Below are 71,433 nucleotides of genomic sequence, written 5' to 3'. Positions count from 1 at the left end.
TTCATTGATCTTTTGGATTGTTTTTTTAGTTTCGATTTCATTTATTTCTGCTTTGATTTTTATTATTTCTTTTCTTCTACTGGTTTTGGGGGGCTTTTTTTGTTGTTCTTTTTCTAGTTCTTTGAGCTTTGAGATTAAGTGTTTCTTTGAGTTCTTTCTTGTTTCTTGATGTGAGACTCTATTGCTATTTATTTTCCTCTGATTTCTTTTGCTCCATCCCACATGTTTAGGAAATTGGTGTCCTCCTTGTCATTAAACTCAAAGTATTTTTTAATTTCTTCTTTGATCTCCTCAATAGTCCAATGGTCTTCCAGTAGTATGGGTTTCAATCTCCATGAGGTAGGTGAGTTCCTTGCCTTCTTTTTATGGTTTATTTCCAGAAAATAAACCATAATAAACCAGAAAAGATGGTTGGTATGATTTCAATCTTGGTGTATCTGCTGATGTTTGTCTTGTGTCCCAGTATGTGATCAATTCTGGAGAATGATCCGTGTGCACTTGAGAAAAATGTGTACTCAGATTTTTTTGGGTTTAGTGTTCTGTAGATGTGAGTTAAGCCCATGAGCTCTAGATCTTTATTTAGAGCTTTAGTGTCCTTACTTATTTTTTGTCTTGTTGATGTATACATTGTTGATAGTGGTGTGTTGAAGTCTCCTACTACATATGTGCTTTCTCTGATGTCTGTTTTCAGAGATGATAATAGTTGTCTGATGTGTTTTGGTGCCCCTTCGTTTGGTGAGTATATGTTAATGAGTGTTAATTCTTCTTGAAGTATTGTCCCCTTGATCATAATGTGGTGACCATTGGGGTCTCTTTTTACCTTTTTAAGTTTGAAATCTGTTTTATCTTATATAAGTATAGCTGTTCCTGCTTTTTTTTTTTTTTTTTTGGTCCATTTGCTTATAGGATTGTTTTCCATCCTTTTACTTTGAGTCCATTTTTATCTTTTGTAGTTAAATGTGTTTCCTGGAGACAGCAAAAGTTTGGGTTTTGTTTCTTAATCCAGCCTGCAACTTGGTGTCTTTTTATTGAAGAGTTTAGTCCATTTACATTTAGAGTTAATATTGATATGTTAGCATCTGTGTTTGCCATTGTGTTTGTCTTTCCTTTGATTTTATTTATTTATTCTTCTAATAACTTTTTTTGGCCTTGTTTCATTTGTATTCATCCCTCTGTTGTTATTCATCCCTCTGGCATTAGGACTTCTTGTAGTATTTTTTGGAGTGGAGGTTTAGTGGTAATGAAATTCCAGAGTTTCTGTTTGTCTGGAAAGGTCCTTATTCTTTCTTCAGAGATGAAGAAAAGCTTTGCAGGATAGAGTATTCTTGGTTGGCATTTGTTATCGTGGAGTCTGTTGACTATGTCCCTCCACTCTCTCCTTGTCCGTAGTGTTTCTTCGGAGAAGTCTGATGTCAGCCTGATTGGTTTTCCTTTGAATGTTATCTGTTTCTTCCCTCTTGTCAGCTTTATTATTTTTTCCTTGTCTTGGATTCTTGGGAGCTTTACTATTCTGTGTCTTGCTTTATTTTCCCTTTCATCATGGAAGTTTGGTGTTCTTCTTGCTTCTTGTATGTCTATTTTCAGCTCCTTCTTCACATTTGGGAAGTTTCTTCAATAATTTCCTTGAATATTTTCTCTGTTCCTCGGTCTCTCTCCTCTCCTTCTGGGATTCCTATAACTCTTGCATTTTCTTTCCTCATGGAGTCAGATAGTTCCCGAAGTCTTTCTTCAGTCTTTTTCATTCGTACTTCTCTTTCCTTTTCTGTTTTGGTTCTTTTTATTTCTGTGTCTTCGAGAGTCCTTATTCGTTCTTCCATTTCATCTATTCTGTTATCACTGCTTTTCCCAGCATTCTTTAGCTCTTCTATTAATCCTTGATCGCCTGCATTTCCTTCACTTCTCTCTTTAGGGACTCAATTTCATTCTTCTGAGAGTTGTTTTCCTTAATGACTTCTGTCAGTTTTTTCATCACGGCAATTTAAAATTCTCTTTCTGGAAGCCTCAGAAGTTCTTCCAAGTCACTGTCGTTGCAATCTGTTGGGTGGTTTTCTTTTTGTGGTGTGTCTTTTTCCTGAGAAGTTGCTAGGTTGCATGTAGTTTTTCTTCTCCCTGCTACCTGTTTTCTAATTTGCCCTATGCGTTGGGACACTGTGTCACTGATACTGGCCAGCATCTTTTTGATGTGCTCTTTCTGGGATTTTGGAAACTGGCAGTCCAATCGAGTCAAATACTGTTATGTTAGAAGTCCAGTGAGGCAGTTGTACTTTGAGTATGTTAATGGTCATTGTCACAGAATATCTCCTCCTTCTGTGTTTGTTTAATTCCAAAGGTGTGTCTTAAAGTCCCACAGACTTCTCTGGAGGTGGGGTGGCTGGACTCTGGGCTCCAAATCGCTGGATCTCCCTCTGGACTCCAACTCCCTGCCAGGGGGGACCAGGCTTGTGGGGGCCTTCAGCTCACCTCTGGCTGCACGGGGAGCCTTCTTCCAGTTTCAAGCACTCTTTAGTGAAGGAAGGTCCCTGTTCTAAAATGGCAAGTCAGAGACACACTTTCCTGCGCACACGGTCTGCCCTGGCTATGGATGCCTGATCCCCCTCTGGGCTGGGACTGCTAGCCAGACGGGGCCTGGCTTGGGGGTGCTTCCCAGCTGGCCTCTAGCTGCGCAGGGAGCCTTCTCCGGTTTCAAGTGGTCTTTATTGAAGGAAGGTCCCTGTTTAAAATGGCGAGTCAGAGACGCACTTTCCTGTGCACATGGTCTTGGAACTCTTTTTAACTTGATTTACCATTGGATTACAAACTATTTGTTTCAGTAGTTTAGATTCACACTGCAATACATGTATATGCCACAATGTACACATTAACAAAATTTCTAGTACTATTCACCACTATCAAATTGACCCTTCTAGCCATTCCTCTAGTCCTGCTTCCCATCTCTTCTAGTATAGAAAGCAACCTGGAGAGTCCCCCAAAAATAAAAAATAGAACTACCATATACCAGTATTTTGATCCAGCAATCCCATGCCTAGGTACTTGTCCAAAAATAGTCTTTCAAAAAGATACATACACCTATGTTCTTTGCAGCTCTATTCACAATAACCAAGACGTAGAAAGAAACTAAATGGCCATCATTTAGTGAATGACTAGATATAGATATACTCAATGGAATACTAGTCAGCTATTTAAAAAGATTAAATCCTTCCCTCTGGGACAGCACAGATGAAAATTGAAATGAGATTGCTATGCAAAATAAGTCAGAAAGATAAAGATAATTACCATATGGTCTTACTCACATGTGGACTATAAAGAAACAGCAGAAAAGTTAACAAGACTCATTTGGAGCTCTTAAGCTAAATTTTCACTAAAGCAGGGTCAAAGAAATAGGATAGAGAATGAAGTAGTTGAAGGAAAGAGACTAAAAGGATAAAAAAAGAGATTGGTACGAAGCAAAATTTGGTAATAGGGAGGAATACAATATTGTCATTAACATTTGTGCTTTCTAAACTGTAAAATAAGAAAGTGGCGTCATTTTTCAAAAAATTTTTAAAACAAAAAAAATAATAATTAATTCACCACAATATCTACATAATTAAAAGAGAGAAAATAAACATGAAAACAAATGGCTAGAAACAAGGCTAGATCTTCGGTAAGGAGAGCACAAAACATGGCACCATCCCACCCCCTTGCCTGGGGAGTGCTAATGACTTCCATGAAGCACACTGACAGCACAAAGACTGCAGTCTCAGTTTTGGAACTGCAGAGAAGAGGGATTATCAGTGGTGTCACAAACACCAGCCATTGGAATAGTAAGCGATCAAAAAAGATAAACTCATTCTATTGGCAGCAACATAGCATGGAGTTGGAAGCAGTTATGCTAAGCAAAATAAGTCAGAAGTAAAAAGAAATACAGTATCACTTATATGTGGAATATAGGGAAACCAAACAAAGGCTCAGAAAAAAGATAAAACTTGCAAGCTGACCATAGATCTGAGGCATTCAGCAGGCGAGTGAGAGGGGGTCAAAACACTGGTGGAAAAGCACAGGGGACTATGGAGATTGATCATGAGTGCTGTGGTGGTTGGAGAACTGTAGGGACTACACCTGAGGGGAGAAACCAAATACTGGACAAAAATAAACAATGATCAAGGAAATAAATAAATTTAATTTTTTTTTTTAAAAAGGAAAGAAAAACCCATCCATGCTGAAAAAAAAAAGCATACGACCCAGCCCTTTCACCCCCACCAGTATATTCACAACAATGGCTGGATCCCTTTATGCTCTGCCGCCCTGTGTTGACTCAGCAACTGCAAAAACAAGTCTCACTCTCTACAGCACGAACAAAGGCAAATAAAGTAAAATAAAACCAAAGAAGGGTGTCACCTATGGGAAAAGTAAATATAGTTCAATTTTCTAAGTCACTGCCACAGATATTTTTTCAAAATGCAAAAATTTTAAGCAGCAAAATGTGCGTGCTTGTAATTGTTCTGTTCAGGTTCTCTATTTCTTCCTGATTCAGTCTTGGAAGGTTATAGGAATCTAAATTTTTGTCCCATTTCTTCCAGATTTTCCAATTTGTGGATGCAAAGATGTACATAGTAGTCTCTTACAAGCCCCTGTATTTCTGAGATGTCTGTTATAATTTCTCTTTCATATAATTCTATTTATTCATTTCTCCCTTTTTTTCTTTTTTCTTTTTTTTTAAATTTAAATTTTATTTTTATATTCCCCATACAATTGCAACCCCTTTCCCCGCACCCCACCCCCCATAGAGTGTCTCTGGTTCATAGTTGTTTGTTGATTTGGATTTTTATTTTCTTATAGTTATTCTTTTTCCTGGTCCCTTATTTAAGTTTTCTAGATTCCTGCTATGAGTGAGACCATCCGGTATTTTCCTTTCTGTCTTATTTCGCTGAGAATGATCCCTTCCAGCGCCATCCATGTTGCTGCAAATTGCATGTGTTTATCTTTTTTGAATGCTGAGTAATATTCCATGGTGTATATGTACCACATCTTCTTGATCCAGTCATCTATTTTTGGGCATTTGGGTTGTTTCCAAAGCTTAGCTATTGTAAACAGTGCTGCTATAAACATAGGGGTGCAGGTGCTCTTTGGAATTGATGTTTCTGTGTCCTTTGGGTAAATACCTAGGGGTGGAATTGCTGGATCATATGGAAGCTCTATGTTTAGTAGGTCAAGATATCTGAGCTTTGTCTATTTTGTTCATTTTTTTCCCAAAGAACCAGCTTTTGGTTTCATTAATTTTTTCATCTGCCTTTTTTTAATGTCTATTTTCTTTATTTCCATTCTTATTTTTATTATTTTTTCATTTCTAATGGCTCTTGGTCTCATTTGTCCTTTTACTCAGGTCCTTAAGGTAAAAACTTCAGTCCTGTTGCTCAGGCCTGTGTTGCGGGCAGGGTGGGAAAGTGTCTTGCTCTTCCTATAGCCAGGCAGCTGCATAACCACTGACAAGATGAGAAGAGGTCTGATAAACAATGTTAAGAAAACCCATTTAGGGGCAGCTCTTTAGTCCAATCCTTTTGGAGATACTTGTAAAAATAGGGTTTGACACCAAGCAATCAAATTCTGCCATCATGAAGTGTGTGCTACTAATCAAGATGGTCAAAAATCACAGCCTTTATATCCAATGATGACTGTTTGAGTTTTATTAAGGTAAATGATGACATTCTGGTTGCTGGATTTAGTCACAAAGGTCATGCTGTTGGAGACACTCCTAGAGTCAGCTTTAAGGTTGTCAAAGTAGCTGACGTCTCTCTTTTGACCTTGTACAAAGGCATGAAGTAGATTGCACTCCTAAGTTTTTATGGTAAAAACAATGTACTAGTAAATTTTCATACTGAAGGAAAAAATCCAGGAGATAGTATCAGTGAACTTAATAAAATAGCAATGAAATTATCCAAGTGAAGCACAGAGGAAAAAAGAAATTGAAAAAAAAAAATTCAGTACATCAGACCTGTGAGCTTATGTCAAGGAACCTAACATACATGTAATCGGATGCCCAAAAGGAAAATAAGGGAAGGGGACAGAAAAAGTAATGGATGAAATTTTTCCAAATTGGATAGAAAATATAAATGGAACTAAAAACACTCTAGACTTAACAAGTTTAATTATGAGTGAAAAATACCAGACACAAAATACATGTTGTATAATTATCTTCACGTGCATTTCAAAAGCAGGTAGATTGGTGATATTAAAATGATAAAGCTTACTTTGGAGAGAGAAGTAGTCATAGGAAAGGTCACAAGGAGAATTCTGGGTGGGTAGATAGTATTATATTCCTTTTTTTAGGTATTGATTAAAAAAAGAATATCAACTTTTTTTTTTTTCCTTTAAATATCTATTTATTCATACAAGCACTGGGTACAGTCAGAAGTGCGGGGAGGGTGAGAGAACTCACCATAGCCAGAGCGGGGAACAGAAGAGGCAGACTGATGAAATACACTGCTGAGGGGAGCAGTGGGCACAACAGAAGAGGTCTACATGCCATGTGGGACCCTTGCCCAGTGGCCGGCGGGGGATCAAACCGGTGCCGCTCAACAGCTGCACCACCAGGGAGGCCCAGAATATCAACTTTTAATGTACCAGTAAACTATATCTATAAAATGCATACTTTTAGGTACAATGTCTTAAAAAAAAATCTTAAATACCTTAAGCCAGATCATTTTATTCCCTGCACAGATAGAGCCACTAACACCTTGTCTTACAGTAAAAGCTAAAATCTTTATAGTAGCTACGAAACCCTGAATGATCTACCCTCACCCTGTTACCTCTCTGCCATATGTCCTACAAATTTCTCCGCTGCTTACAAGGCTCTAACCCCACTGGCCTCGTTGTTGTTTCTCCAATATAGTATGCTTCTTCTGCCTCTGGTTCCTATGATTGACAATTTTTTTGCCTATAATGTAATTCCCCAGATATCCACGAAGTTTGTTGTCTTACTTCAAACATCGTCACCTTCTCTGTGAGGCTTTCCATACAACTTAAGACTCATAATCGTCCCCATTATTTAACATTCTTTCCCCACTCCCTGCTTTGTTTTTTCTCTATATTATTATCTAACATACCACATAATTATTTGTTATTTTCTTCTCCCTCCACTACAATAGATACTGAGAAGACAGGAGTTTGTTTAGTTGTTTCCTACAATATTCCTGAGAACTGAAATAGTGATTGGCATGTGGCAGGAATTCAGTAAATATTTGTGTGATAAGTGAATGCCATTAAAATTTTTTGAGCTTCCAATTCATTGCATGCATCCCAGTTCTGCATGGAGAGAGATAACTGACATATGGCACTGTGTAAATTTACAGTGTATAACATGACCTTTGTTACACATATGTAATGTGAAACGATTACATTAAGGTTAGTTAACTCCACCATGACTTTTTTTTTGGGGGGGGGGATTTGTGGGAACATTTAAGATCTACTTCCTTTTCAGCTTTCAAGCATATAATAAAGGATTGTTAATTTTGGTCACCATGCCATACATTACATCTACAGAATTTATTCTTTTTATAACTGGAAGTTTGTACCTTTTGACCAATGTCTCCCCATTTTCCTCATTTCCTAATCCTTGTCAATTACCATTCTACTCTGTTTCAGAGTTTGATCTGATAATTCATTTTGCTCTACATAAAATTAAACTCAAAAATCACTAACAACCACTATAACTGCAGATATTTGATTGTCAAAGAATAATTTCTTTTTCTTCAAAATAGATACAGGAGATCCAATGGTAGCGGCCTATTATCACTTAACTCTTCCTCTGCAACCTTCAACAATAAATGGATACTAGTGATGAAAGAAAACCTAAAAGTGATTTCTACATCTTCCCTATTCATTGGGGAATACTAGCACTTGGTGTCTGGTAATAAATAAGTACAAAGCCTCCTCTTTTGAATAAATATTATCAGATTATCAAGAGAGAAGTTCCTAAATCCCAAAAGGTTGTGATGCAAAGAAATAGACACATATAATACCTTTGATCTGGCATTCCTTCTGACCATAAACATGTGTTTTGAAGTTGGGGGGAAACTACCTTTCAGGGATTACTTCTTGCAATCCAAACTGGATTACAAATTGAATCATCCAATTTCTTGGAAGTCCTTGTATACCTTTTGCTGTATGGAGTAATAATTTATCTACTATCTCTGACCTTCTCAGCATTCACCCAAGGATTGAGTGGAAACTATATTGTATGTGTGCCTCACGTGTTCCAGTTTTTGTAAGAGTAATTTAATAGGAAGTATTTTCTTATTATCTTTCAGAATATTGGAAAGAATTGCTAGAATTTACAGTAGGCAAAAAATTCAACATAATAGGAATTTCTTTCTTGTTTCCCTGTTTCTTGGGAATATTTTTTTACTTAGTTTGTATATCCCTTTACAAAATGAGAAAGAGATATGTATAGAGAGGGTTAGGATTTTAAGAGAAATGTATATTAATTGATAAATTGTTGGAAAAGGATCTATGTTGATGAATTTTGTTGCTTTGTAAAGTAAAAGAAATAGGGCAAATTTCTCTTTCCAGAGATATCTTCTTTCCTAAGCTTGCATGTTGCTTTTCAGTTTCATTAGATTAATGATTTAAATGCTCTTTAGTAGCAAAAATTTTCAGCATGTATTTTTGTTGCTATTTTTGTTGTACATGCAGAATTAATTCTAAGTTCTGGCACTGGACAATTACTATTCCAGGAAATATTCCAAAAGAAGGGTAAATGTCAATAATGATGTGAAACAAATCCTTTGTAAATTATCTTTCTCTTAGTAAAATTAATGAACTGGGATTACTGACACTAAGTAAAATTAATGGGCTGAAAATGTGCTAAAATGTGCTAAAATTAATGTGCTATCAGATGACTGACACTAAAGTCCTTAGTAAATAGGATATATAGGGATACCTAAAGGACAAAAGACAATCCTTTGGAATATAAAAATATCTTTCCAACAAGATGTTAGGGGACATGATTTCTCAAAAGCCCTATGTGAATGATTCAGTTCTTTCTTTTAAAACATTTAATATGCTGTTTTAAACACTACAGAGTCAAGGGTTAGCAGCCTGATTTACTGCATCCATATTTAAGCACACAAGGTCGGTGAAAATCTATAGGAATCCTGCCTTGATCTCCTATACAGAAATATGCCTAGTAATTCCTTGACTCAGAGTAGTGGGTCCCCACTTGAAAATGCTTTCTTGATCTACTAAATAGTCTTTATAAAATGCAAAGATATTTCCAGGAATAGAAAACAAATCAAAACTTGGCAAAGCTATATTAAAAGTTAATATAATATATTTAAGTTCTCTAAATTAGAAAACTTAAATAAGAGACCAGGAAAAAGACTAATCAATACAAAGTAAAAATCAAAATCAACAAGCAACTATAAACCAGAGACACTCTATGGGGGGAAGGGGAAGGAGGGAGGGAGAGGAAGGACTAGAGTCAAAATAAGGGGGGGATACAATTGTATGGGGAATGTAACCGTAATGAAAATGCATACATTGTGCAAAGATGAAAAATGATGTAAGAATTATATAAAATAAAATATTTTTAAAAGTTAATATAATACATAATTTATAATCTCTTGATTATAAATTTCACAAGCACAAAATCTGTCATGTCCACAGTTATTTCCCCAGCACTTAAAATCCCACTCAACACAATGAAGTTTAATGACTTTTTTTTTATAGTGAATTACTTTGCCTAGAAGATTAGGTCACATTGAGAACCTGAGGAAACAGGGAAATTGAGTTTTGACTCAGTAACAACTACTTGGAACGGAAGTGGCCAGAGAGAAGTGAAAAGTTCAGATTTGTTTCAGATTTGCCAACATAGGAAAGACCTAGATGAGGCTTAGTGAGATGTAAAAAAGTACCAAGGTATGTCTAAATGAGAGAAACAGGAATATGTGGGAAAGAACTGTTAATAAAGAAATGTGGAAACCCTCACAAAAATATAAAACCTGTCTATCTTTCCATTTATCCTGCAGCTAATTTAATCATGGGTATCCAACTACAGGTACATTAAACTTGACTATGTCACTCTAACCAGCTTCTGTGTCTTAGGTCAGTTGTCATAATGGGTACATCTAATTCACATACACACCTGAACGTACATAAAAGTATTTAACCAGAGAAATTTAGAGGCAAAAGAGTAAGACTTTTTCACTATGTGGTGCATCCAGTTGCCCATGAAAGAAAGGAAGTATTTTTTATGTTAAACATTGACATGAATACATCGTGAAAGACCATATATCCTAGAAAAACAGAGTATTGCCCCCCCAAGACAGAGTATTTTTATTATCACTTTAAAACACCAAGAGTACACAAGAGGAATTGAAAGCAAAAACGAATATTAATTTATACCCTGTCTTGGGCAGTATATTGAGATTGTCACTTAAAGTGCCTTGATACAGTATTTTATTATTTCACTTGTGAATCATAATCAGCTACTCATTGTACTGTCAAAAGAACTTCACATGCACAGAAATGTATAAGTAGTGCAGGTCAAAGATAAAAAGAGTTTATCAGAATCACGGTAGTTTGAATGTCAAGCATCTAGTCTAGCATTCTTAGAAAAGTAAAAATCTGTCTGTCTCCATGTTTTCCCTCTCTCCTATTATTGTGACTTATTAAAATAATATGTGTTCAGGAATTAGTTACACAAGTCAGTTTTGTTGCTTAAGCAAGACTGTTTGCTACTTTATAAAATAAATAATAAATAAATCTGGTGTTTTCAGAAAGAGGCAGCATACCACGCTAAAGTGCAATAACCACTGTCAACTCTGTACCTTCCAGAGGAATGAATGTGTCTGGCAAAGGAACCACCTCCTCTGTGAGCTATTTCATCCTCGTGGGCTTTCCCTCCAGCCCAGAAAGGCAGCTCCTCTACTTTGGGCTCTTCTCAGTAACCTACACCCTGACCCTGATGGGGAACGCGGCCATTGCCAGTGCTGTGCTGTGGGACCGCCACCTTCACACCCCCATGTACATCTTCTTGGGGAATTTCTCTCTCCTGGAAATATGTTATGTCACCACCACCGAACCTAACATGTTGGCCACCTTCCTGTCCACAACCAAGTCTATCTCCTTCGTGAGCTGTTTTGTACAGTTCTACTTCTTCTTCTCCTTTGGGGCTGATGAGGGCTTCTACCTCTGCATCATGGCCTTTGACAGGTACCTCGCCATCTGCCGCCCTCTGCATTACCCGCGCATCATGACTAAACAGCTGTGCACTGGCCTGGTCATCTTTGGATGGTCGAGTGGGTTCATTCTCTTCCTAAGCCCAGTTGTTTTTATTTCCCAGTTGCCCTATTGTGGTCCAAATATCATCAACCATTTTATGTGTGATCCTGTCCCTTTAATGATGCTTTCCTGTTCTGAAGATAGCATCACTCAACTCCTTTACTCTACTTTCAATATTATTTTCATGACTGGCACCTTTATCTTTATCCTTAGCTCCTATGCTCTAGTGATTCTGGCTGTGCTGCGGATGCCCTCAGCAGCCAGCAAACACAAGGCTTTCTCCACTTGTGCATCTCATCTGGCAGTTGTCGGACTGTTTTATTGCCCCATTTTGGTGATGTATGTTAGTCCTGGATCAGGACATCCCGTGAAAATGCAAAAATTCCTTACCTTGTTTTATTCTGTGGTAACACCTCTCTGCAACCCTCTAATATATAGCCTGAGGAACAAGGAGATGAAGGTTGCTCTAAGGAAAATCTTCAGGACTGAGAGGTGTTCATAAAATATAAAGTCAAATTCTATCTCTTAAATGCAACATACCTCAATAACACATAAGTGATATATTTTCCTAAATTCTTTGTTTTATTGAGAAACAGCTATAAGGACCATTATCTTACACACCACTCACCACAAAATTGACAGAATTTTAATTTTAGTCTTCAAAATTATATTTGCTCCATAAAGGTAGTACAGCAATAATTGGATTCCTTAAGGAACCTAGGTTGAGAATATTACCTTGACTTGAAATGCAAAATTTCTGAGTTCTGAAAAAGAAGTGATTATCATTATTCGCATCACATAAGAAACATATAGTTGAACTGTTGCCTAAAAACTACTTCATATTGGAAGAAAATTTAAACAACTTAGGATTTTGTCTAAATTAACTTCAATGGTAAGTTTAAAGTGCTGATAATTTTAACACTGATTTTCATCTAGGGGGCCAAGGAATATCTGTGCCAATTTTTTGTTCACGTTTCCACTAAGTCTCTTCCCCCATTGTTTGCCAGCATTCTGGAGGGCTGAGCAGGGTGGAAAATGTCCATGCCATTTCACACATGTTTTGTGAGTTTATAAGAAACAGGGATAAGAAGTAGAAATGCAACTCAAATAATGCTAACAAACTATGCAAAGTATGGATACTGGAAGGGCAAAGAATATTTTCTTCAAAATGTATATAGGAAGTCCAGAGTAGAGCTTCCTTTGTAGCTATAATGATAGTCTATTATTAATTATCTCATGAACATAGATGCAAAATTGTTAATAAGATACTGCTGGAGAAAATCAAATCTAAAAATATATAAAAGGGCCTCCCCTGGTGGCGCAGCAGTTGAGCACTGGACTACAAAGCTGCCTGCAGCCTCTGCAGCACCAGTTAGATCCCTGGCCACCAGGGAGGTTCCCACATGGTGAGACAGCGCTCTCCTGCCGCGCCCACTGCTCCCCTCAGCAGTGTATTTCGTCAGGCTGCCTGTTCTGTTCCCCGCTCTGGCTCTAGTGAATTCTCTCACCCTCCCAGGCTTCTGACTGTACCCAGTGCTTGTATAAATAAATAAATAAATCTTTAAAATAAATAAACAAACAAGCAAACAAACAAACAAACAAACAAACAAACAAACAAACAAATAAATAAATAAATAAATAAATAAATAAATAAATAAATAAATAAATAAAAATATATAAAAAGGGAAATATATTATGGTCAAGTGGATTTTTCCCAAAAGTCAAAGTTGGTTCAAAAATCAACTGATGTGGGCCTCCCCGGTGGCGCAGCGGTTGAGCGCTGGGTTGCGAAGCTGCCCGCGGCCTCTGCGGCGCCGGTTCGATCACCGGCTGCTCCCCGGCCACCTGAGGAGGGTCCCGCATGGTGCGCAGACCTCTCCTGCTGCCCGCTGCTCCCCTCAGCAGTGTACTTCGGTCCTTCTGCCTGCTCTGCTCCCCGCTCTGGCTCTGGTGAATTCTCTCACCCTCCCGCGCTTCTGACTGTACCCAGTGCATGTATAAACAAAACAAACAAACAAACCAGCAAACAAATAAATAAAGCATGCCTCTATTAAAAAAATAAATAAATTTAAAAAAATTAAAAATCAACTGATGTAACTCACCATATGAAAAACTGGAGAAGAAAAATCTTCTATCTTCACAACTGATGCAAAAAAAAAAATCATTTGACAAAATACACCCATTTTCTTGAAGAAAACTATTAGAAAACCAGATATCATAAATTGTAAAGAGTTAGAAAGCTATTGAACTTGAAACTTCAATTAATAAATTAAGGGAAATGTGAATACATACTGATTTAAATAAAATGAAAACATTTAGATCCATGTCAAAATCTTTAAATAAAAACTTCCTTATCCAAAAGGACAATTTGTAACATAAATCCAACATCTTTGCCCATTAATTGCATATCTAAGATTTTTTTCTAAAAAAAAATCAAAATGTAAGATGAAGTATTATAGCATACTTCCTATTAGAGTTTGATGGGGAACTATTTATACTTGAAAGGAAATCTAATTAAAATATTTACAGTACTTCTATAAATGAAATACTAGTCATTAAAAATATGTGATCAACATGCTCAGTGAAATAAGCCAGAAAGAATAAGAAAAATACCAGATGCTCTTACTCATAGCAAGAATTTAGAAAACCTAAATAAGGGACCAGGAAAAGACTAATTATAATAAAGTAAAAATCAAAATCAACAAGCAACTATAAACCAGAGACACACTCTGGCGGGGATGCGGGTGGGGGGGCGCGGGCGGAGAAAGGAGTAGGATCAAAACAAGCATGATAGGAATTGTATGGGAACTATAACCAAGTTGAAAATGCATACATTGTGCAAAAATGAAAAATGATGTAAAAAATATATAAAATTTAAAAATTAAAAAAATGTGATTGATTAAAACATTTTTACAAACAAAAAATAGGTGCCTGAATATTTAATAAGATGGAAAAAATCCATATATTGTAATATTCAAAAATCAGGATACAAAGCTACAATATTATATGATCTCATTTTTGTAATTATATGTTTAGTCATAGAAAAAGTTATACATAACTAGTTTTTTAATCTGGAAATTCTAGTAATGATAATATATTAATGATGGAATTACTGGTAAATGTTACTTTTATAGCATTCTATGTTATATATTTTTATAATGATCAGTTTACAAATATGTAAATATATCAGAAATTCATAACATGTTATTTATATCTATTTTATATAACAATTATATAGGGTCACTTAAAATAAATAAATGTTGGGCCTCCCCTGGTGGCGCAGCAGCTGGGCTGCAAGGCCGCCCGCAGCCTCTGCAGTGCCAGTTCATTCCCCCGGCCACCGGGCGAGGGTCCCACAAAATAAATAAATAAATAAATAAATAAATAAATAAATAAATAAATAAATAAATGGTGTGGTTTTGATTTGCATTTCCCTAATAAGTGATGATGAACATTTTTTTATATGCCTGTTGTCCATCTGTAAGTCTTCTTTGGAGAAGTATCTGTTCAGATCTTCTGCCCATTTTTTGAGTGGGTTGCTTGGTTTTTTATTGTTGAATTGCATGATTTCTTTATATATTTTTTATATTAATCTCTTGTCTTCTCTCAATCAGTAGGTTGCCTCTCATTCTTGTGGTGGTTTCTTTTGCTATATAGAAGCTTTTTAGTTTGATATAGTCCCATTTATTTATTTTTATTTTATTTCCTTACTGTTAAAGTCAAGGCTGAGATCAAGAAGCATGTCACCTTGTTTTCTTCTAAGTATTTTATAACTTCAGGTCATACATTCCAGTCTATAGTCTATTTTTAATTAATTTTTGTGTACGGTGTAAGATGTGGACTGGTTTTATTCCATTGCATGTGACTGTCCAATTTCCCAACACTATTTACTGATAAAGACCTCAAAAGAAATAAAACTGAAAATAAATTTTGAATTTAAAAATGTATCTACTGGGCCTCCCCGGTGGTGCAGCGGTTGAGCGCTGGGTTGCGAAGCTGCCCGCAGCCTCTGCAGCACCGGTTCGATCCCGGCTGCTCCCCGGTCACCTGAGGAGGGTCCCACATGGCACACAGACCTCTCCTGCTGCCCGCTGCTCCCCTCAGCAGTGTACTTCAGTCCTTCTGCCTGCTCTGCTCCCCGCTCTGGCTCTGGTGAATTCTCTCACCCTCCCGTGCTTCTGACTGTACCCAGTGCATGTATGTATGTATGTATGTATGTATAAATAAATAAATAAATAGATAGATAAATAAATAAACAAACAAACTTCTTTAAAAAAAAAGTATCTACTAACACATGGTATCCATCCTTTAAGATAATACTTTGACTGTGGTCTGGACAGCTCTCAATATAACATGATCTAGCCGCCTTGATCTGACCTGTATACTTGTATTAATAAAGATAATATGTAAGATGCTGTTAGCTTTCTTGGGGCACAATACTGTTGATACAGACTGGGTTGCAGTTAAATAAAATCTCCTCTTCTTTTTCAAATAAACTGTAAAGCCAGATTTATTCCATCTTATATTTTGCAAATTTTTAAAATCTAAGCTGAGAATATGATGTATTTCCCTTTAGTGCTCAAAAATAATAAGTTTCTTAATTTGAGACAATCTATTGACAATGCTTTTGTAGCATTGTTCTACCAGCTGCTCTTTTTTTTGGGGGGGTGGGCCATGTCATTCATAAATTTTCTAAATATACCTTCCATTTTGTCATCTTGATGTAATTAAATTGTTTTTCTTCTAAAGTAGAAAAATATTTTTTGAACTTTTTGTCCATGCCAAAACCCTGTTTATTTCAGCATTTGCAGTATCTCAGCCATCACAAAAATCTACCAAGGACAATACAAGTCTCTAAGCCAGACTAAGGATCAGCCACCAGGCTCAAACATCAGGTGTGCTTGGCAGGCCCTGCCCAGGCATCAGGTTAGGAAGCAGTGGTGCAGGTGGCGGTGCCAGGAGTGGGGCTGAGGCTTCACTTCTGTGGGCACAAGGTCATCAATGGCCTTTGCCTGCTGCAGTCGCTGCTCCCTCTCTCTGAGCAGCTTCTCATAGTCCACCACCGCCTGCTCTAGCTCCACTGTGGCTCTTTGTAGATCTTTGTCGTTAGTCCCTTATCATTAGTATTGTGTGCAAAAATTTTCTCCCAATCAGTGGGGTGTCTCTTTGTTTTGGTTAATGTCTCTTTTGCTGTACAGAAGCTCTTTAATTTGATGTAGTCCCAGCTGTTTATCTTTCCCTTCACCATCTTTGCTTTGGATGATGTGGGAATTGACAGGATTCTAATGGATAGGAGAAGAATCTAGGTATTTCCCAGGATATTACTGAATGACATTGAAAATCTAAGTGAAAAATACAGGACCAAAGTTTCTAGAGGAAAGTGGTCATTTTAATAAAAATTATACATAAAATTTCTCTTATCAGTTATGTTGTCTAGAATTCAATAAATAGGTAAGGGCTGGAATTAGAAATTAGAGAGGATAAATCAGAGGCATGCAACACTTAGTATAAAATTTTTAACATGTGAAGGCAAAAACTACAAAAGATGAGTTGTCTACATGTATTTCTTCAAGTTGAGAGGGCCTGAGATTCCTTGGTAAATTAGTGCAAAGGAGAGGGTAAAATTGTAAGAAACATTAATTTCAACTTTGATCATTATTCTTTTTTTTAAAGATTTATTTATTTATGCATATAAGAGCTGGGGTACAGGCCAGAGATGGGGGTGGTGAGAGGATTCACCAGAGACAGAGTGGGGGACAGAACAGGCAGACTGACTGAAATACACTGCTGAGGGGAGCAGCGGGCGAGACAGGAGAGGTCTGCTGCACCCTGTGGTTTCTCCCTGGCCAGCTGGAGATCAAATTCTTGCTTCAGAGGCTGTGGATTGCTTCATAGTGCAGTGCTTAACCCCTTGCGCCACCAGGGAGGCCGAGCATTATTCTTTTTTTTTTTTAATAAATTTTATTTTTATATTCCCCATACAATTGCAATCCCCTTATTTTGACCCCAAGCCCTCCCTTCACCATGCCTCACCCCCATAGAGTGTCTCTGGTTCATAGTTTTTTGTTGATTTTGATTTTCACTTTCTTATAGTTATTCATTTTCCTGGTCCCTTATCTAGATTCCAGCTATGAGTGAGACCATCCGGTATTTTTCTTTTTCTTTCTGGCTTATTTCGCTGAGCATGATCACTTCCAGCACCATCCATGTTGCTGCAAATTACTGATCACAAAAATCTGCAAAGAGCTGATGAGACTCAACAACAACAAAGAAAATAATCCAGTCAAAAAATGGGCAGAAGTGCTAAAAAGAAACTTCTCTGAAGAGGAAATGCAAATGGCCAACAGGCATATGAAAAAATGTTCAACATCACTTGTAATCAGGGAAATGCAAATCAAAACTACCATGAGCATTATTCTTAATATCTTTTACTAACAATCTTTTGTGCTTATGATCATTTGGATGTTCATGAATGGCAGGCCCATTTCATAACAAGTTTCCTAACCTACATATGAATAGCAATGCCTTCACTCAACACCTACCCATATGCACTTGGTAATCAGAAAGAAAAATGAGATACTGAAGAGTTATTTATACCATTTCTGAATTGCATATTTATTTTTTAAATACTTTATATACTGTATTTTATCACACAGAAAGCATAATACATTTCTTCATTATAGTTTTATATCTCTTCATTTATAGACAGTTTTTGAAAAATTTTCTTCATGATTTCTGCACTTCATATTTGCTTTTTATTTATTTGTAAGTCTAGCTCACATGATAAAAATATTTTTCATTTTTTTCATTATTTATAAACCAGAGTCTCCTCATTTTAGTTTCAAAATATTCAATCCGTTTGTTTTGGTTACTGTCTCTTTTGCTGTACAGAAGATCTTTAATTTGATGTAGTCCCAGCTGTTTATCTTTGCCTTCACTATCACTGCTTTGGGTGATGTGTCTTTTTTTTTTTAAGATTTACTTATTTTTGTACAAGAGCTGGGGTACAGGTCAGAGGTGTGGGAGGGTGAGAGGATTCACCAGAGACAGAAAGGGGAGCAGAACAGGCAGATGACCAAAATACACTGCTGAAGGGAACAGCGGGCGTGACAGGAGAGGTCTGCTGTACCATGTGGGAATCTTCCTGGCTGGCCAGGAATCGAACCAACTTTGCAAAGGCTACAGACAGCTTCACAACGCTGCACTGAACCCCCTGCGCCACCGGGGATGCCCAGGGTTGATGTGTCTTTAAAGATGTTACTGAGGTGTATGTAATGTGTTTTGCCTGTATTTCCTTCTATATATTTTATGGTTTCAAGTCTTATATCTAGTTCTTTAATCCATTTTGGGTTGGTTTTTGTGCATGGTATGAGGTAGTAGTCAAGCTTCATTCTTTTGCATATAGCAACCCAGCAAATTTTCTTTGCTCCATTGCATAGCCTTTGTTCCTTTGTCAAAGATTAGTTGACCATAAATCTATGGGTTTATTTCTGGATTTTCTATTCAGTTCCATTGGTCCGTGTGTCTGTTCTTGTTCCAATACCATGCAGTTTTGATGATTATGGCTTTGTAGTATAGTTTGAAGTCTGGGCATGTGATGCCTCCATTCCCTTCTCTTTTTTTTTTTCAGGAGAGCTTTCGCTACTCGGGGTTTTTGGTGGCTTCGTATGAATTTCATCAATATTTGTTCTGTTTCTTTGAAGAATGACATTGAAATTTTTATTGGAATAGCATTGAATCTGTAAATTGCTTTTGGTAGGATGGCCATTTTGATGATGTTAATTCTTCCAACCCATGAGTAGGGGCTGTCTTTCCATTTCTTTGTGTCTTCTTCTATTTCTTTTAACAGTGTCCTATAGTTTTCTTTGTATAGGTCCTTTACCTCTTTTGTTAGGTTTATTCCAAAGTATTTGATTTTTTTTTGTTTCAATAATAAATGGGATTGTTTTCTTGATTTCTTCTTAAGATTTATTGTTTGTGTATAGGAAGGCTACTGATTTTTTTGTGTTGATCTTGTATCTTGCCACTTTACTGAACTGGTTGATTAGTTTGATTAGTTTTTCTGTGGAGCTTTTGGGGTTCTCTGTGTATATTATCATATCTTATGTGGATAGTGATAGTTTAACTTCTTCCTTCCCTATTTGGATTCCTTGTATGTCTTTCTCTTGTCTTATTGCTCTGGCTAGGACTTCCAGTGTTATATTGAAAAGCATTGGTGAGAGTGGACATCCTTGTCTTGTTCCAGATCTTAATGGAAATGCTTCAGCTTTTCGCCGAGAATGACACTGGCTATGAGCTTGTCATATATGGCCTTAATGATGTTGAGGTTGTTCCTTGTATCCCGAGAATTTCAAGGGCCTTTATCATAAATGGGTATTGTACTTTGTCAAAAGCTTTCTCAGCATCGAGACACCCCACCAAGTGGAAGAAAATTTTTGCACACAACACTAATGATAAAGGATTGATCACAAAAATATACATAGAGCTGATGAGACTCAGCAAAAACAAAGCAAATAATCCAGTCAAAAAATGGGCAGAAGAGCTAACAAAAGAAACTTCTCCAAAGAGGAAATGCAAATGGCCAACAGTCATATGGGAAAAATGTTCAACATCACTTAGAATCAGGGAAATGCAAATCAAAACTACAATGAGATATCATCTTACACCAATGAGAATGGCACATATTAAAAAAACTAGCAACAACAAATGTTAGCAAGGATGTGGGGAAAAAGGAACTCTCTGTTGGGAGTGCACACTGGTCCAACCACTATGGAAAGCTGTGTGGAGATTCCTCAAGCTATTAAAGATGGAGCTTCCATATGATCTATTCCTATTCTACTCCTAGGTATTTACCCAAAGGACACAGAATCATTAATTCCAAAGGGCCCCTGCACCCCTATGTTTATAGCAGCACTATTTACAATAGCTAAGCTATGGAAACAACCCAAATGCCCAAAAATAGATGACTGGATCAAGAAGACGTGGTACATATACACAATGGAATATTACTGAGCAATCAAAAAAGATAAACTCATGCAATTTTGCAGCAACATGGATGGAGCTGGAAGGGATCATGCTCAGTGAAATAAGCCAGAAAGAAAAAGAAAAATACCAGATAGTCTCACTGATAGCAGGAATTTAGAAAACCTAAATAAGGGACCAGGAAAAAAACTAATAATTATAATAAAGTAAAAATCAAAATCAACAAGCAACAATAAACCAGAGACACACTACAGGGTTGTGAGGAGGGAATAGGATCAAAACAGGTGGGGGGTGGGGTGGGAATTGTGGGGACTATAACCAAGATGAAAATGTATACATTGTGCAAAAATGAAAATGATATAAAAATATATAAAATTAAAAAATAATTTAAAAAATAGACTAACATATTGAGGATATTTTAAAAAAATTCAAACATGATGTCTCTGACCTTTTAATCCCAGTGAAATGATCACATTATTTATGTGTTGTATCTTGGGTATAATCTTCAAATATATATTGGTGGGTTTTTTTGAATGCTTACAAAAATCAATTTTCAAAAAAAATATTCAATCCATGTATGATCTTTTAAAACTTCTTTTAAATTTTTTTTGCCATATAAAAATAGTGACAATTATTTAGGAACTAATTGGTATTAAATATTGTTGTCATACATGGAGTGGCATAGGAATTTACATTCTCTGGTCTCAAACATTTGATTAACTGAGTTGTCACTCTATATTTTATCTCAAGTTTCAGCCTTCCCATCCTAACTAAATGTAAAAAATCTTAGCAGTAATTAAATCAGAGTATGCATGGGCAAATCCAGATGTTAGAAGCCTCAAATTCTCAGTTATCTAGGCCACTGTCTTCATTTTATATATGCTTCCAGGCATATAGACACTGAGAAACTCAGAGGGCATGAATATTGGGTGCATATGTAGATTAGAAGAGATGTGTCTTTGAGAATTAACCAAAGAAAAGAGTATCCAACATTTTGTTTTAATGGAATATACACCTAGTATGTGTAAATTCAGCCCTCACCAGTCTTCAGTAATGAACAAGAAAGACACAACATTCCAAGATTGAGTTTGGTGTCCTCCATTCAGGATCCATAGAGCAAAGGTCCCTCGGAAAACAGACCAGATTAAAATAGAGTCCTTGAAGAGGGATTTCACAGTGAATATTGAAATCACGAGCTAAACTGAAATGTTTAATTAAATTATTAATTTCCAAGAATAATCAAGATGAATGGCAATTTCCTGGACTGTGCATGAAAGAATTCTTCCTTGAACTTAAAACCTTAGTGAACAGTTTCCTCATTGCCACCTTCATCTCCTTGTTTCTAAATGTATAGATAATTGGATTCATAAAAGGAGTGATAAGGGCATCAAAGATGGCTAAAAATTTATCTATGGGTAAGGTAGGGAATGGCCACACATAGACAATAATGCAGGGACCAAAGAAAAAAAACACCACTGTAATGTGAGCTGAGAGAGTGGACAGAGCCTTGGATGAACCACCTGTAGAGTGCTTGCGAACCGTGACCAGAATGAAGATGTAAGACACCATCAGGATGAAGAAGGTACCCATGGAGATGAAACCACTGTTGGCAGTGACCAGAAACTCCTTTCTGTATGTGTCTGTACATGCAAGTTTGATGAACCGAGGAAAGTCACAATAAAAGCTATCCATTTTGTTGGGACCACAAAAGGGTAAGTTTACAACAAAAGCCAGTTGGGCCACAGAGTGGATGAGTCCAATGGCCCAAGCAGCAGCCAGAAGATAAACACACATTCTTAGGCTCATGATGGTCAGATAGTGGAGGGGCTTACAGATAGCAATGTATCGGTCATAGGCCATGACTATCAGTAGCACCATCTCTGTCCCCCCAACAGTGTGAATAAAGAACATCTGAGTCATGCATCCTTTCAAGGAGATGGCTTTGTGTTTTCTGAAAAGGTCATAAATCATTTTAGGGGTTGCAATGTTGGAAACACCTGTGTCGATAAAGGAGAGATTTGCCAGGAAAAAGTACATGGGAGAATGTAAGTGCTGGTCTGAGATGACTGTGAGCACAATGAGAAGGTTTCCTAACATACTTGCGATATAAAATATTGTGAAAAACAGAAAAAGAAGAATCTGAAACTCCCAAACACTAGTGAGTCCCAGTAACAAAAATTCAGACACCACTGAGTAATTTCCTCCATCCATCAGCTTTGTGGGCAAGCTAACCCTGAAGTTACCTGAAAAGCATGAAAGGGAGATAAATATAATTTTTAAGTTAAAGGGAATTCCTGGCTATAGAATTACACAAAAGTCAAAAACCAAAGATCAGTGTGCCATTTTGCAGTTATGTAGAAGAATTTACATAGTACAAGATACACAAACAATCAGGACCATATTTAGATACTAGAAATTTTTTAATCATGAGCTCCAAATTCAGATTTTTAAGATTCTCAACCCAAAATGAATTTTATCTTAAATATTGTTTGTCACAACATAGGTTGATCTTAAAGACAAGTGAAATTTCCTCCAAAAGAAAAAGAACTAAATTTAAAAATGAAAACCCAACTCTTTCCAAATAGCCAAACTTGGAGTATTGTATAGTTTATTCAAACAGGTTTGTTCACTTTTTTTCTTATTTCAGTGTTGTAGAGAAACAGATGTAAAATACTCACTAAAAATGAAAAATCAGAAACCCGACTGCTAGGTTTAAACTTGACTCAGCCACTTACCCTATCACTTACTCTGACCTTGATTAAGATACTTAATCTTATTGTGTCTAAATTTACTATTCTGTTGAATTGGAATAATATAGTTCCAGCCTCCAAAATTCCTGTGAGGAAAGGATTTGGTACATAGTGAGAACTCAAGAGTTGTTTGCTATAATGAAATTATTATAAACATCCTTGGTGCCACTAAACGTCCTGGTAATCCTCCTAATTCTCAAACTCCTTTTGTTAATTCCCAGTTTTCCATTTTTATATGCATAACAACATTATTTAAGGGTTTGCCTTGTTCTCTGCTCCTAATATACTTCCAGTGTAATCTGATTATACCCCCAACCAAAACTTGACCATTGTGTGAAAGACAATAGATGAAAAAGGGTCTAGCATTGAAATGTTGTTGAAGTTGAGTGGGTATCTCATCCATCCCTTATTACTTCCTAAACAGTACAGTCATATTTCCCACAGCATACGAAACACTATCTCCTGCATGTTTATATGTTAATCTTAGATACCTAAAATTTCACGTGATTATAACAAAACACATAATCATCTCTCTACTCCCCTGGGGAATTTTTCCTCCACATCTACTATATTGTTGCAAGTGTCTCATCCACCCTGCTTTCTCTCAAACCTTCCATTTTATTCACTAACTATTTTGGGATGCTGGTGGCAAATTTCCAATGTAGGGGATGTCCTACAATTCAACTCAATTCTGGTGCTGTCGACTCAGAAGTAGCTTCAGATTCCAGTTACAGATGGGAGGTTCCAAGGACCCTTTCCTTGGTTTCAATTAATTTGCTCAAGCAGCTATTAGAACATAGAAAAATGTTTTGCTTCCTAGTTTGTCAGTTAATATAAAAGAATATAACTCAGGAAGTGCCAGCTGGTAAGGGATGTGCTTCCATACCCTTTCCTAGGGCACCACTCTCCCAGCACCACCAGAGATTCACCAGCTGGAAGCTCTCTGAACCTTGTCCTTTTGGATTTTTATGGAGACTTCATTACTTAGACAGCATTGATTAAATCATTGGTCTTTGGCAATTATTCAACCTCCAGGCCATGCAGTTGGGATAGAGTGGAATGAAAGCACCAGTCCTCCCATCACTTAACGGGTTCTCCTAGCAATCAGTTCCCAAGCTTAGGTGCAAAGGTAACCTCATTGGTATAATAACCTCAAGACACCTTAGTTGCTCGGAGCCTTAGGAAATTCCAAGGGCTTTGTGCCCTTTAGGAGTTCTGTGCCAAAAACAGGAAAAAAAAATATATATATATATATTTCTTATTATAAATCACATCACCACACTAGCAATAGCTAAACTCCTACAACACAGAACTGATATCCCCCCATCTAATCTGACATGTTCATCAGATTATTCTTCCTAAGTAGCACTTTGGTTATATAACTAACATCACCAAAATGGGGTAAGTGGTTTCATTGCCTCTGAAAGTACAAATCGTAATGTAGAATGTGCTGCTATAATTTGACTACACAGCATCTTCCTGGATGCTCTTCCTTTATTCTCCTATTTTCATGAAATAATTATCCCTCTTTCTATTTGATCTACTTCCCATTGATGATCTCCTCCTTAATTCCTTGCAATCCAAGCTATTCCCTCTATTTTCTTGGAGTCAGATCTCAGGAAGATCACCAAATACCTAAGAGTAGATAAATCTTCATCCTTATGATCTGTTTGCTTCATTTCACACTATTCACCTTTTCCTACTATCTGAGAAATAGTATAGATGGTGGAATATGCAAAGACTTTGTTATTTCTCCCTATTGGTAATGCCTATTCTATAGGCTCAACCTAAAGAAGATAATTCTTCAAATTGGAGTTCTAACTAGAGTCACTAACAGAAGAAAGAACATAAATCACCTCAGTTTAGAGGCCAAAGAATGGATCATGCCTAAATACACAGTGCACAACTTAACTTTAAATATATGCAAAAATGTAAATTCTGAAATGTGCTTTGGCAACATTGATCACAACACTATATATACACTGTTCATATATAGCTGTGAACCAATGCTACCTTAATAAAAAAATATATTAAAGTAGAACCTGTCTTGGGCATCCTTTCAAGGATTTCATACATGGTTTTCTTCCCTCCTCTCCAAACTCTCAGACATTAGGGTGATTATTTAGAACTATTTACTTCTGCTGAATCCTCAGTGGAGACTGAAACTATTACTATCCCTCAGATACTGGTCTTCATACATATGAAAATGCCCAAAAAGCCATTAATTAAATGTACTGGTTAATGATGCAACCATAGAAATATTTTTTTTAAAAACCTATTATATCTCTCCCTAATCTATGGTATCTAGAATAAATACACACTTTTTGCTATTAATGGCATCTCCTTTCTCAACTCATTTTAACATATTAGTAGTACCCTGATTCTCTTTACTATCTATACATCATTTCCATTCCCTTAATTGCTAATGAATCTTGATTATAAAACTTTTTGTAAGAGTCTATCAATTATAAAAACAATACAATTATTTCCTGAATTTTATAGGTCATACATCTATTGATTTTTATCTCAGATTAGTTTTACAAACACTGATATTATATATATGGTAATGTTATATTAACACTATATATTGGAGCTATACTATATCCTCTGGAAATAAAGATTATGTTAGAATCATTAGTCATCACAATTAGCCATATGAATTATAAACTCATCTAAATTGAAAATGTTCCTATTCTCTCACAATTTGCAAATAAGACTATTTCTTCAAGTTCTGTCCTACAATAAATGCTATTAATTTCTGTTCACCATTTCCTACAAGGTATAAATACCAAAATGTATAACATTATTTTGCTTTAAGTTTATGTCCTAAAAGTTTAGACTCTCTGAAAACCTTTTATGTCTTTTATTGCATGATAACCACAGACGAAGGTAGAAAAGAGAATATTATACATATTTCACAGATTATAAAAGTGAAAGAAATTAAATGAGTTACCTAAATTTTCACAAATAAATGGCAAAATGATGCCCAATTCTTATAATTGTTGTAAAGATGCAAGTGAATAAAAGAAGTGCCTGAAGATGTCAAAATTTTAATGATTGATATCCTTCTCTGAAGAGGATATGGGTGATCTCTTTTCTCTCTCCTTTTGCTTTCACAAACTTTCTACTTTGCACATGTTTTTCTCTTTAAATAAAAATAATAATTTATAGGACAAGATGACTCCCAAGCCTAGGCTTTCTTCACTCTATTCTGTAAGTCACTAGAGCTTCTAAGGGCATGAGGAAGTAGCTTTTGTAACATGCTAGATAGAATTTCATAGATGGCAAAGTGGTTCTTTACTGTCTATCCCCTCATCTCCATCTGGCTACCATCTCTTGTCAGAGTGCCTTCTACTCCTGTTCACCTTCCTACTATCTTCTGGCTATCTGCAGACCTGCACTATATCATTCTTACACAAATCTAGTTTCCTCTAAGTTCCCAGCCTCTAAAACTAACCTTCCAGACCCTTTTCAATGAAACCTTTACATGTTGAACCACTTATTGTGAAGTATTAGGACTAAACCAATGCAGTTACCTGGGTTGATCTAAATTTAACTCTCATAATATTTTCATTTTAGTTATGTATACCCCTAGCTGTGCTGTTTCCTGACTATCTCAGGCTGCTACAATTCTCCCATTCTCAGTGGGCTGTCCTTACACAACAGAATAAAGGCCATCAACAGTTTGCACTCAATTTCTGACAATGTTACCTATATTTGATCTTAGCTCCCCGTGGCAAAGTTTTCACATGAGAATTGCAGTTTACTGCATTCCACTGTCTGCTTCATCTGTGTCGCATCAAAAACAACACAATAAATCTCCTCTGAGCTAAAAATTATTCATACTCAAGAATAAAAGTGTAGTTATTTCCTATTTGCAAAGAAAAGCAGTAGGAACTAGAACTCTCTTACCTGAGTTAGACCAAAAAAATCTAATTTCCTCAAATGGTAGATCAACTTCTTCCAAATTTCATGAGAAGGCAGAAAGCTTAAATTATATGAGATCTATAATTTCTAAAAGAGAAAAAAGTAAGAATTAGTTTGATGGATGCTGAGAACCAAATGATAGAAAATGGGAGTTTATAAAATACAGAAACTGAAAAGATCACTTAGGAACTTATACACTATAAAAAAAACTAAAAGCAAATATAGAATGGGGAAGTAGAAAGGATAAGAAAGAGAAAAGGTGAACATATCGTGCTGTTTGCTCCTCCTAGAGTACTTTATTTTAGTCAAACCTCACCCTTTATGACCATCCAGCTTAATGCCATCTCTTCCAAAATATCTTCCCCAAGACCCTCAGCAAGAGCCGTAGTTTGCTCATCTTGATACTCCTCTCTCCATGCCTTACCCAGAAGATGTTAGGTACATAACAAATATGTTAAATAACAACTAAACTATAGGTTAAATTAAGAGAGGAAATATTAATCATTGTTGAGCAAAAATGGAGAAAGGCCCAAGGATAGGTTGGTGTAACATTCAGTCTGCTGTGCCTTAAAATTGTTTTGCATACATTTTACATGATAGTACTTGAAATAGAAGCATTTTTCTAGGCTCAAAAGAGAACAATTTCACATTTATTTTGCAAAACAACAAGCTTTAATATTGTTTTTCTCAAGCAAAAATTATTCTAATTAACAACATTGAATATTGGTGACCAAGTGATGGTGTGAGTCATGGGAATAGCCAGCCTGCCCTTGATTGGATTTTCCTGGGAATTATACCTTAGAGTTCACACTGATTTTTCACCCAGGGAATAATAGGACAAAAGAATAGAAGAAAGAAAATTAGCTTCTAGGTACCAGATTTAATGGTGACTTATATGGATGTACAGAAATATTTTTGCTTTAACATGAGTCAATAGAAATAATTGACTGAGAAACTGACATTTTAGGATGCTTGAGAAGCAGCTGTCAAGGAAAGCAGCTTTACACTAGTACTACCTGGGACCACAGAATGGTAGCTTTACAAAAATTCAAGTTGAATCAGTGAATGGATGATTCCAGTGGTCCAGGAAACCAAGAGTAAAATACAAGTTCTGAAGTTCATGATGGTAAGTAGAGAGGCCGACATATAGCAATGTAGCAGTCAAGGGCCATGGTGATAAACAGCACCATCTCATTTCCTCCAATCACATAAATGAAGAACTTCTGAGCAATGCAGCCTCAGAAAAAGATTACTTTTCTTTCCTTGAAAATATCAGAAATCATCTTGGGAGCTGCAATGGAAGAAACTCACATGTCAATAAAGGAGAGGGTTGGCCAGCAGGAAGTACATGGCAGAATTTAAATGAGAGTCAGAGATAACTGAGCACAGTGAGGAGATTACCTAAAATAATGAAAAAAATTGTGAAAATTATAAAATGCTTAGAGTTGAACTTGTGGGGTATGAAAGCCCATGTGTACTTTAATGAAAATGCACAGATGAGGAAGAAGAAAGCTAAAGGATTAAATATCCAATTTTTCAATTTAAGAAAGAAAAAGAATAGAATAAATTCAGAGATAGTAGAATGGACAAGAGAAGAAATTTAAAATCCTGAAATTAAATATAAAATAGAAAAGAGCAACAAAACCAGAAGTTGGTTCTTTGAAAAGACTAAGAAGTAGACAACCAGGTTAACCTTATCAAGCATACAAAATCATATATTTGTATGTCTTCTTTCAAAGCATACCTGTTACATAGAACACAGAGAAAACTAGAAAGAGGACAAGTTGCATCTCCAAAGAACTAGTGAGTCCCTCGAACACAATCTAAGACACCGCTGCACCACTTAATTGTAGCTGTTCCCCATAGTCTCAGTCAGTATGGGCACCAATTTTACCTGAAAGAACAGGAAAAATAAGAAATTGTAATTATTGATTGTATCAGTCAAGGTTCCATCAGAGAAGAAAAGCCACTAAGCGATAATACACTGAGGGATTTTTGACAGTGATTTGAACTTACGCAATCATGGAAGCTGATTCAGCAGTCTATTAAGTCTGTTGTCTTTGCATCTGATGCTGTAACTTGGGTCCATGTAGCAGACAGTAGGGAAGGGAAGATGGATATAAAATGGAGAACAAAAATAAACTTGGAGCCACAAGCAAGAACCAAAGCCCACAGATTAAAACAAGTGTTGATCTCCTTGCCTCTGACCTTGCTGGGGTGAGTGTGCTGCCGAATCCAGGGCCTTTCACCCAGCGATAAATGCACACCTGGCCCATGAGTCAAAGAGGCTGAAGAAGGATCCCAAGGACAATGTGGCAAGTGTAGTCCTGACCACTGTCTTTCCACCAATGAGATAAGAGCAGAGAAATGGCCATAAATATGTGACTGCTGCTTCATTTCTGCCCTCCAAATATTGTAAAAGGAACTCTCTTGCAACCACTAAGTTGGTAGCATAGGAAAAGAAAATTCTAGGAACCATAACTCAACAAACCAAGTTGACACAACACAAAACCACTATACCAGCCATTTATAAGAATGTCCAACATACAGAAATAAATGGAGAAAGAACATTTAAAAAATAAAAGAATGTCCAATTAAGGAAGAAAATGTACAAATACCAAAAGTTAGTTGTCACCTCTTGTCATGTGTCAAACCCTGACTCCAGGGTACTTCAAAAGCCTGAGCAAAGGTTCTAAATTCACTGGTCTTGATCTGACTCATTTCCCACTTAATTACTAGCACTGTTTAAATGTTCACCATGGGTTCCCCTCTGATAACAGGGGTCAATTCAAGTAAGGACAGTAAAAAGAATTTCAGTGGTGTTCAGGTATGAAAGAAAAGTAGTGGTACTAAGTATTATATTCTATGGTAATAACTGGTTGTTTTGATAACCCATAGGGACTTCAAAATGCCAGGCAGCTTGGAGGCTGACCTTCTTTCTATTGTTTCAGATATTTTAAGATCTCAGGGACATCAAAAACTAGTCTGTGGACAATTTGAGCCTCTCTGTGATGATTTCGAATGCAACATCCTAAGTCTACTGAGTGAGCCTCATTGAAGGCACATTGTAATACTCTTTTTTTTTCTCATTTTTTTCCTTATTTTTTAAGAGTTTTTTTTTTATTTTTATTTATACAAGAACTGGAGTACAGGCCAGATGTGTGGGAGGGTGAGAGGATTCACCAGAGACGGAGTGGGGAACAAAAGAGGCAGAATGACCGAAATACACAGCTGAGCTGAGCAGGTAGCAGGACAGGAGAGGTCTGCTGCGCCATGTGGGTTGCTCCACGGCCAGCAGGTATCGAACCGGCACTGCAGAGGCTGCGGACAGCTTCACAGCGCTGCACTCAACCGCCTGGGCCACCAGGGAGGCCCCCCTTGTAATATTCCAAAAAGACTTTCATGTGTGATGCAAGCATTAACAGCTGTATTCAAAACCATATCCACCGTGGGTAGAGTATTATGGCAGATGAAGAAACAGAAAAACAAAAAGCTAGGTTCTAGTCACAAGGGCTTAAAATGTAAGGAAGTAGATCAAGGTAAACAGTACTATACAATTTGTGGTTCAGAAATTCATAAAAGTGAGCAGCATCAAGAATTGCATGGTTCTACAAAGAATTCTGTAGAATTCTCTGCCAGGGGGTCATTATCTATACTCCCATGAACAATTTCATGGGAGGAGAACAACCTAGCTCCTGAACAAGTTATTCCATTACATCTATAATTGTTATGAAAATCTTCTATCTAGTGAGAAGAAAAACGCTTTTCATTCATTCATTCACTTATTTATTTTTAACTGAGGTGACATTGCAGTATCCAAATGCTAAGCAAAATAAGTTAGAAGGAGAAAGATAAATACTGATGGTGTCACTAATATGTGGGACATAAAGTACCTCAATTAATAGTCAGAAAAATACTTTCTTTCACTTCAGAACATTGGCCCCATTCTATCCTTTGAAGTCATGCAGAATTAATTGAGTCTATCTTTTATGTGCCAGCTTTTCAAGTATTTAAAGGCCCCTTGTACTTACCACTGCATCTTTTGACCTGCAGTGTAGTTACTTACTTCATTTATTTCCAAACAATGGAGGACAGGATCCCTGTATTGCTTCTACTGTCTTCAACCTCAGCTCCTAAGGTCGAGGACAGAATGGTCAGTTCTAGGAGTCAGTAAATGTTTGCTAAATTAAGTTGAATTAATTCCTTCATAAATTTTAATCTGTTTAAGATAGGGAAGTTTAGATAATGAAGGTAAAGGAAGCATACAAAGAAGAGAAAGTGAAAGATAATGAAGGGCAGGAGGGGAGGGGGGTAAGTCAATGGTAAATAAAGAAAACAAGGAAAGGTAAGCAAAGGAATGAGAAATAGGGAACAACAGTGATGGAAAGAATCATGTAAAAGAGAAAGAGAAAAAAAAAGAATGATCATAAAAACTCCCCTCAAGTTCTCAGATTGGAGACTTATGTGCCCAAATGGAAAAGTACAGAAAAGAAATTAAAGCTCCAGAGCTCCAAAGAGCCCTAGCCCCACACCCAGTGAAAGTCTTTAGAAAGAAAAGCAAATTCACAACAGCAGTATCTAAATGTTCCTTTTCAACAAATATTTTACAGGAAGTCTTATAGATAGAAACTGGAATATACTTCATTTGAAACCAAAATTTCCCCCATTCTTTACACTTTTTTTTTCTAAGAAGGGATTTCACTAAAGAATAGTTGTCCCTCGGGGCCTCCCTGGTGGCGCAAGGGGTTAAGATGCAACTGTGAAGCTTCCACAGCCTCTGCAGCACAGAGATCGATCCCCTAGCCGACCAGGGAGCAACCCACATGGTGCAGCAGACCTTTCCTGACTCGGCCACTGCTCCCCTCAGCAGTGTACTTCGGTCAATCTGCCTGTCATCGTTCTGCACTCTGTCTAGTGAATCATCTCAACCCCCACACCTCTGGCTTGTACCCCAGCTCTTGTATGCATAAATAAAGATTTATTTATTTATTTATACAAGCACTGGGTACAGTCAGAAGCGCAGGAGAGTGAGAGAATTCACCAGAGCCAGAGTGGGGAACAGAACAGGCAGACTGATGAAATACACTGCTGAGGGGAACAGCGGGCACAGCAGGAGAGGTCTGCGTGCCATGTGGGACCCTCCCCGGTGACCGGGGATCTAACTGGCACTGCAGAGGCTGCGGGCAGCTTCTCAGAGCTCAACAGCTGTGCCACCCGGGGAGGCCCTAAAAAATTTTTTTTTTAATTAAAAAATTAGTCCTCCCTCACTTACCTTTCCACCTCTGAGCTATTCCAGCTCTAGACATGCACTGATACATTTCAACTTTCTGGGGTCACCTCCCACATGGGTCTGTGAGCTCATGGAGGGAATGAATTATGTATTTCTCTTTGTATTCCTAGGATCCTAAGCAGTGTTGGAAACATAACAGAAGGTGAAAAAGTTGTCTTTTGTTGAATGAAAAAAAAATGGATGTACAAAAACCCCGATTTAAGGTTCTCTGAGTATTTCTGGAAGATGAGGGTCCAGTTGAATATATCAGAGGAAATATTTTACCTTAGCATCACTTCATATTTTTTCTCATAAGTCTTTTATTTTAATAACTGATTAATGGGTCAGTACAGAAGGGGAAAAAATAGGCAACTCCTGCTTCTTTGGCAAACACAACCTAAGCTGCATACTTCACATAGATGACATAAAGGTCATCTTTCACAACCAAGACCAAGTGCTGTTACCAGCTCTGGAGTGCATACTGACTGCCAAATTCAGCTGAGTTAGGAGTTAACAATGAACATCCCATGTACATCCCAAAGTCATCAAGACTCCTTTGTGCCTCCCAGCTCCTGCCTGACTCTTCTACATCACAATTCTCATCTTTGAATATCTGACACACTCTGTCCCTATTTGAAGACTAAGTTAGGTTCCCTGCAGAGTAATTTTCAAGCCCTGCCTATTGACACAGCTACTATTCTTAACTATTTCTCATCCTCTGGATGCCCTCTTATCCTATACCCAGTGGTGCTTTCAAACCGAGATTTATTTTACAGAAAATATCTTAGCAAAACAAGGCAATTTGCTTGAATCTGTTCTGCCTATCCCTTCTACCCACCTGTTCTCTAGCAGATCTGAAATAACAGCACCTTCAGAAAAAAATCACATGGAGCCATTTTAATTCCCCCTGCATAGAAAGAGATAGTTAATTAACAATACAGAGGACAGTAAAAAGTGATACCAAGTAGAACAGGAAGGGCCAATATGACTCCAGTCTATGCTGGGAATGGTGTCATAGAAGAAGATTGATTTTCCCAGAGCAACATGGGAGGAGGCAGCTAATGGTCACCTAGAGGAAGGGATCACTCAAGAATAAACAAGCTTTATCAAAATATTTTCCTTCCTAAGGGCTTGGGACAAGATAACATCCTAAGATTCATGAAATATCTTTTAATATCTTTCTAATAAAAATAATGTTTATTGTTGCCCATAATATACAGATAAAGACAGACAAACACACTGAATACTTACTTTCTAGATATATGCATTTGGCAGGTTGCAAAAAAGAAAAAGAAGCATATTCTGGGGTATAGCAAATACAACAATGATACAAGAAAAAGACTCCGCAAAAATAAAAAGATCCCTGTTCTTGACCCTATCCTGAATTCGCTCTGTTGGTCTATCTTAAGGATTTCATCACTATTTCAACATTAAATGCCTATTGTTCTACCAAGTAAATATTTGCAAGATTTTTATGAGTTGGAGTAAATTTTCTGTTTCAAATGTGGCCTTTAATTTATTTCGTTAGTGCTGGGCCTCCCCGGTGGCGCAGCGGTTGCGCGCTGGGTTGCGAAGCTGCCCATAGCCTCTGCAGCACCAGTTCGACCCGGGCGAGGGTCCCACATGGCGCGCAGACCTCTCCTGCTGCCCGCTGCTCCCCTCAGCAGTACTCTGTCAGTCTGCCTGTTCTGTTCCCCGCTCTGGCTCTGGTGAATTCTCTCACCCTCCCGCGCTTCTGACTGTACCCAGTGCTTGTATAAATAAATAAATAAATCTTTCAAAAAAAAATTTAGTTAGTGCTCTCGACAAAATATTTATCTTAAAATGTTTATTGACCATTGATCATGCGAGGGTAAAGGGTAAAAGAATCATGAGTTCAAGTTACTTCTGTAGCTGAGTAATATCTATTGGGTATATACACCATGTCTTCTTAATCTACTCCTCTGTCACTGTACACTTAAGTTGTTTCCATAACTGGGCTATGGTAGATAGTGCTGCAGTGAACATAGGCATGCATATATCCCTTCAAAGTAGTGTCTTTGCATTCATCAGGAAGATATCTAGGAGTGAGATTGCTGGATCATATGGTAAATATGTTTTTAGTGCTTTGGGAAAACTGTTATCCATAGTCTACATTCCCACCAACAGTGTATGGGAGTTCCCTTTTCTCCACGTCCGTGCCAACACTTATTGTTTCTGATCTTTTTGATATGAGTCATTACTACACATGTGAGGTAGTATTCGATTATGGTTTTGATTTGCATTTCCCTGATGGCAATTCATGATGAGGATGTTTTCATGTGCCTATTTGCAACAACATGGATGGACTGGAAGGAGATTATGATAAGTGAAGTAAGTCAGAAGGACAAAGACAAGCACCAAATGGCTTCACTCATATGTGGAATATATTTTTTTTAAGATTTATTTATTTATGCATACAAGAACTGGGGTACAGGCCAGAGGGGTGAGGGTGGGGATTCACAGAGACAGAGTGGGGAACAGGCAGACTGGTCAAAATACAATGCTGAGGGGAACAGCGGGCGAGTCAGGAGAGGTCTGCTGCACCATGTGGGTTGCTCCCTGGGCCAGGTGGGGATCGAACTCGTGCTGCAGAGGCTGCGGATTGCTTCATAGTGTGCTTAACCCCTTGCGCCACCAGGGAGGCCCCATATGTGGAATATAAAGGAAAAAAAAAAAGTAACAGACAAAACTAAACCCAGACAACCCTAGAAATCTGAGTGTAGAATTGAGCCTACCAAAGGCAGAGAAAGGAGAGAAAGCAAAAGTTGGGAGAAGGCACCATGGGCGAAGGTGGAGAACTTTCAGCATCTAGTGTGTGATAAGCAAATTGTAAACCAGTGTTGTAAACAAATGTTACCACAATTTTAAAAAGATGTACAAAGAAAAAGGATGTTCATCATAGTAATATTGTTACTATTCCTACACCATAAGACTATGTTAAATATTAAATAACACATGTAAAGTGCTTAACACCTATCTGGCAATTTTTAAATGCTTAATAATTATTTCTTGTTCCCATTATTCTAGTTATTCTTAACATCCCAAGTTTAGCACACTCCAGACTTAAAGAGACCACCAACATTACTGAATGACCTACACAAAAGGACTTCTGACCCCAGCATGATGCAGTGTTACTGAATGTAGCTTAAGATGATTTGTCAAGAGGATCTGTCTCATGGACTAAATATTTACATCACCCCAAAATTTAAATGTTGAAACCCTGATCTCAATGTGATGGCATTTAAAGGTAGAGCCTTTGGGAGGTAATTAGGCCATGAGGGTGCAGCACTTAGAAATGGATTTAGGAGCCTTAAAATAAGAAGCCTGGGAGCCCTCTCACTCACTGCCTGCAACCCAGAAGAGCACTCTCCGCAGAACTCAACCTGCTGATTTTAGACCCCAGCCTCCAGAACTGTGAGAAATAAATTTTTTTTTCACTTATAAACCACGTAATCTTATAGTGACTTGAAAGATCACAATCTGGCTTCTTATATCTCTTTTTTAATTTTTAAATTGTGTTTTTTAATGAGGTAACTTTGGTATACAGCAGTGTAGATGAATCACAGTTATGGGCTCACATCTTCAGATGCATGTTATCCCACCACATCCACTGCTAACACCCATAGACTCCATTATCCACATTTTGCTCCCCACCTGCACCGTCCCAGGTCTGGTAGCCTCAACTCTACAGTCAGATTTCTAGGGCTTGTTTAGTTTGGTTTTGTCTCTTCCTTTGTTTTGTTTCTCCGTATTCCGCAAGAGTGAAATCATCTGATATTTGTCTTTTCTTTCTCTTTCTGACTTACTTCACTTAGCATACTTCCCTCCAGTTCCATTCATTCTGTTGCAAGTGGAAATATTTCCCCTTTCTTTCTTTACTGATGAGTAGTATCTCATTGTGCAGAAATATACATCTTCCTAATCCATTCATCTGTTGTCACGCACATAAGCTGTTTCCATAACTTGACTTTTGTAAATAGTGCTGCGGTGAACATAGAAGTGCTTATAGCTCTTCAAATTAGTGTTTTTGCGTGCTTCCAGTAGACATTTACGAGTGAGATTACTGGAACTATGGTTGGTCTATTTTATTGCGGGAATGGGAGGGCTAGAAATTTGAAATACAACTTTATTCTGATTCTAAATGAAAAGCAATGGAATTGACAGAACAAACAAGATTTTACCACTGAATATTGTGATGTAACTGTAGCAGTCTTCTATCTGAAAAACAGCTAACTATTCCAAAATAGCTAACTATGAGGGCAAGAAAAATGAAGGGGTTTTTAACTGTCACATTCTTTCTGAAGCCCATTCATCTCCTTCAACACCCCAGATATTAAGCGTGTGTTCCGCTGAGCTATGTGATAAAGTGGCAGGCACGCTGCATCACCAACATCACAGACAGCTGCATATAAAACTAGACTTCTGAGGCTATCTCCAGCTCCATCCTCTCACAAGTCTTCGTCCTCATCCAGGAGAACAGTTCTCTGAGCAAGCGCTAAATCATGATGTAGGCCCCCTTGCTTACGTTTACATTTGCTTTCCTTACCGTTAAAGTCCCTTTAGACATCACTGAAGTTGATGACAGTCTGGTTTCTAACGGGGCTTTGTATCAATAGAAATCCATAGGCTCCTTAAGAAATGGCTGTGGAGGCTGATTTTGATAGAGTGTGGCTGCCACCTAGTGTGATATTTGTGAACAACAAGCCAACAGTTTCTGTTTTATTGTTTTATTTTTCTTCCTTCCTCCCTCCCTCCCTCCTCCCTCCCTTCCTTTCTTCCTTCTTAAAAACTTGGAATAAAGCAATGCTCATTAACCTTGTTCTAAGAACTAACAAGTACTGCAAAAATAAATCCAAGATTAGACATGTTGTACAAAGGTATGAGAGATATGTAAGCTTACGATGCAGAACCCCAAAGTAGACCACCCAGGCTCAAGCATGCTGAACCTCCCCAAGTGGAAGCCTGCTCCTACAGAACTTAGTGCCTGAAGGAGCACAGAACTAATGCTGCCTGACGCCTGAAGGAGAGAGAAGTATGTCCATTTCTCCCTCCAAACCCACCCATTCCACAAAGTCGGGTGAATGTGTGTCCATCCACAAGAAAACAAATTTCAAAAGGAAAGGGTGAGGGCCTCCCCGGTGGCGCAGCGGTTGAGCGCTGGGTTGCGAAGCTGCTCGCAACCTCTGCTGCGCTGGTTCGATCCCCGCTGCTCTCCGGCCACCGGAGAAGGGTCCCACATGGCGTGCAGACCTCTCCTGCCGCCCGCTGCTCCCTCAGCAGTGTACTTCGGTCCTTCTGCCTGTTCTGCTCCCCGCTCTGGCTCTGGTGAATTCTCTCACCCTCCCGCGCTTCTGACTGTACCCAGCGCTTGTATGTATGTATGTATCAATCAATCAATCAATAAATAAATAAATCTTAAAAAAAAAAGGAAAGGGTGAGTGACCACCCTTCCATTTTTAACTGTCCACCACCTTCCATTTTCTATCCTAACGACACCCGGCCTTTAAAAAGGACAAACTGCAAGAAACTGCTGCGAATTAATGTTAAATAAACAGCAACAGCAGGAAGCACAAAGATCTTTGCTCCTTTGACTCCAGTTGGGATGAACTCTAAACTCTGAGCATTCCAGAGGCCCTGCAGCGTCAGACCCAGGCCTGGACTTTGTATGCGATGGCACTCTTTCTTGGCCTTCTCACTCCCTGTCCTGATTCCCAACTCCTTTATTAGTTTCTCTTGGAAGATTGTCTTAATAAATCATCTGAATACAAAACCTCGTCTTGTCTCTGACCCAACACACTCAACAAGCTTGCTTCTGACTCCGGGCACTTGACCTTCCTTCTTTCCTCCAGGTCCATGTTCAAATGCCATCATCCCATCAGAGAAATATTCCTGATGACCTCCCCATCCCACCCCTCCATATAAAACAGGCCTGCTCCTGTTGCCTTCTATCTTAGTACCTTGTTTTTCTTTCTCTTCATGGTACCAATGACTCTCTGGATCATATACTTATCTTTCTGTTTATTGACTAATTCCCCAGCTGTGCCCCAGGTATCTGTTCATAAGAGCAGGGGATTTGCCTCTTAATTGCTGCCACAGAGCAGAATGCCTAGTGGTACTCAATAAAAATCACTTAAATAAATCATTATTGTTTACTACAGCAGGGAAATGTAGTAGTGGAAATTTTGGGTCAAAAGAATAAAATAAAATTTCATTATTGAAACTTAGAATCTTTAAACTCACTTTTAGTTATATTTGAACAGATATTAACAAGAATAAATATTGAACTAGTATTGCATGGCCTTCCTGTAGGAATTTCAAAAATGGCTGTCATTTTCTAAGTTTTTCCTGAGGACTTAACATCTTTTTGGATAATACATATGAAAATGATTTCAACAGAAAAGTGAGATAATTAAAGAAAACAGAGTAGCAAAACACAACTGAAATAACTGTGGGTTTATTTCTGACTCTCTATTGCATTGGTCTGTTTCTGTTTCTATTCCAGTACCATACTGTATTGATCACTATAGCTTTGTTATATAGTTTGAAGTCAGAGAGCATGATGTCTCTCTACATTTTTTTCCCTCTCAGGACTGCTTTGGCTATTTTATTGTTCCATACAAATTTTAGAATTGTTCTATTTCATTGAAAAATGTCATTAGGATTTTGATAGTTATTATGTTGAATCTGTACATTGCTTTAGGTAATAGGTCGTAGAATGTTAAAGTTCCTTGTTGTGAGAATTTAATGAGCTAATGCATATAAAGCACTTAGCACGTCTGTTTCCACCCATTCTCCATTCTCCCCCTTGTAGAGTAAAATTTTAAAGAGTAGAACAAACTGTCTCTCCTCCACGCGAAACCCTCCAATGACTTCTGCTCAGAGTAAAACTTAAAACTGTGAGATTACCTGCAAGGCCCTATGTGATCTGACCACTCTGGCCTTCCCAGAGCTCCTATCGTTCAGGGTCTTTTTCATTCACTGTTCCCTCATCATTCACTATCCCCTGCCCCCGGCCCTGCCTCAAATATCACCACCTCACTGGGTCTTGCTTAATTAAAACACCAATCACCACTACCCCTACCTACTCAGCTCTGTTTGTATCACCAAGAAATGTTTTATTGGGCCTCCCTGGTGGTGCAGGTGGTTGAGCACCGCACTGTGAAGCTGTCCACAGCCTCTGCAGTGCAAGCAGACCTCTCCTGTCTCGCCCACTGCTCCCCTCAGCAGTGTATTTTGTCAGTCTGCCTCTTCTGTTCCCCGCTGTGTCTCTGGTGAATCTTCTCGCCCTCCCCGCGCATCTGGCCTATACCCCGGTTCTTGTATAAAAATAAATAAATCTTTAAAAAAATTATTTAAAAAAATGAAATCACGTTTTGGAGAACAGGCCTGGAGTCTAAGGACCTTAGGTGGGCTCTTTCTCAGTTCTTGTCTTTGGCAAAGAAAAACCAAAGTCACAATAAAACAAGAGATTTATTGATAAGTAGGTAGGAAGAAGAACAGGAAAGCTCTCTGAGTGGAGAGGAGTCCTGAGTGGGTAGCCACTGAGGTGGCAACTAATAGGTGTGTATATGGGTAAAGTGAGCAAGGAGTGGGAGTTTGATTGTTGGGTGTCTTCAGTTGTGTCTCTTTCTGATTGGCTGGGTCCTTAGGGATCTCCTAGGCTACCTAGATCCACTGGGTTTGCATACTATACTTGGCCTATCTTCCCGAAACTAACCTTGGTCCATTGCTCTAGCATTGTGTTATTGTGCCAGTGTTCTAAACTCTCCAGTCAGATTGGTAAATGGACCCAGGACACCTGGGCTTGTGGGGGACGGTGGGGGACAGGTGAGGCGGGAGGGGAAGGAGGGGTGCCTGATGGGTACCAACTGAGTGTTTCTTAATCAGGCTGATAAGTGGACTTAGAGGTTTGGGGTACACTTTTCCTAACTGACTGCCTATACCCATTTCCTAACTTCCTCCTTCATTTTGTTTTTTTTTTTTTAAAACTTGTCACATAATCTTATTCTGAAGGAAAAACTTTTATTAAAAATAAATATTCACACCCTTAATTACTGAAGAATTGTCACTTAATGATATAAAGGAAAAAAGGGTAGCAGAGGAGAGGATTGCTTACAAACTTTTTCACAAATGCCACCTTCTTAAAATGAATGCTTTCAAGAGAGAGGCGAAATATCTTAAACAGAAATAATCACAAACAAGAGCTTGAAAGAACTGCCAACAATTTTAAGACCACATTCATTCAACCAATTTAATTACTGTACTTCCTCCCTTTCACCCACCGTCTCCAACCAGTGTCCAGTCAGATTAGAACAGACTCGTGTTCAGACAAAAAAGAATTCAAAATTCCAATGGTATTAATAACTCAACTGTACCAAAAACCCATAATCATCAGGCTTCTTCCCCTGCAGGGCCCCATGTCTTCTGAGATCCCCTAAGCTAGGCTCTGATCAGTGGGAAAGTGCCAAGACTGGGGGGTGGGGGAGGTGCCCACACCCGAATGGCCTCTTCATTATACATATATGATCACATCTTCACTGTAAGTATGGACCTTCTGTGGATTGTAGCTTTGGAAAATCCAGTCCATGTGGAGGAAGAGCACTGATCCTTGTTCTTGAGCCACATGCTAAGCCCCTCGGGCCCGATGCAAGGAGAAATGCTAGGGCCAGTTTTCTTACATCCATCTCTGAGGATCAGCTAATTCATCTTTAGTCAGACCCAGTTCTCTTTCCCCCGACTCTGGAAATGCCCAAGACCATCTCTGGGCTAACATGAAGACACCGATTGCTGTTTCCAGAATAGAACCTGAGAAATGGTCATTGTTGGTCAGACTGGATCTTGGCAAAGCAGGGACAGACAGACTGAAATAAATGCTGTCTCTATGGGAGGGGAGGGAGGGGGAGCATGGAGAGAGGTGGACATCTGGGACTCGTGCAATACAGAGACTGGCTGGAGAAGGGAGGGCAGCCGTGAGGGGGCCTGGGTGAGAGAGGCTCTGCAGAACCAGAGGATGAGTTTGCACATAATGGAAGCAGGAGGGAGTCCCATCCCTTCTCTCCTCATCTTGACTGGTGGCCTTCAGGGCTCTTTTCCAAGAGCTGGAATGCAAATATAAATACTAAAACAGCCTGCTAAGGAGGCAGCTTCCCCTGCATCAAAGCAAGGAAGTGTAATTCCAGCTCCCTGTGCTGCAGTGACAAACACTTGTAAGACCCATAATGCTAAGCACTCTTGCCCCATCCTCCTTTCAGGTTTTTCTTTAGCCCTTAGCACCATCTGACATTATAGATAAGTTTTGTCTAAGTCGGTTTTTTGTTTTGTTTGTCTCTTCTCCCTCTCCCTCGCCCACACACACATACACTTTTGGAATGAAGATCCAGAAGAACAGAAATTGAGCCCTCCTGCCAAGGCCTAATCCCAGACTCTAGAACATATAGCAGAGTAAATGGTACATGCTCAATAAAAGTCTGTAGAACTGTTGACAGAATAAACAAACATCTTGCCCAGTTTTCTAAAAGTGTGATCTACATACTCTCTGTTTCTAAGTCACCTGGGGTGCTTATGGGAAAATGCAGATTCTGAGGCACACCCCAGACCACCTGAATTAAGATCTCTCAGGTTGGGCCAGGAAATTGTCACCTAATTGGAAGCACACAAAAGTCTGTGCGCTGCTGATCCAGTCCAGCCTAGTCACTTTATAGGAAAGGATTGAGGGTCAAGGCCGCGGAGCCAGTTTGCAGAAAACAAAGACTACAACTCTCATTCCGTGTTCTTCCATTGCAAATTATTTTCAAAAATGATGTTAAGTTCACAGAAAAAACTTGGAAAATGACACTAGTCTCTGGAGTTCCTTCAGGAAGGCCATGCAACACTAGCTCAATATTCTGGTTAATAGCTGTTCAAAAATAACTAAAAGTGAGTTTAAAGATTCTAAGTTTCAGGCCTCCCTGGTGGCACGAGGGGTTAAGACGCAACCTGTGAGGCTGTCCGCAGCCACTGCAGCACGAGTTCAATCCCCAGCTGGCCAGGGAGCTACCCACATGGTGCAGCAGACCTCTCCTGGCTCACCCGCTGCTCCCCTCAGCAGTGTATTTCAGTCAGTCTGCCTGTTCTGTTCCCCACTCTGTCTCTGGTGAATCCTCTCACACCCACCCCCCCCCCAACACCTCTCACCTGTGCCCCGGCTCTTGTATGCATAAATGAATATTTTTTTAAAAAGCATAGATATATAGCACTCATTCTGGCCCCAGATGACTTAATTAAGAGTCTGGTGAAAGCCACACCCCGTCTTCAGAAATTGTATGTGAATCCTGGCTCTTTTATTTACTAGGTAAGGGAACTGAGGCAAGTCACTTGACCTTTCCATGCCTCTGTTTTCCCACCTACAAAATGGAAATAACAACAGCGCCTCCCTCCTGGGGTCATTGTGAAGCTTAAAGGAGCTAGACTTTGTACAGCATTTAGCTCAGAGCCTGGTACATGGCTAAGTGTTGAAGAGGTTAGCTAGCAGCAGCAGCATTTCTGGTCTTTATCTGCTGCTCTTTTCTCTTCCTCGCCTTCAGAGGGACTTGTGTTTTCCCACACCAAGCACCAGAATCTGAACTTGCTTTTGTGAACCAAGGCACAGTGGGGGAAGGTTGCCTCCAGGAGAAGGAAGAAAGGTGGCGTGGGTAGTCCGAGAGGGCATGGCAGTGGAAGGAGAAGAGGGAAAGAGGCTGGGAGGGCTTCCCCCAGACCGGAGAGATGGGAGCTCTGCTAAGAGCAAAGCCAGTTTCTCCTGACATGAGGGACACTGCTGTCTGGTGTCCCTGTGTCCAAGCTTCACAGGAAGTAGAATTGCCTCGCTTCAGGGCTCAGCCCATGAGTGTGCACAGGATGACTGGAGGGTCTAAGGACCACAGGCTCCCTCGGATGCTCTGGGCCTTTTAAGGCCCTAGGGTGGAAGTAAAATGATTCCGGATATTGAATGTGTTGCCTGGTAGCCAGGGTTGCAAAGTAAATAAATTTCATTTTGGAAAATTAAAAAGAGAAAAAGCAGCAGCAGCTATTTCTCGTAGCCAGGGTATGTGGGCACCAAAATTCATACCTGCTTCTCCTGCCTTCTCTATTTTGAGTTTTTCAGGACTTTGTCATTCTCCGAACAGTCCACTGCAATTTCCAGAGTAATTATGTGTCAAGGGCACCCTTGGGGCCTTGATCCTGCCTGTTTCTGACCCAAACCCATGGCCCTGGTGAGGTGCTGGGGGTGTGGGCAGTGTCTGTCATTCTTCCTGACCAGCCCTGCTCACGGGCACTGCATGACTCCATCTACAGTGTGTCTGCAGGGAAGGATACTTTGCTGTGGTCGCAGGGTATGCCGCATGGAGCCATTGTGAGGAGCAGCTGGGGAGAGCCTGTCCCTGAGTGTCCCACAGGGCTCAGAGACTGTAGGGGGCAGCCCAGGGGGCCTCGGTCACTTGTCTTGACCACAAAGGAAGGAGATACCTGGTGGGAGCTGAGAATTAGCCCCCCCCACCCCAGGCTGGAGGGGCAGTTGGGCAGTTCGTGCCAACCTCGCTCACTCTGGAATCAGCAAGAGGAGCGGCCTCTCTCATGAAGCTGACCAGAGGGTTGAGGGGTGAGGTGCAGTCTGTGGGTCAGTGTGGCTGCTGTGGAATCAGACGGAGAGGCCTCCAGATGCAGAGGGTAGGCCTGGGGCCTGGGCTCCTTCCTTCTCCAGGATCAAACTTTCTAGGCTCTGTTTTCATGAAATCTGTAAATGTGCTCACAGGTCCCCCATCTTCTGGCCAAGCTGTCTGTTAAAGTGCTCTCTTAAGAGCCATCTTTATAGATGAAGAAGCTCCTCACCTAGAAGTCAGATGGCACATGGGGCCAGGTCTGCCTGTCCTACCTTTCTTATCAGAGGCTTCCAGACACAAACCTAAGTACACTTCTCAAGAAAGGTGGGATTTTTGTGGAGTGAGGGGAAGGGGTCATGTTTTCGCCTGGGGTTCTACACGAAGATACTGCAGCACCTGGTTGGGGAGCAGGCATCCCCCACCTGCTGTAGTTACAGACCTTTTTAGGTTTGGGGAGAGGGAGAGGCCGGGGCGTGGGATCTGAGTCCTTGGTGCTCCAGATCTGGCCATCATCAGTGGCCTCGCCCCACCCACCAGACCCCACCACAACAAGCTTCTGGCCCCGCCTTGTCCCAGACCCTGCCCCTGCCCACCCTTGGCCCAGGGTCCTGGCCAGCCACATTCTCTGGCCCTGGCCCAGGGCTTTGAGCCCCTCACTTCTACCAATTAGCCTGTCTGAAGGCTCCAGGTGCAGCCTGTTTTGGTGTCTAAAGACCCCCTACTTAAGGGCTTTTCATCCTCCCCAAGCCAGATGATGCTCCAGGGCCTCCCTGGCTACAGTTTTGCTGCCACCTTCCGGGCTCTGGATATAACTTTCTTCCCCCTGCCTGCCCCGAAAATGCTAGGCTGTGGCTGTGGCATCTCTGCTCTTCTCTTCCCCTTCCCGCCCCTCCCCTCTCTTCCCTCGCCCACTTCCCTGCCAAACAAGGAGCAGTACTGGAGCCAGAAGAGCCCGCCCCTCAGAACACACGGGGAATCAGGCCCAGGAGGACAGAGTTAAGACCACAGCCAGTTCCCTGCTACCTGCATGCCTCTGCTGTCTGTCCTTCCTGCTCTCCAGCCACACCCACCCTGAATTGTTACTATTTATGGACTCTGGGGCCCAGGTGCAGGCGTAGGCCTAAGAGCAGTGTCTGAGAGGTGGGTTCTCCTGGCACTGGGGCTGGGCAAGCCCAGGACCAGGGTATTGGCAGGTGGCTGGGAGGCCCTTTGAAGCCCAGCAGAGCCCATAAGTGCTGGCGGGGGCTCTCTGGGTCTGTGAAGCCTAGAGGCAGGTCCTGGGGCAAGAGTGGAGATGTTCCACCTACTACCTAGCTAGCTGTGCCTACCTAGCTCCCACCTTCCCCTCTGGAAGGCTCTCCGGTACTGGGTACCAAGCTTAGCTGGGGCGCGCAGGCACTGCCATGGACCAAGAGGGATGCTGATTGGTATCAAGGACCCTGACCAGGCAAATCCCGTCCTGTTTTCTTGGCGAGCACCTATCAAGGAATAACGCTCCTTTGGTAAAGGCATGGTTCAAGGAACTCCTGCTGTGGTCTTACTCACTCCTACCCTCCAGTCCCTCCAAAGCCAGGCAGTCTCTGCCCCATGAACACGGTGCCAGGAGCCAGGAATGGAACCAATGTGTATCGGGCATGGGTGCCTCCTCCCACTCCCATGGGTGTCCTTGGCAGGAGTGGGGGTGAGAAGTCAGGTGTGCCACACAGTGCCTCCAAGTTTTAGGGGACAAGGAAGATGGTTGAGGGGTATCAGGCTGTTCCTCTGGACTGTGACATAGCCAGAGAGACTTCCAAGAGGCCAAGGCAGAGGTCAAGAGAGAACCTCTTTCTCAGGCCTCCCCATTCCTGCCTTCTGACTTTCACATGCCAGCCAGACCCTTGCCATCTGTATACCTTTTCTCTCCCCACTCACAGAGCACAGACTCCACCATTCTATATGAAGGCAAAGTACCACAGAAGCCCCACCAAGAAGGGAGGTGGCCGCTTCTCCCTTCCAGAGGGGTTTTCACTACCAAGGCAGTGCTAAGAGGCTGCACTCTTAGGGCAATTTCAGACTGAGACAGGCCTTCCCAGAGGTGAGGCTGCCCAGGGTCACAGCACATGCTGTCTTCTCTCTTTTGGGGGGAAGGACAGGCCCTGAAGTCCCTCTCCAGCAGTCTGCATCTCCCAGGGCCCCAACAGTGTGTGGGGACTGGCCCAGGTGTCGCCCCCCTGGGGATGTACACCAGCCCCAGGTGAGCCAAACTCCAGGCTAGTCTGTGTGTACACTTGAACACCAGGCCTGGGGGTCTCCATGTTTGTGAGCTCTCCCCACTCCTCACAGTTTATAATGTGCTTCTTTTAGGAGGCACTGTCCCCTTCCCCTATTTCCTGGGGCATCTGCTAGACACAGATCTGCCAGGCACCGTGCACACACCTGGCATCTGGCTCTGGCCTGGACTTAAAGCAAGGGCCCCAGCACTGTGTCTGTCCCGACTCACCTGTGGCCTGAGATGGCTCCCATTCTGGGTTTCAACTCTCTCAGCTGGGACTTGGGGACTTTGACTCTACCTTCTCTCTGGAATTTGGTAGCCTTGTCTGAGCCCTCCCTTGCCCACTCCTAGGGCCCCTAAAATGGAGAGGGGTAGGGCCGGAGTCAGGACAACCTCTCTAAGGCATATATGCGTGAGGGGTGCAGAGAAATAGTCACCCCCAAGGACAGGATTCCTCCTCATTCCTCCTAGCCCAACCCCAGATGGAGGGTGGCAGCGTCACAGCACCTACCATGTGCCAGGGCAGGAGACACAGGGCTGTGGGAGCCCTGGGAATGCTGGGGGAGGGGGTTCTATCTCCCACTCCCACCCTATCAGCCTCTGCCAAGTATATATACTTGCCCTTCCTGGAGAGAGGCCATGTCCCACATGAATGTTAAGCCACTGCCCCTGGAGCTGTCCCACAAGGTGTGGTGTTGGCATTGTGAACTGCACCCCCTCTGTTCCCTGGACCTCCCTAAGAGCAGGACCTGTGTCTGATACTCCCGTGTGTGCTCAGCTCCAGCACAGGCCTGGCATTCAGTAGGTGCTAGGATGGGAGTAAGGGAGTCAGCGGCTGGTATAGAAAGTGCATGAGAGAAAGAGGAGGGTGAGAGCCTGAGGCCCTGTACCCCTTCCCCCTGGGACTCCGTCTCTTCCACAGTGGGTACGGGGCCCTCACTCAAGCCGTGGTTCTAACAGGGTGGCGGCTGAGCTCTCCAGTTTCTTCTGGGGGAGGGGTGCTGCCCAGGGGCGTCCTGAGCTGAAGTAATTCTGAGCCACCCAGCCAGCAGGCCAAGTGCAGAACCACAGAGTAGAAAACCCTTGTTTTATTCAGCCCAGACCCGGGTGATCTTGCTTTGTGGTATGGCCAAAGTATAAAAAATAAAAACCAACAACTGACAAAATAACATTGTAGAGAAAAGTTAAGTACAAAATGGGGCCCGGCATTTGGAATCCCTGTGGTTTTGGTCCAGGTTCGCACCCTGAGGCCACCCTGAGGTGGGCAGGGAGGGATGTCCCTGGTGTCCAGCTGCCCTGGCCTGTGGATTGGGGGGCTGGGCCCCTTGGACTAGGTTGGTCCTGGTGGGAGGCTGCCTGGGGGCAGGGCCTGCTTTGAGAAGGAGGGAAATTGGCCATGAGTCCATCCTCTCCAAGATCAGGATCTGAGGAAAGAAGAGAGCAGAGAGCCAGTCAGTGGGGCTGTGGGGCAGTGTTAGAGATGGAAAAGGTCTCTCACGCGCCCCCAGAGAAGCGCAGCTGCATGTCTGCCATCCCACAGTCCAGCTGGGACTATTGCTTTGTTTTGAGGACCAAAAGGCTTGGCAGGCCTGGGAGCCTGGATAGAGTCTTTTAACTAGTTCCCCCACCACCACAACTGGAAAAGAGGGAGGGAGTAGTTCCAGAGAGTCTGGAATCAGGAGTGCTGGGAGTAAAAGGGACTCCTCCCCACTCAGTTTTTTCCCCAAGGAAAAAAACTTAAAAAGCCCACTGCTTTACTGCTCAGGGCAGCACCCCTTTCTGAGACTGCCCACCACCCCTCAAAGTGTTCTGTCCTATGGCTTCCTAATAAACTTTGTTGCTGACGTCATTCTGGTATTTCATGAAATTCTTTCAGCTCTTTCTTGGAGCAAATGAACACTCCCCTCTTGACCACGGAGTCCCTCAGCAGTGTGTTCAATAAATCAGCCTTCTCTGCCCTCCACTCTGTCTCAGGTAAATTTTTTCACCACCATTCCCTCCTGCCCCCGCCCCCCACTGGCTCCTGCAGGCCCATTGCCTCCCCTTCTTGTACTATCTGCATGCTGAGAGTTCCCCTCCCATAGCCAGCTTGGGAGGGCAGGCCTGGGCCCCTCCCCTTTCTGTCTGTAACTTGGGTTCAGAGGAGGGGCCCAGCTCCAAGGCAGGGGTTTCAGGAACTCCCACTTAGGGCCCTGAAGGCTCTCAGCACAGGCTCCCCAGGGAGCCTTGTTTTCTAGGCCCTTAAGCAGAGCTGCTACTGTCTAGGAAGACTTTCTTCTGTCTTAATCCATCACTCTGAGTTTCTAACTCAGTATTTTTTCCAAAAGTCTCCTTTTTCCTCTTCAGAAACATGATCAGAATCCATAGGCATCAGTCCCGGGCCTTTCTGGGAACGCTCCCTGCGGCTTCCTGTGTGTTGGCCCAGCCATCCGCCTGTGGACAGGGTGGCAGAGACCTCCAATAAGACCTGAGCCATTCCAAGCACTTACATAAAGGGTGGGAAGGAAGGGCTTGGCTTTCCCTGCCGCCCACAGGTCCCAGGGGGAGGTGGAGGGGTTGGGGTTTGGGGCTGCTTCTCTGTCTGCTCTGATGAGGGGCCCAGCTCCCAGTGCCGCCTGGGAAATGAGAAATTGTTTCAATCTACCACCTCCCTGCCTCCCTGCACCCCCCCTCCTGTTTTTTCTTGTATGTCCCTTACTTACTTCTTCATTCTCCTCCCCTAGAATTGCTTCCCAGGAAACCTCTACCATTTAGATTATCCCTGGATCTTGAATGACTGATTAAACCAGGCCATGAGGAGTAGGAAAATACTGGAAACCCAGTTTAGCACAAGAGCTAAGTTGCCAGGGACAGGGTAGGAGTCAGTCCTTTCAAACACACTCTGAGCTAAATAATTCAGGTCCAACTCAACTTATGACAAAACTGATCTCTGTGTTGAAATGTTCTTCTTTTCAATATTCACAGTGCTGGGGGGGCCTTATGAACAGTTAGCTTACTGATAGCAGCCAACGGTGAAAGGGCTGTCTCTAAATGAGTCCTGACCCTGCTGGCTCACACACGGAGCCTGACCCTGCTCACACCCTGAGCCCTGACGCTGCTCACATTCAGTCCTGACCCTGGTCACTAAACCTCTCGCACTTTCAATTAATAAACATATATTTTTGGAGAAAGATGCCTTTCCGAGCCTTGGTAGCCCTGCTGTTTGTCCCCCAACTGTTGTACTATAAAGCTCTAAGGGTTACTCTTTTTCTTTTTTCTTCTTTTTAATGGAAAAGAATTGCTTTGACCTGAGAAATGTTTTCAATTCATACAGAGTGGGTGGATTGGGGTTTCTTTGTGATTTGTAAGTAGGGGTGCTCCTTCGCAAAGTAGTTCATATGGGGGGTCAGGAGAGACTGGGGACAGCCTGGGGGGCAGCTGCAGCTGAGGACCCTGCCCAGAGGCCTTGGTCCAGAGTTTATCAGCTTCTTCCACAGTAGGGTCTAGGGATCAGCACACTCCAACCAGAACCACTGGTTCTAATCTGCGACTGTGGAATCCTGTGTACTTGAGCAGGAGAGACTCAGGCAACTGCCATTCAGTCAGCATCCCTGTGAGGCTCTCCAGCATGCAGCACGCTGGCCTCTAAAGCTCCTCACAGGCTGTGTGGGACGTGCCTATTTTATAGCTGAAGAAAGTAGTTCAGAGAGGTGAAGTGTCTCAGAGCGAGGAGGTCACAGAGGGGGACTGCACAGCCCACACACTCCCCCCTGACTCTGCCTGCTGGTTTCCACTTGAGAAAGAAAGCCCTCAGAGCAACACTGGAGCCTCCGCCCCATGAGGACTCAGCTGGGCCTGGGTGTATGGAGGGAGAGGTGGGGGTTGGCACAAGACTCTTCCCATTGAGTCAGTGGGCGGTTCCTACCACAGCCCTGTCTGACCATCAAAGGACCCCACCCACGCCCCCCAGTGCAGCCTTGTCTGCATTTCACAACCTCCTGCTTGTTCTCTAGGTAGGACTGGGACAGGGCAGGGAGGTGCAGGGAAAACACTTACTGGACAATTTTGCAGTTTGTAGTAGAAACGTAGCGACCTGTGTAATGGATGTTGCATCTCACCACGTTGTTGGTGAAGTCAGACTCCAAAACAATGTACTTCGGATTAACGTGCACCTGAAGAAGAAGGGAAACAGATGGGGCAGGGGGCGGGGGTCAGAGGACTGCATCTCACTTAGCTACCAGGGAAGTGAGTGGAGAAGCAGATAGAGATGGGACACAGAGGTGAGGAGAGAGAGAGATGGAAAAAGATGGTGGGAGACCAAGAGGCAAGGCGCAAAGATACGCTAATGGACAGATGTGGGGAGATGCAGAAAGCTGGTGGTCACAGAAACCATCATCAGATCACCCTTATCAGAAGTTAGGAAGCTTTCCCAGAGCCAGGCCCCAGGTGAGGTGGGCCCTGCACCCAGCATTCTGGGTCAGAGAGGTTGAGTTACTGATCAAGGAAACAGCAATGGAAACATAGCAATGAAACACTCACTCCATAACTGGAATGAGTGGACACTCAGGCTAAAAGGGACTCCAGGGCATAGGCACCCTCTGCTTTGTGGGGGTCACTGCGAGTAGCAGAGTCTCTATCTCTGGAAGGGCGTCCTCTCCCAGATGGCACAGGAACTCCCCTGCCCGCAGCCAAGGGGATGGATCAAATGGCTCTCCAAGTCCTCTTTTACTTAGGACACATGAGTCTCCACCTCCTCCAGCATCACAGAGGCAAGTCTGCTGGGTAGGTGGGAACATGCCCAGAGGCTGAAGCTATCTCAGAGCTGAGGAACACCAATGGGAAGTGGGAGGGAGTGCCCCAGATCAGGAGGCCCACCTTCAGGATGTAGTTCCCAGGCTGCACATCAGTTATGTCGATCCACTGGCAGTCGATGTCCGCATTATAAGTATCATAGCACCCTGGGCTCAGGCCCTGAGAACAGGAATAGGAGTAGAGGTTGGGGTGCTATGCACTCCCAGGGACACCCCAGGCCCACCCTCCCTCTCTGTGCTTTGCCCTGAGGCAGGCCCCGGGTAGCTGCCCAGATTGGGCCTGTCTTCCCTCAAAGCCCACAAGATGTATGGACCAGAGATGCAGAAATATAATATCCAGATTGAGGGGATGTGAAATGAAGGGGAGTGTGCCTGGGAGAGAACGGGATGGCAGAAAAGATAAAAAGGCAGGACAGATGGACCCTCTGTGGATGCTTGGACAGATGAAGGTGGATTTGGATGGACAAACAGGCAAAGGGAACACGATGCCAATTGGACTTCATCAGAATGTTTCTTCCACTGGCAGACACCCCTGGGCAGGATGTAGGAAGGGGCCTGGGCAGGGAGAGGCAGTCACCAAGGGACCTGTGGTGCTGGGGATTGGTAAGAGGACCCACAGAGCTGAGCAGTCAGGAGCCTTGGCAGCAGCCCATCTTCATGTCACCCAGAAAGGAGCTCTCTGTTCCCCACTTCCAGACTCCTGTGCCCACGCCCTGCCTCTCTGGCCCAACCTGCGTGTGAGAGGTGCATGCATAGCGCTTGAGGTTGCCGAAGTCGCAGGTGCTGTCCTCCAGGCAGAAGCTGGCCTTGTGGCCCTCGGCCACCTTCTTGCCTGTGGCTGCATCCAGCAGGTCGTAGTGGCTGAACTCGTCCATGCTGTGGTAATGTCTGCAGGAGGGAGAAGAGGTCACCCTCCGAGCTTCCCCTTCGGTCCCCCAAGACAGGCCTTGCTGAGCCTGCTGTGACCTAGCCTCCTGACCAGTCAGGGCTCTTGTGAATCTGTGGTGCCCTGTGCCCTTCCAGGGAGGCATCTTTGTTGTCCTCACCTAGCCAGGTCACCCTGGCAGAACACCTCCTCAGGACTCCTCATTTCCTATTGAGCTCCCACCTGCACAGACCTCCCTCTAATACAATGCCCTGTATTCTAGACATGTCTGTCCCTTATCGAGGCCAACCATTCCATGCCCCATCTTCTAGTCCAGCTTCTGCTAAGGCTCCTCTGAGAACTTCTTGCCCTCATGAAGGATCCTTGGCAGAAACACCTCACCAGGGTCCTCCCATCAGCACCTGCCTCTCTCAGGGTGCTACTGGGTGAGGGGAGCTCAGGCAGCAGGCCCCTGGCCCCCAGGAGGGCCGCAGAGGCAGGGCACCCCACTCACTGGTGGCAGCTGTGCCACTCCCAGGTGTGCTTCGGCCGGTTCGGGAGGAAGTCCGCTGTGCCCTGGTTCTTCACACGCTGGGGGAAGCGCAGTAGTACCCGCACGTCATAGTCAGTGGCTTCGGGGGCATATGCTGTGCTGCAGAGACAGATGGGGAGAAGCAAGTGGGGCTAGGTACCATGAAACCAATACCTGTAATGGCCCCTGAGGACCCACACATCTGACCTGCATTGCGGCAGAGGCATAGGCCTCCCTGGGTCTGGGGGCATAGCAAACTCTTTGAAGGGCATTTAAAAAGTGGCCCTATGCAGAAGATCCTGATGAGTCTTCCCTCCTGCAGGCAGAGTCCTAATTGTTGACCAAAGACATGTTGGTCATGTCTCAGGCATGGACCTAAGAACCAGGTTCTGACTCTTCAATGTCGAAACCTCTTCCTTTTTCTGGTCATGTCTGTTCTGCTGCTCCCACACATACTCTTGGTTCTGTTACAAATGTTGTTTCCCAAACAGCTTTAACCCTTTTGCTAATCCATACTTTTGCCCATGCTGTTCACCTGACCCAGAATAGTTTACCTGACTGTTCACCTAATCCAGCCTTTGAGGTCAACTCAGATCCCCTCCTCCAGGAAGCCTGTCCTGATTTCCCCATTGAGAGGAGTCAACTGCCTATGAGCTCTAACAGCGTATCAGTTACCGTCCACACCCAGAGTTAGGTTGGTGTGACCAGGCCACCTCTCCCTGATTGTGTGGCTATAGGGCCAGTGGCCCGCCTTTCTCTATTCAGGGAGCACAGGTCATGGGTCTGGTTCAGCCTGCTCGCAATTCACTTTGTGACACCCAATTCTCAACTGTGGCAGTGGGACACATACACACACACACACACACACACACACAGCAGCTGTACTGTGAGGACTGACTGCGCACAGCTGTCCTGGCTGACCTCAGGGGCACTTCCCTGGCACTCATTAAGGTCTGTGTCCTAAGGCCAGAGGCAGGAGGTGGCCAGTTGTGGGGATTAGCTCGCTCTCTCTGAGAGGCTGTCTGGACAACAGGCAGCCAGGCTCCTGTCTGCCAGGACGTAAGGCTCTTGGCCTTGTCTGGGGGAGGCTTGGAATCTGTTTGTGTCTGGGTTGGAACAAAACATCCTCCCTCTCTCTGTTCAGCTAAATCCTGCCCTTCTGTTCAGCTCAGCACACCGTGGGAAACCATCAGGGTCTAGGTTCTAGGCCCAGCTTGGCCGCAAACACGCGGTGAGACTTGGAGCACGTCCCTTCCCTTGTCTGGGCTCTGCCTGCAGTCTGTGACCTGGCCCTGGTCTGCAGCCCACACTTTCAATGATGTTGGAGGGCTCTGCACTCCAGAGCTCAGTTCTGTCTGCATCCCGTGCTCTGATGCCTCGGCCCTAGCCGACCTCTCCCTCTGGCCTCCACAGCTCCATATGTGAATCATTCTAGGGCATGGGTGAGGGGTCACTCTTTCCAGCTAGCCCAGGAGACCCCCTATGATGGAGCTGCCTTCTCCAGGCCATCCTGGAGCTCAGGTCTGGGCACACAAATGCCCCATAAAGGTGGAGCAATAGTGTGGCTTTCACTCAAATGCCTCCAAACTCAGCCTTGGAGCTTGCGGTACCTCATTGCTAGAGAAATGATGGCAGGAGCTAATATTAAGGGACATATATCCTTGTGGGACCCAGAGGAACCTTTAAAAGAGGCAGCTCAGAACAGAAAGGTTTTATTTCCTCTCATTACTTCTCTATCATGAAGGGGCAGCATGTGCCAGCAGGGCCCGAGTGAAGGCGACACCCAGGGACAGTCCCTGTCTTCCCAGGTACAAATGCAACAAAACCAGACCAGACCACAAGGGGCAGGCTGCCTGAGTGGTAGTCAGCGTGTGGTCCCTGACGCCTGGCAGCTTGCACACCGTTGCCAGTCTGTAATGAGATAAGCAACTGGCACCAGAATGTCAGTCACTAATCACACTGTTTAATTCAGCTGAGACTTTTTATTTTGAAGCAAGACCTTCTCAATGAAGGAAGCAGTGAGCTGAGTTACATTCTGGTTCGCGCTCCTTATCCCATTAGCAAGAGAGACAGTTAGTGGTCAGTTGCTGTGAGTGATGGTGGACTAGAGGTTCTGTAAGTGAGATACTATTGAGATTCTAAAGGTTTCCAAGATACCAAAAAGTAAAAGTAAATAGTGTTCAGCATCAAAAAAAAAGGCAAGTAATTGAGAAAAATAGGTGCTTTCAATAAAGGGATGTCAACCAAAAAAAGAGAAAAGTATTAAGTTGATGTATCTTTGATTAGCTCTGTTAGTAGAGGGACAAGTTCCCAATATACAGATATTTCAACAGAATAGTCTCTGGTCATGAAATCAGAAACAAGTGCTGCAGGAGACAGAATCGCCCAGGGATAATGGAGGGGAATCATCCTCACCTTCTGTGTCCCTTCCCCTCCCTCTTGTGCGACACAACTGAGGCTTCTTTGTCACCCATGACCACTGCCCCAGAGACAGCCAAAGTCACGGCTCTCCTCTCTGGGGATGGGTCCCTAATTGTGCCCTCTATCCTGAAGGCTGATTTGTCCACCCAGGACTTTCTGGGTCCTTGAGGGACCCAGAGGAACCTATGCAAGAGGCAGCTCAGAATGGAAAGTTTCATTTCCTCTCATGGGGCAGCATGTGCCTCTAAGCTGGAGTGAAGATGACAGCCAGACTAAGTCAAGTCCCTGGTAAATGCCATATAGAGAAATGCTGGGTACTGCTTTTTCCCTGCCCGTCCTGACTCCCTTGGGACAGGCAAGGCACATGGTGAAGACAGCAAGGTCCTGAAAGCCCTGGCTGGCATGAGCACAGGTCCGGGTGGCTCCTGGGACAGTCCTAGTGCTTTGCACCTTGTCCCCAGTTGCTTACCTGGCCAGACACTTCTCTTCTGCAGCACACCGCAAGGAATACAGATGGGCTCTCTGGACGTAAGTGGATGCTTGCACATAGTTGGGGTCCGGAATCAAGTCAGGGAGACCTGAGGAGGGCAGTAGGAGAGAAGGAGGAGGGAGGAAGGAAGTAGTGTAGTGAGGGTCAGGAGGGCCACGGCTAATGCCCAGAGGCCTTCCCAACCCCCAAAACCTGGCTTCCTCAACTGGGTGTATAATTCGAACTATTCTCCCTGAGCTCAGGGGTGGGGTCAGAGAAGTTGGGGAGCAGAAGCTCGCCTTGGAAGGTCCACACTGCAGGACCAGCTCCTCTTTCTGGAGAAGCTGGGAATGAGGAAGATCTGGGAGATAGGGCAGAATGTCCTGAGAGCCAAAGAGGAAAGGGTCATGGCAGGGGACCATGGGAAGAACAAGAACCAGGAGGCAGGAGTGAATGAACCAAGTAGTATCCTGACAGACACACACTCTTCCATGTCCCTGCTCCCCAGGTCTCTGGGCATCAGGCCACATGTGCTCTCTGCTCCCCTCACCCTGCAGCTCCATGAGCCACCAAGTGAGCCCTGGGCTTCTGGCCCTGGTGGGTCCCAGGAGGCTCATGGGCAGAGTCAGGTAAATGTTGACTGGTGCAGCGAAGGTTGTTTGGCAGGGATGGGCCAGCAGTCTCTGCAGAGCAGGCTGCTGACCAGCCAGGAATCTCAGACTGGGCATCCAGCCTGACCCTCTCAAAATGCCTTTCTTCCCCTCAGGGCCCTGGGTCTATTCCAGAGGCCTGGGGGTAGCTCCAGCCCGGGATCACTTGTTCCCCAGCCAGGACCAGCTAGAAGCAGGAGTCTGTGCCTCCTGCCCTCCTCCCTCTGTGCGTGAGTCAGTCCTAGTATGCATTATTGGGAATAAGTAGAAACCAAACTCAGCTATCCAGAGCCTATCCACATTTGCAGTAGAGAAGGACTGGTCTTGATGCTGGGACTGTGGGAGGTGGGCAGAGACTCCAGACTTGGTCTCCATTCCAGCTCCACCACAGACTTGGGGAATAGGCCCAGGGGCCTTGCTGCCCCCTCCCCTCTCAAGATCCAGGGACTCTGGCATATAGACCATGCAGCAATGCTGTAAGTTCCTCTTTGCTTCTTTCAAGTTTTCTGCTCTTCAGGGGCAAGCAAGGTGGGAGGACTTGAGTCATACAGACAGGCTTCCAGCCCCCTCTTCTTCCTGCCAAAACTCTCTTATCAGCTTTCAGGCTCAGAAAGTAAGGCAGAGAAAAGGCTTCTAAGCCTTTGACAAAGGGGTCTGCCTGTACCCCACTCCTCTCATGCACAGGCCCCAGCCCTGCTTGCCCTGGGGCCCATGTCTCATGAGAGAGCCTAGTCTAGGCAGCCACTATGACCTCACCTACTGGGAATGAAGAGGAAGCTTAGAGTACAGGGTGGGTGCAGATGAGGTGGCTCCTGGCTGATGGGGGCCCTCTTGGCCAGCCTAGATCCTATTACTCAAGTCCTCAGGAATGCCTGCAGTCATTTCCCGAGGGATCCTCAGGTCCTCAAAAGCAAGGGGCCACCTTGGTACCAAGCTGTTTCTGACTTTTGGGTCCCCAGAAGCCTCTGGGAGGGAGATGAGGAAGTCAGGAGTAGTCCCCATCCCCATTGCTATGCCTTGCCCTCAGGAATATGAGGGGGTGGGTCAGCAGGGCCTGTAGCCTCAAGAGACCCAGTATTTGGCACCAGACAGCCTGCCTCTCCCACCCCAGGACCGGTTTCAATAAACACTGCACAGATGGCTCCACAAAGCTTTTCTGGCCCGACCCTTCCTCTCTAGGCCATTCCATGAGTTGGCTCTGTAGCTTAGGGAAGTGAGAAGAGCCAATTGAGTAAAAGGCCAGGGGTATTCAAGGCCAGCGAGGGTCAGTGCCATTCCTGGCCTCTGACAGAGCCCCGACTCTGGACACACACTGAGCCCTGACCCTGGACACACACTGAGCCCTGACCCTGGTCCCATACTGAGCCCTACTCCTGACCACACACTGAGGTCTGATAACTATCAACAACTCTGGACCTCAGAATCATTGCTCTTTGTCCTGTTTATAGACTAAATCTTAGTACTTAAAAAACAAAACCTTAACAGAGTTGCTTTGACATCACTGATCCTTTTGGATTATAACTGAGTAGGATGGTTTTTTGGTTAGCTCCAGAGCTATGGGGGAGGAGCACTTGTAGACTACTACAAATGTGGGGATTTGGGAGAAAGACAAGAACAGACCCTTCAGCTGCTCACAATCTGTGGCTTGCCCCATAGATGATCTTCCTCTTACTGTTGAAAAATCTCAGGTTGAGGAGGGTGCCTCCTGCTCCGGGAAATCTTCCCTGATTGACAGCCTACACATCCATCTCATATCTTATCTCTAGGTCTGTAGTAATCTATAATCAGATTTCACCATAATTTACCTATGTGTATGCCATACCAGACTGTGTGCTCTCTGAGGGCAGGGCTCTTCTCACCTCTCAGAGGGGCAAGCCACTGTGCTGCGTGGCTGACTGACTGCCCTCCACCTCAGTTTCTGTCAACAGGCATCTTGAACAGTTAGCGGCTCAGACTTCACTATTCTAGTCATCCAGGAGTGTGCTCCACACCTTTCCCTGAGAGACAAGGAGGTACTGGAGGGAACTGCAGCTCAGAGAGGGCGATGAATTTCCCCCAGTCACACAGTGAGTCGGTACTGTCCAGGAGGAGATCTAGGGCCCCACCCCCACCCCTGGACTCCTCTTGTCATTCTTATTTTTATAAAAATAAACTTTTAAAAGTCTAATCTACACACAGTCAGAAATACACAGATTTTAGTTATACAGATTGAAAAGTTTCCACAAATGTAAACCCCATGTAACTGCCACACAATTAGGCTATGGATTATTTCCATCAGCGCTGAAAATTCCCTCCTAACCCTTCCCAGTAAATCCTGCTTCGTTCTTACTTCCCCCACCCCAGGGAACCATTTCATTGGCCTTTTAATCACTCTATATTAATTATGTCTTTCCTAGAACTTAAATGAAATCACTCCATTTTACCTTTCTTTTGTTCCACATCTTTGACAATCACAGGGCTCCTGTGACTGCCGTAACAGGCTCCCCCAGGCATGCTCCACCCTGTCACACCCTCATTGTCTGGGAGAAGATGCTGGAAAAGAAAGCAGCCTCAGGAGATCAGTCTCCTGCCAAGGTCCCCGGGAACAGGCGGCCCACTCCCTTGGCTGGTGTGTTTTCCCAAAAGGGGCCTGTCTCCTTCTGCAGCCAGGCCTGCGGGCTTGGACGCTGAACCCCTTCCTAGGGGCTGGTGGTGGGGCTAGGCTATGTGATAAGGGAAGGCTTGAGAGCAGGGGTGGGGGCTTGTGGATGAAGAGATAGGGGTACTGGTCTGCTGTTCCTCACTTATAAGTATAGTCAAGCCCTCCAAGCAGGGTGGGCGACACAGGATGAAGTCCAGTTACAAACCAGACCTTGTATTCACCCCCCATCTCCAGGGGAAGGTCCTGGAGACAGAGTAACACTTACTCAAAAGGCAAGGAGAACCTCTGGTCCTGGGAAAGTCATTTTGAAAGGGGCAGGTAAGCTGCAGAGCTCTGGGGAAGGAGCATTGTAGACTATTACAAATGTGGGGATTTGGGAGAAAGACTAAGGACAGACCCCTCAGAACTGCTGGAATATTTGGAGTCACCCAGCCCTTGGACTTATCACAAAGTATGAAGTGCATTCCAGTGAGAACTTTTTCCAGAGACTCCCCTCTTCTATAAATATAGATAAACTAAAGTCATCATAATTTTCTGTTTGGAGCAAACAAAGCATTTTCACTGGTCTTATGAGACCCTTGTAAAAAAAGAGTTTGTTCTACCTTCATTCTCATCCCACCCTCAGTCACATGTTAAACATCTGTGTCTCTGTATAAAATCTGCCATGTGTTAGAGAGGAGTATGTATTCTTAAAGTATATAAACGATATTGTCTTATAGATCTTACTCTGCTTCTTGGTTTTTCAGTCTCTTAAACTTCTACGATCTATCAAGTTCATGCTGGACCCCTCCTCTTCTTCTCGGGGACAGGGCTGACCACTGGGAGACCAGGCATAGGGTCTTGCTCAGCTTACCCAGTGTCCTGCCTTTTGCTCCCAGGAGGTAGACAGGAGGATGGCTTCTCAGTCTACTGGGTTATAGACTTTCTGCGTGACTCTGGGCAAGCCTGGCCCCTCTCCAGACCTCACCACCTCCATCTCTCCAGCTCTAATTGCCCTCCCCCCCGCCACCCCTGGTCTAGTGCCCTGGGCCCTCTTCTCCAGAGTGAATGTACTGACTGTGGTGCTGTGCACTTCAGGATTTGGAGGGGGGGAGGCGGCGGGAGCAGGGGAGTGGGTGAGGAGGGGGCCTAGAGTCAGCGAGCACCAAAGGCCCTAGGATGGCAGAAGTCAGGCTGCTGGCTGGAGAGTGACATGTGAGTGAATCAGGTCTCAAGGCCATTCTGCAGGAAGCCTCTGGTCTGGGGATACCTGGGCCCTTGATGGGCTCCTTCAGACCCTTCAGGGGAGTGAAGGCACAGGGCCAAGGGACAAGGATCTGCATTCCACCCCACACCCAGTGCTTCCTTCTCCAGGGATCCAGGGCCTCTTCACACTGCCTCTTGGGGGGCAGGGGGCAGCATGCTCAGGACAAACCCTCCCTGCCTCTCACCCCAGGCTGGACCTGGTCCAGAGGGGGACCTTGTCATGCTGTCTAAGATCTCAGAGTCCAGGTCCCTTCCCTTTTCTTGGGCTCAGTTTCCCCATCTGGATGATCTGGAGTTGGGATTAACGGGACCTCCAGCACAGGTAGATGAGTGCATAAACACGCAGAGATTAAAATACTTCTCAGGAGTTACGCTGTGCATGCCCCAGTCTTGGGCAAGAGCCTGAGACCTCTTACAACCTCTACAAAAGATACTTTAGCAGCCAGGAAATTCTCCCACTGTCTGACCAAAATCCTTCCTGCTTCATGAGAAATCTGCTCCCTCGTGCTCCACAGTTCCTGGAGGCTGCCCACTGCAAAGGGCCTGCGGTCACATTCCTGTTGCTTGCCCACACCTCACCTGTTTCCCTCTTGGCTTCCCTTTTCTGTGGGTTTCATAAACCTCATCTCTCTTGAAATCTTTCCTTCTTAGGCCTCCTGCTCATAAGAAGCAGAGGAAGGCAAGTGGAATGCAATATTAGCCCTAATCTGAGCCCTCACTAGAGGATAAACAGTGTCCAGCAGGAACCAGTCAGTGGGTTGTGAAATATGTGTGGAGCGGGCTGTTTGGGCTTGCACAGCCAGACTTCAGAGGAGCCTCTAGGTGGGGAAAGCAGAAGGCTCACAGAGCAAGGCCTTGAGTAAAAATGAGTTGGGAGGGCCTTCAGGGTAGGAGATGGCAGCTCTGTGCCCTAGGATAATTGTCATCGAATAATCAGGACATTAAATTGACTGTACTGGCCTGGCAGTGCCATACCTGCATAATGAGCTGGCAGGCAATGTGGCTGCAGGATCCACTGGAAGAGCCAATCCCTGTCTTGGCAAAGGAGCCATGATCACCATAGGCTGGATCCAGAACCTTCAATGGCTCTGCAGTGCCTCCAGAGTCAAGATGAGATTTTCTCAGAATGGCAGCTTAAACTTAAGGACAGGCCCCTCAGAGTTGCTGGACCCCTCAGAGCTAAAGTTCTGTGGTCTGGCCTTACCCTGGCATTCCAGACCCCTTAACCCTATGGATTGGTAAGCAGTTATCTCCCTAGCACACACTTTCTGCTTCTGGCCACTGATACTATCCTGTATGTGCACTTGCCTTGGAATCTCTGTTGCGCGCGCACACACACACACACGCACACACACTCACACACACCATCCAGCTCTGTCCTCACCAAGGTACAGTCTTTAGGTCCCAAAGCCTACCTTGTCAGCCTTGACCACGGCTCTAACCATCCCCCTATATCCCCTTCCCTCTTCTAGCACACATCTGCTGCCCCTACCTAACTATTCACAGCCTCACCCCTCTGTGCAGCAGACTCGGCTCAGAGAAGGGGATCTGTGAGTGTTTGTGCAATTGAGCTAACTGCCTAGAAGTAGGCCGAGGCTGAATTGCGAGGAGGCCACAGCTAACCTGTGGGGAGGTCAGCTACCTTCTCCATGCACCAAGCCTTCTGTTGCCCCCTTGCACACCTCACTCCTTACACATCCTTGTGTGAACACAGCCCTACCCTTCCTCCCCTCCCCATCTTGGCAAGCCCTGCTTAGTACCCTCTGTCCCCAATTCCAGAAGCCTCCCTATTTGTTTCAAGCCCCCGAAGTTCCCTCCTGATCCCTCAGACCTTTCAGTGACCTGAGCTTTTCATCTTTCTTTTCTTCCTTCTTCATCTTTCTTCTAAAGTCTTATGGGCCAGCAGTCTTTCCATCTCAACTTAGGGCAACTTCATCCTTTCAGGATGAAGCTCAGTGCTATGTTTGCCACCTCTCTTAGTCTAATACCCCACATATAATCCATTCAGGAAATCCCATCAGTTCTATTTTCAAAAACCTATTCTGACTTCCATCACCAAAGCTGTTAGGACCCTGTCTGGTTATCTCTGCCTGAATCCACATCTCTACCTGGACCTCTGAACCAGCCTCCTCTTGGTCTCCCTGTCTGTCTGCCATCCATCCCCTCCCACACAGGAGTCAAGACCCAATGCATGGAGAGTGAAAGCTGAAGTCCTCGTAGTGGCCAACAAGGCCCTTCACAGCCCGGGCCCTGTTTCCTCTTTCACCTGTCTCCCATTATGCCCCCATCGCCCTACTCTTACCACACTAGAACATACTTGAAAACCCAGGGAATTCTACCTCAGGGCCTTTGCACTGGTTGTTTCCTCTGTATGGAATGCTTTTCCCACAGACAGCTACATGGCTCACTCATTCACCTCAATTTCATAAGGCCTGCCCTGACCACCCCTGCAACCTGCCCTTCCCCATATGGCAGATCTTCCTTGCCCATATCTATTTTTTCCACAGTGCTCACAAGCCTTTATTATTTACCCGTTAATTATGTTTGTCCATGAAAATATAAGCACCACAAGAGCAAGGATTTTGCCTCTTTTCACTAATGAATACCCAGATCTAGACCATTTCGTAGTACATGGCAAGACACTTAATAAATAATTGTTGAGTGGCTGAATTTCCTCATGATGATATCTGCCCATCTTAGCCAGATTAGAGCCTCTAGGTTTGGGTGGACTGTCCTGTGCCTGTGGTCCAGCTGCTGGCCCAGATCTCCCTGCACAGTGAGTTCTGGGAGTTGGAGAGATGGGCAAGATGGAGGTCGATGATCCTGCTCTCTTGTGGCTGGGCTGAGAACTTATTGAGGACAGGGATGAGTCCTGGGCACCCAGGAATTCCCCGAACCTGGCTCAGAGACTGGCACCTCTATGCCCTTGACAAGCACATGCACAAATACCTGCACCCTACAGAAGGTCTGGGGCATCTGCCTGTGTGAGGACAGACCTTTTTTTTTTTAAAGATTTATTTATTTATACAAGCACTGGGTACAGTCAGAAGTGCGGAAGGGTGAGAGAATTCACCAGAGCCAGAGTGGGGAGCAGAACAGGCAGACCAACGAAGCACACTGCTGAGGGGAGCAGCGGGCGCAGCAGGAGAGGTCTGCACGCCATGTGGGACCCTCGCCAGCAGCCGGGGATCTAACCGGAGCTGCAGAGACTGCGGGCAGCTTCGCAGCCCAGTGCTCAACCGCTGCGCCACCGGGAGGCCTGACAGACCTTATTATCTAGCAGAGGTTGGAACTGATTCCACAAGTCCTTTCTTTTGAAAAATGTTTGCTTTGGCGTTGGAAAACCTGTGGCTTCAGTTGACCCAGGAGCAGGTGGAAGAGGGGGAGTCTCCTGAGGCTTTGATGGCAAAAGCCTCTCAGTCCCTGCCTCCCCACTTGAGTCTCTTCCGGCTCTGGCACTCTGACACTAGCATCACCTCATTTCTAGTGATGCTGAAATGCTGGGTACAGGTCAACAAAGGGGAAATGGACCTAGGTGCAGCCCTGGCCCCAGAATTCTGGATCTAGACCAAAAAAGGTGGCCTGGTCCAGTTGCCTGTGGCAAGGAGGCCCAGGTCAGGGCAGGAGGGGACCAGATCCAGCCTCCCCTTCCGGCCTGCACGCCAGCTGCTCCGCAGGAATGCCGGCATGGAATTAGAAGCAGGTGTGGGCTGCAAGGGCGGACCACCCGCCTCCTCCCCGCCCTTCCTCCCTGCCATTCCAGCCACTGCCCTGGGGAGTTTTCCATGTGTTCTTGGCTTAGACAGGAGTGGGGTAGACTCAGGCTGGGACTACTGGGAGGGGTGCCTCTTAGGAGATGAGAGGACATGGGGATGGGAGTCCCTGGAGTTAAGAGAGAAGGAGGAGGGGGATGGAAAGCCAGAACTCCCAGCAGTGGCCTGGTGCACACAAGGCCCTCATACTCCCCACTCTGCCACCACCCCCAAAAGCTCTATGGGACTTAAGAACTCAAGGCAAAATCCAGATTTTGAGTTCCCAGAGAGATTGAACCTGAGAAAAACAATGAACAAGGGAACATTCCCTTCCCTGAGGTGGGGAACAGAGAGTTGGGGGCAGTGCAGTGGGGAAGAGCTAGGTTCCAGCTGAGCCACTGATGAGCACAGAGACCTTAGATGTGCTACTAAACTTAGTGTCTTCATCTGTAGAATCGAGGTGGCCATACCATATTGCCAAGGTTCCTGGGGGGACTACCTGAGAAAATGAAATCGAAATGCTTGGCCCAGTATCTGGTGCCAAAATAAAGGTTCAAAAAATGGCTGCAATTAGTCTTTAAAACTGGAGCTCTCGGGCCTCCCTGGTGGCACAGGCGGTTGAGCACTGTACTGTGAAGCTGTCCGCAGCCTCTGCAGCGCGGGTTCAATACTGGCCAGCCAGGGAGAGACCCACATGGCGCAGCAGACCTCTCCTGTCTCGCCCACTGCTCCCCTCAGCAGTGTATTTCGGTCAGTCTGCCTGTTCTGCTCCCCACTCTGTCTCTGGTGAATCCTCTCACCCTCCCGCACCTCTGGCCTGTACCCCGGTTCTTGTATAGATAAATAAATCTTTTTTTTAAAAAAAAAAAAGAATACTGTGACCATTTAAAAAAAAAAAAAACTGGAGCTCTCTTTTTGCAGAGGTGGTCCAATTTGAGTCGGGGGAGGGAGGGGAAGGATGTGGCCTATAACCTGATGATAAGAGAGGAGACAGGAAGTCTGCCTGAGATGAGGCCACCGGCGGCACTATTTGTCTGTTCTGACACAAGAGACCTTTGACTTCCAACCAGGGAGGTGGGCAGAGGCCCCAGGTTCCCCTGTCTCCATGCAGGACTCTTTAGGGCAGATTCTTTGGCCTGAAGAATCCATTTCTTCCTAAAGGAACAATGTGAGGCAACTTCAGGGATGGAAGACTGTGATTCTGGATCTACCAGTCAACAGCAAGGTGACCATTGACAAGTCATGTAACTTTTGAGGGCCTCAGTTTCCTCCTGTGCAAAATGGGACTACTCATAATATCTAAGGTTGTTATGCAGGTTAAGAGACTCTAATTGTAAAACTCCAGGCACAGCACCAGGCAGTGTAAATACTATAGAAGTGTCTGTTCTGCAGCCTGGAGTGAGAGTGACAAGACTCCACACCAACTCCTCAGACCAGCACATCAGGAGGTGCCCTGTGCGTCCAAAGCCTTGCACACCCACAGTCCCATCTTCCTCCATCATAACCAGAACATAGTAGACACTCACCTGTCTGTGGAATGAGTGAATAAATGAGGTATGTAAGATAAGCAATAATACATCAAAAACACTTTTTTTAAGTGTGGTGGCCAAGACTCAGGATGGAGTCATGCAGACTCAAATTCTAGTTACACCACTGGAAAGCTGAGTGACAAGCAGCAAGTGAGCCTGTCACCTACTCTATGAAATGCAATGAACAGCAGCATACGGGACCTAGAGGAGTGATGAGTAAATGCCGGTGTAATTCTCCCCCTGGGGGCAGCTGGGAAAACTGAGGTCTAGAAAAGGAAGGCTCTTGGGGAGGCTCAGACTAGCCTGCTCTGCCTAGCTCAGAGGTGGAGCATGGGAGCTCCCAGGTCACCTCAGAGCTAGGCAGCAGTGACTGGTGCAGGCTAAGTTCCGGCTCCGTCACATCCAGCTGTGAGAGTTCCCCCAGGCCTCAGTCTTCTGTCTGTGCCAGGAGACCAGGCACTCCACCTCTCTAGATGAGGAGAACTGAAACCATATTTATGCTTGGAAGGTGCACTTCAGCAAAGATCCAGGTGCTTATGATTCTGCTAGAAACTTAAGAGTAGTTGGGTGGAAGTCTGCTCTGTCCTTCCAGCATCTACTTCAAGTCCATTGGAGATGGGCAGGTAACCTGGAAGGGACCAGCCTGGGCAGTGGGGTGGAGGCAGGGAACCAGGGCTGTGCTTAGGGACTTAGGGGCCCTGCTGGCCTGTTGGACACAGGAAGCTAGATGAAGAGGGGTACCCTAGCAAGACCCCCGGGTATGTGCAGGAGGTAAGATGTGTCGGCTGTGTAGGCCTGAGAGGTGAAGGAGGAGGAGAGGAGGGGAAGGAGGTGCCTTAGGTTCTAAAGCATTTAGATTTAATCCTGAAGGCCTTAGGGAGCCATGGAACTTTCTTGAGCAGGAGAGTAACAAGGTCAGGACTGCCAGGGCTCATCTGGCCCATATGTAAGATGAACTGGCCAGGGAAAGGGTGGGAGGAAAGGAACATGGAGGCGGCAGCCACAGCAACTTCTTGGCCTCCCCCTGGCCATATGAGAACAGGGATGGAGGACCTGTGCAAGGCAAAGCTGGTGCTGCCATCAAAGATGTCCTGGTTGTCCTCCCAGGGCGCCTGCTCCAAGCTCATCTTAAGGGTTACCAAGGCTGGTGGGTTAATTTTGGGGTGTAAGTGGGGGATGTCCTGAGAGAAGAGTAGTGGTCTTTGGGGGCTGGGAATCATCTTAATCGACACCAAGGCCACCAGTTCAGAGCTTTTGAGGCTATTTGGAGGCAGGAGTGTTGGCAAAGAGATGGGAATGGAGGGCCTGGTAGAGGGAGTGCACGGTGCAAGGGACCCCATGCCTTGGCCCTGGGAAGCAGGCTTCCCCCTCCAGGTCTCTGTATGAATTTACTGTGAGAGCCAGGCTAAGAATGTGATGCTCTCTGAGCATCTGTCTCTCCAGTTAAATGGTTCAGAGTAGGAGATAATGGGAGGCCTCCCATAGCCCATAGTCCCCAGCTGGGGGTGGGAGGGAAGAGGGTGCAGGCGCCAGAGGAAGAAAGCAGGCTCTGGACAGGCTCTTGGAAGCCTCCCAAACATGGAGGGACGTGGGCGGCGCACACATGTGTTTGGTGTTGTGAGGACACGTCCACGCCCACACACACACAGGCTGCCAGCGCCGGGCCGCAGACCCCAGGGTGTGTGGCCAGCAGGAATGAGGTCAGTCACGGGGAATCTGCCCTGGACTCCCACACTAGGCCTGGGGGTCTGAGCTCACATACAGGGTTGGCCTTCCCTGAACCAGGATTTTCCATGGTGCTGGCCTAGCAGGGAGGGGTGGGGAACCAATGATAGAGGAGAAGTACTGATCCCTGTGAGCCCCAAACTGGCTTCCCCTCCGACACACACACACAGACATTCCCAACCCACATACCATCCCCTCCCTGACTGGGGGACGGGGCACTGGAAGGTGCTGACAGCCATCCATTGAGTAATGCTTGGCACTTCTCCTCTGGGAAGTCCTCCCTGAGCCCCTAAGTCTAGACGGGAGCTTCTGCCCAATAACAGCACAGAGGTGCCCCCTTTGCTATGCATACCCCTGCCTTATATTCCCCACCAGGACAGGGCCTAGATTTGATGCATACCATCACACACAGCTTGGCACCCAAAACACTACCATCAGGGAGAACATCTTCAACCTCAGATGAACTGTGGAGCTCAGAGAGAGTGGCAGAGGCCCTGCTAAACATCAAGCATCCCTGTTCCAGACAGGGTCTTGCTCAGGACTCATGCCTCCCCAAACCCAAAACACTGACAGGCCAAAGAGGGACCAGAGAAAAGCCATTGGCTGGGAGCAGAGACAGAGCAGAGACACTGAGACCCATGCCGGCCTCTGGCAGCATCGCACTAGATAAGGTCTCAATTTTCTCCTCTGCCCACAGGTGTGTGCTTCTAGCCAAGCCCCGCCCTGCAGTCTTGCATTCTAAAAAAAAGTCACCACCCAAGGTAGTGCCCTATAGGAAGAATGTCCTCTCCTCCAGCAACCCTAGGAGCCGTGGTGCTCAGCTGTCATACACCCTGCTTCAGGGACGCTGCCTATCCCAGGAGGACCCGATGGGTGTGCAGCCACCGTGGGCAAGAGGATGCATCCTTCCTCACATCACGAAGGGTCTTCATCTAGCTCCTGCCCTTAACTCCTGCAGATTCTCAGAGTGGGATTAACACCTATTTGAATCCTTCACCTTGGATGTGAGGGAGGGGGTACTTCTAGTGGGGACACTCCTCTCCCTCAATTTTGGGGGTCTGCAGCTCCTAGAAGCCAGGATTCCACCGTACAACCCCTCTCAGGGACAGCAGCTGCCTCTCACCAGAAGTCAGTCTGCTTGGGGACAAGGTAGCAGTCCCCATGCTGACAGGCAGAGTAGCAATGGGTACTGGTGTGATACATGTGGCTCTGGGCTCCAGGGCTCAGCCCTCACCTCATGTACCTGTCACAGCATGGTGTGCAGTGGAGAATCAGGTCACCAACTACAGCCGGAAAGGGGCAGGGCAGGGATGGAACAAACACACTGGGGACTGAATGGAAAACCCTAATCAAAGCTGACTTTGGACTTGCAGAGACAGAAGCAAGGAAGGGGATTTGGGGACAGCAGAGCATGAACCAATAGCCACTCCATCCTGGCCAAGCCACTTGTGGACCTTCGCCACAATTGCCAGCCTGCTAATAGCACATGTAGAGGCGTCCGTCTGAAGAAGGAAGGTTGCCCCCTTCCTCTAGTGCAGATGGCTTGGATCGTCCCAAGACTAGGTCACATCATTACCCTCGAAGTCAGAGGGAGGGCTGTCCACACTGCCTCCTGGGATGCTCCCCGAAGGCCGGGACTAGGGTGAGCTAAGTGAAGTGAATGAGGAGTCTGGGGAGCAAAATTTTAAGAGGGCACCAAGCCCCCAGTAACCAAAATAAGTTATATCTGAAGTTACATTTTTAAAAATCAAAATGAATGCAAAAATTCTGATTAAAAAATACAAAATTTCAAATGAAGACAGGATCATTATGACTGATTTTTCAGCTTACCCAGGCTCCAGTATGGCTTGGTGAGGTACCTTTACTGGTTCTATTTAAAATCTGGGTATTTTGTTTACGGTAGATTTTTTTTCTTACATGATTTTACTCTAAAAAGGTGCATCAAAATGTCGGTTATCTCTACCACTGAGTTTTTTGGCACACCCTTAAATTTTGTGACCCAGATAGTGCCTCACTGGATGCTCTAGGTTGGGCCTTGCAGTGTCCACCTGAGGTGACTCTTGCTCATCTAGTCTGATCTTCTGCCTGAGCTAAGACCTCCCCTCTAACCTGCTCACTGCGGTCCAGCTTACATAGGCCAGGTATGGGGAACTTCCACACCTCCAGAGGCATCTCCTCAGGCCTTCCTGACCCCCTATGCTCCTGGCTCAACCAGGAAGGCTGGCACAGGGGCATCTCCAAGGGAGGATTCATGCCCTGAATGGCAAAAGGGAGAGGCAGGGAGAAGGACACTAACCCTTGGTCCGGGATGACTCACGCCAGGTGTGCAAGGGGCCGCATACCAAGGCCAGGCCAGCCTCTCTAGCCTCTAGCCCCTACCCCCAAGCAAGGTCAGAGCCCAAGCCCACCTGGCCAAACCCTGGCACGTCCGTGGGAAAGGCACGGAGGTGGGGCGCACCGCGGGCTGTGGACGGTGCTGGGGGGTCCTTCCTTGGCTGCTCAGGGAGGCCCTTGGTGAAGGTCAGAGGAAGAAGGGTCTGGGCGCCTGGGAGCGTCTACCAGTGCCCGGGGTGCCGGTACTCACCGCGAGCGTTCTGTTGGGGTCGATACACGCTGCCCACGCTGAGACGCCCCTGCTGCGCGCCCTGCCGCTCCCCAACCGGCGGGGGCGCGTCGGAGCTGCGGACTGGCAGGTAGGGCGGCTCCGGCCCACGGAAGGGGGGCTGCGGCTCCGGCCCACGGAAGGGGGGCTGCGGCTGCGGCTCCGGGCCCCGGAAGGGGGGCTGCGGCTCGGCGGCCCGGGGCCGGCCGTAGGCCTCGGGCGGCACGTTGGCGTAGGGCGGGTACCAGCCCAGGCGGGGGTCGCTGTAGGAGCCGCCGGCGGCCGGCGCCGCGTCGGGGCTGGAATCCGGGAGGGCCGGCTCCAGGCCCGCGGGGCCCTCGTGGTACAGGCTGTGCGAATAGCGGCGGTCCAGGCCGTCGGCGGGCGGCGGGGGCGCGTAGGGCCGCTCCGGGGCCGGGTAGAAGCCGGGCGACGGGTACTCGGGCTGCTCCTCGCCGCCGCCGCCGTACTCCTCGTAGCGCGCGCGGGGCTGGAAGGGGTAGACGACCCCCGCCGAGGCCACGGCCGCCGCCCCGGCGCCCAGGCCGCCGCCCGCGCCGCGGTAGTACACGTAGCCCTGGTCGTAGGTCCGCGAGGCGGGGTCGTAGTTCTCGTACTGGCTGACGAAGGGCGCCTGCGGGTAGGGGTACTGTGGCTGGAAAGGGGGCGACTGGCGGTAGGTGCTGGCAAAGGCCGAGGCTGAGACCGAGGTGCCCCCCCCTGGCCTGTTGGAGACCGAGGTGCGGGCCCGGGCCAGGCCCGAGCTGTCCCCGACGGCCACCTCCCGCCAGTTGTCGGGCACCTGGCCGAACCCGAACGGGTGCCGCGCTTGGCCGCGCACGGTGTCTGAGCCCACGCGCCCGGGCTGGGGCAGGGACGGGGCCTGCCGACGCCGGGGGCCGCCGTGGCTGCGCCGCTGGGCGGGCTGGGGGGCGCCTGCCAGCAGCACTCGCGAACTACTCTGGGCCGGCAGGGGCCCGGCCGGCACGTACTCGGAGCCCGAGTTGAGCAGACTGTACACCTGCCCGTTGTTCTCCCACTGGATCAGCTGCCGCCAGCGCCCGGGGTCCGAGCCCAGTTCCGGCTGCGCCTGCTGCCCGTGCACCAGGGCGCAGAGGCAAGCGCCCCACATCAGGGCCCCCAGCTGCCAACCGGCTCGGGCCAGAGCCATGGTGGCCCCTCTGCGGCAGCCTGGTGGACCGAGAGGCTCTCGGGGGTGGCCCCCTGCGCGTGCTTCTCTTCCCACGGCCTCGAGGACAGGACGGCTCCGTGTCTGCCCCAGCTCTATCTTTGTCCATCCTGGCCTTGTCCCGAGTGGGACGGCTCCTCCGATGACAGCATTTCGAGGCCAAGGGGTCAGGGCAGGGCAGGGGCGGTGCCCGGGGCTGCACGAGGCTCTCGGCAGGGCACCGGGCAGGCAAGACGGCTTACATGGCCAGCCCGGCACTGGCTGGCCGCTGGACTGGCGTTTTCCCACTCTTAATGAATAAGCAAGCAACAGGCTGGGAGCTTGGGAGGTTTGGGCAGCCTGGTCTGTCTGCTGGGGCCTCCTCCGCGGGGCCCTATGGCCCGCCGGGTTTTAGCTATGTGGCTTGCCCCACAGCTGCTGTGTTCCCTCTGTCCCTGAAGCTCCCTGCCAAGCCCAGGACCTGCCCTTGAGGAAGGGAATGAAGCTGGGAGTAGGAAGGGGGACGCCTTGGGGACTCAGGCTGGGTCAGGGCCCCCCCCCCCCCCCCCCCCCCCCCCCGCAGGCAGAATTAGACTGGGGTGTCTGCACCACTGTGGCCTTTCTTCTTTGCTTTTGACCCAGCACTCCAGTCTCAGGTTACTGGCTTGGCCTTTGGCTCCTGACTCTTCTTCATTACTCCAGCCTCTCTCCAAAGCCGGTTCTGAGAGACACCTCCTTGGTGAGCCTCCTGGGGGAGATGCTGAACAAGGACCACCTTCTAATTCTGTACCCCAGGTGTACCTCTTGGGCCTGAACACAGTGGGGTCAGAGCTTCACCTTTTCCCTCTTGGCCCACCTCTGGGCCTGATTCTCCCAGTCTGTAGATCGGGATGTGTGTCCCTGTGCCAGATTGAACTTGGAAATTCATGGGAGAGATCAACTTCTCACACATGGTATGTGCTTTCTG

The 71,433-nt window shown here is 44.8% G+C and overlaps 3 protein-coding genes across 3 annotated transcripts; 1 reads left to right on the top strand and 2 right to left on the bottom strand.

Moving 5' to 3' along the window:
• The first annotated feature begins 10,816 nt into the window (after window positions 1-10,816).
• On the top strand, window positions 10,817-11,761 carry LOC119237957 (olfactory receptor 11G2-like). The gene has a single exon (XM_037501772.1). It carries the CDS (start codon window positions 10,817-10,819, stop codon window positions 11,759-11,761), a length of 945 nt encoding a protein of 314 aa, XP_037357669.1.
• Window positions 11,762-21,480: 9,719 nt separating this feature from the next.
• On the bottom strand, window positions 21,481-22,452 carry LOC119237956 (olfactory receptor 4F3/4F16/4F29-like). Its single transcript, XM_037501771.1, has one exon. It carries the CDS (start codon window positions 22,450-22,452, stop codon window positions 21,481-21,483), a length of 972 nt encoding a protein of 323 aa, XP_037357668.1.
• Window positions 22,453-50,108: 27,656 nt separating this feature from the next.
• On the bottom strand, window positions 50,109-70,837 carry LOXL1 (lysyl oxidase like 1). Its single transcript, XM_037502907.2, has 6 exons — window positions 69,281-70,837; window positions 55,155-55,263; window positions 52,247-52,384; window positions 51,599-51,755; window positions 50,932-51,027; window positions 50,109-50,228 (listed from the first exon to the last, which is right to left on the bottom strand). The coding sequence occupies exons 1-6, from the start codon at window positions 70,467-70,469 to the stop codon at window positions 50,109-50,111; spliced, it is 1,809 nt and encodes a 602-aa protein (XP_037358804.1). The 5' UTR covers window positions 70,470-70,837.
• Window positions 70,838-71,433: the final 596 nt, after the last annotated feature.

The sequence above is a fragment of the Talpa occidentalis genome, unplaced genomic scaffold (genome assembly GCF_014898055.3).
Source record: "Talpa occidentalis isolate TD23 unplaced genomic scaffold, MPIMG_talOcc4v2.1 talOcc4.11, whole genome shotgun sequence".
Classification (NCBI taxonomy): domain Eukaryota; kingdom Metazoa; phylum Chordata; class Mammalia; order Eulipotyphla; family Talpidae; genus Talpa; species Talpa occidentalis.
The sequence above is the reverse complement of the archived record's forward strand: the minus strand, read 5'-3'. Positions and strand labels throughout refer to the sequence as shown.

Excerpts from the sequence above, each read along its gene's own strand:
- LOC119237957 (XM_037501772.1), top strand. The coding sequence starts at position 10,817 with ATGAATGTGTCTGGCAAAGGAACCACCTCCTCTGTGAGCTATTTCATC.
- LOC119237956 (XM_037501771.1), bottom strand. The coding sequence starts at position 22,452 with ATGGATGGAGGAAATTACTCAGTGGTGTCTGAATTTTTGTTACTGGGA.
- LOXL1 (XM_037502907.2), bottom strand. The coding sequence starts at position 70,469 with ATGGCTCTGGCCCGAGCCGGTTGGCAGCTGGGGGCCCTGATGTGGGGC. Across the intron at positions 55,264-69,280 it reads ACCCCAACAGAACGCTCGCG|GTCTCCCTGACTTGATTCCG; the intron begins GTGAGTACCGGC and ends TGCCCTCCTCAG. Across the intron at positions 52,385-55,154 it reads GAAGAGAAGTGTCTGGCCAG|CACAGCATATGCCCCCGAAG; the intron begins GTAAGCAACTGG and ends CTGTCTCTGCAG.